Source organism: Carex rostrata, chromosome 3, assembly GCF_964058835.1.
Source record: "Carex rostrata chromosome 3, lpCarRost1.2, whole genome shotgun sequence".
Lineage (NCBI taxonomy): Eukaryota > Viridiplantae > Streptophyta > Magnoliopsida > Poales > Cyperaceae > Carex > Carex rostrata.
In genome coordinates this window covers 7,741,278-7,813,366 of record NC_135920.1, presented here as the reverse complement: position 1 = coordinate 7,813,366, position 72,089 = coordinate 7,741,278, and the positions used below count along the sequence as shown (strand labels likewise).

General features: G+C 32.2%; 6 protein-coding genes across 13 annotated transcripts; 2 read left to right on the top strand and 4 right to left on the bottom strand.

The window, feature by feature from the left end:
* Positions 1-11,157: 11,157 nt before the first annotated feature.
* Positions 11,158-17,592, bottom strand: LOC144551244 (zinc finger (C3HC4-type RING finger) family protein). 3 transcript variants are annotated; one of them, XM_078299135.1, is made up of 18 exons: positions 17,349-17,592; positions 17,023-17,127; positions 16,469-16,551; positions 16,212-16,296; positions 16,038-16,124; positions 15,883-15,944; positions 15,523-15,713; positions 15,373-15,433; positions 13,600-13,777; positions 13,460-13,498; positions 13,273-13,334; positions 12,480-12,520; positions 12,262-12,307; positions 12,097-12,166; positions 11,925-12,000; positions 11,685-11,794; positions 11,501-11,569; positions 11,158-11,401 (listed from the first exon to the last, which is right to left on the bottom strand). In XM_078299135.1, exons 1-18 carry the CDS (start codon positions 17,406-17,408, stop codon positions 11,342-11,344), a joined length of 1,485 nt encoding a protein of 494 aa, XP_078155261.1. In that variant the 5' UTR covers positions 17,409-17,592; the 3' UTR covers positions 11,158-11,341. The 3 variants fall into 3 exon arrangements, with proteins under 3 accessions (XP_078155261.1, XP_078155262.1, XP_078155263.1); XM_078299136.1 differs by having other exon boundaries at positions 11,685-11,764; XM_078299137.1 differs by lacking the exon at positions 13,460-13,498 and having other exon boundaries at positions 17,349-17,585.
* Positions 17,593-28,038: 10,446 nt separating this feature from the next.
* On the top strand, positions 28,039-29,106 carry LOC144551242 (uncharacterized). The gene is made up of 2 exons (XM_078299134.1): positions 28,039-28,626; positions 28,974-29,106. Exons 1-2 carry the CDS (start codon positions 28,117-28,119, stop codon positions 29,055-29,057), a joined length of 594 nt encoding a protein of 197 aa, XP_078155260.1. The 5' UTR covers positions 28,039-28,116; the 3' UTR covers positions 29,058-29,106.
* A 4,484-nt stretch (positions 29,107-33,590) lies between these two features.
* On the bottom strand, positions 33,591-35,891 carry LOC144551241 (vesicle transport protein GOT1-like). The gene is made up of 7 exons (XM_078299133.1): positions 35,751-35,891; positions 35,364-35,445; positions 35,135-35,226; positions 34,959-35,039; positions 34,390-34,487; positions 34,207-34,288; positions 33,591-33,898 (listed from the first exon to the last, which is right to left on the bottom strand). The coding sequence occupies exons 2-7, from the start codon at positions 35,392-35,394 to the stop codon at positions 33,854-33,856; spliced, it is 429 nt and encodes a 142-aa protein (XP_078155259.1). The 5' UTR covers positions 35,395-35,445; positions 35,751-35,891; the 3' UTR covers positions 33,591-33,853.
* Positions 35,892-39,405: 3,514 nt separating this feature from the next.
* LOC144551240 (putative 4-hydroxy-4-methyl-2-oxoglutarate aldolase 2) lies at positions 39,406-40,858 on the bottom strand. 3 transcript variants are annotated; one of them, XM_078299131.1, is made up of 3 exons: positions 40,652-40,858; positions 40,325-40,532; positions 39,406-39,896 (listed from the first exon to the last, which is right to left on the bottom strand). In XM_078299131.1, exons 2-3 carry the CDS (start codon positions 40,516-40,518, stop codon positions 39,590-39,592), a joined length of 501 nt encoding a protein of 166 aa, XP_078155257.1. In that variant the 5' UTR covers positions 40,519-40,532; positions 40,652-40,858; the 3' UTR covers positions 39,406-39,589. The 3 variants fall into 3 exon arrangements, with proteins under 3 accessions (XP_078155257.1, XP_078155256.1, XP_078155258.1); XM_078299130.1 differs by having other exon boundaries at positions 40,325-40,544; positions 40,652-40,804; XM_078299132.1 differs by having other exon boundaries at positions 40,325-40,525; positions 40,648-40,787.
* A 13,773-nt stretch (positions 40,859-54,631) lies between these two features.
* LOC144551239 (MFP1 attachment factor 1-like) lies at positions 54,632-55,301 on the bottom strand. The gene has a single exon (XM_078299129.1). The coding sequence runs from the start codon at positions 55,236-55,238 to the stop codon at positions 54,807-54,809; it is 432 nt and encodes a 143-aa protein (XP_078155255.1). The 5' UTR covers positions 55,239-55,301; the 3' UTR covers positions 54,632-54,806.
* Positions 55,302-63,339: 8,038 nt separating this feature from the next.
* Positions 63,340-67,582, top strand: SSN2 (zinc finger SWIM domain protein). Of its 4 annotated transcripts, XR_013510890.1 has the most exons (7): positions 63,340-63,488; positions 63,575-63,596; positions 63,694-63,799; positions 63,980-64,087; positions 64,555-64,693; positions 66,055-66,123; positions 66,856-67,582. XR_013510890.1 is itself a non-coding variant. In XM_078300031.1 (6 exons), exons 1-5 carry the CDS (start codon positions 63,428-63,430, stop codon positions 64,654-64,656), a joined length of 399 nt encoding a protein of 132 aa, XP_078156157.1. In that variant the 5' UTR covers positions 63,340-63,427; the 3' UTR covers positions 64,657-64,693; positions 66,856-67,582. The 4 variants fall into 4 exon arrangements, 3 of the variants coding, with proteins under 3 accessions (XP_078156157.1, XP_078156156.1, XP_078156155.1); XM_078300031.1 differs by lacking the exon at positions 66,055-66,123; XM_078300030.1 differs by lacking the exon at positions 66,856-67,582 and having other exon boundaries at positions 66,055-66,830.
* The last annotated feature ends 4,507 nt before the right edge of the window (positions 67,583-72,089 follow it).

Sequence of the window (72,089 nt, the reverse complement as noted above, 5' to 3'; positions counted from 1 at the left end):
TCTCCCAATGCAAACTCAATAAATGCCATTACAGTATTACTACACTACTCTCCTTTTCTCTTTTTATCTGTCTGTCTCTATCTCCATGCATTTCGATCTGGTCTATCTTCAATCAGTATGGCTGAGACTCTCTCTCCTCTCTTCTCTTTCTACGTAAATCCCATCGCTCACCTTTTATCCATTCAATGTAGTTCTCTATGCTACTCTGTTTATTATATCTACGTGAATCCCATCACCACCGTCTACTTGTGACGAATCCCAATTTTTCTATTATATTACTCTAGTCCTCTCGAAATTGCATAATCTCCAGTCCTATGTTACTGTTGGATGTAATGTAATAAATATCTATGCCATGACATCTCTCAATTTTTAATTTTTTTATAGAACATTTTAGATTTAACAAAATACTTGGCTCCGGCAAAACAAGTCCAAAATTGTAACTCACGAAGAAGAAGAACTCCCAAGTATTTAATTAAGTAGTTGATTGTTAACTTTTTTTCTTCCTATTAATGCTGTTCATATATAACATACAAAGTTTCCAACCTAGCATGCTAGACGCTAATAGAGAGGGAACGAGATCACCTACCCCAGAGGTACGTGCACAAAAATTTTGTCCCTAGAGTTATTGGTCGGGTGAGGTCGGGATCAATTTTAACATTTAAATATTTGATCTGGGCTCACCTCAAACTCACTGGCAGTGACTCTATTGGCAGGAATTTTTTGCCCCCAGAGGTGTGGGAGATGCGATCTCAATAGAGAGAATTTATTTTTTGCAAAAAACGTAAAAATATCAAAGTTTATATATAGGGTTTTCATTTAAAAAAAAGACAGCAAAAAAAACACACAATTAGTAACTTTAGTAAATCAAAAGGAAACATCAATGTTCAAATTTCATCGAGCATATGACTAACGTAATCTGGTCGAGTTTGAAATAGAAGTAAAAAAATCTTTATTGAAAAAAATTAACAATATATTGTAGTTGTATTAATGGAGTCCGTGTCCTCTTGATGTAATAGAATTTGATAATAATTTGGATCAATTCGGTCTTAGATGAAATGCACAAAGCTCCTTAAATATTTGTGCAGATCGGACGGTCTGAATTTTAAACAGAAATATTATGTTTCCTTGTGTCATATAAATTAATATTAATGTACTAATTCTTGTTCACTGATTGAGTAATTTCTATCTAATATTTACGCAAGAAAAAAAAATAATGAAAAATGTTATTAACAAGAATTTCAAAGGAATTTCGTGCATTACAGACTTGAGATGAATTGTCCCGGATTCTGATCAGACCGTCTAAATTCAAACTCAATCGGTAAGGTAATGCAGAGGATCCGGACTCCCTTTAAATTGAACAGTACTTCTTTTTTTTATCAGAAGGCCACAGGCAAAATTGAACATTACCAAAAAGAAGTACCTGTGCCAAAGTAAATACGAGCTTATAACAGTTGAAAATACTACTATCGGCGCAAAAGGCAATGTGCCATAACAGCGCCTATTAAAAATATCAGCGTCTCTTTCGCTGAAACGAGGAAACGCGCGACACCATATAGTTATGTACGTAGAATATAATATAATATATGCCTATGTATTCAATGCGCCACTGTATAAACTTCTGAACTTTCACCATTGCTCTCTAGTCTCTTCTCTCTCTCTCTCTAAAATCAAAACAGTCAGAATATAGAAAGATACTCTGTGTCTCGTGGCATCATTAGTTTCGCAAAGTGGGAAACCCCAGACCTGCGTACCTACGTTGTGTTATCATTACACTACCACTGTAAATGCCCCTAGTAGCCCCCCATCTCACTAAATGCGTATCTTATAATATGTCACCAAGGATTACATTTGTTCCAGCATTTATATTTTCCCTCTTCGGCTCTTCATATATTTATTGCTCAGTATTTATAATATTGTGATTTTGGAGGGGTATATGTGAAAAAGGGTATATGAATTTAAGGGGAACAGTCCCAACAAGTAAAAGCGGTAGTCCCAAGCTCTCCTGAGGTTTCTGATATCTTTTCGGGGGACGTCGACAGTCAAACAGTGACAACTCGAACCCTTTGCGTGGGACCCACGATATACTTTCTCTTGCTGCCTTGTTCTCACTTTTTTTAAATATCCCTTCTGCCTCTTCTGTTTTTCTACTAATTTTTTTTTTGACAGTTGAAGCCCTTAGGCATATTTTATTGAATAACTTTAATACTATTACATGAGTGAGTCTATGGTACTATGCATATTACGATTTGTTACCGTGCTACGGCTCTATATTCGATTTTTCAAATTCTAACGGTCAATCCGAACCGTTCATCTTGTTCTCCATATTAATATGTGTTTGGAGACCAAATTTTACATTTTTTGAAAATTTTTTACTATTTTTTTAGATATTTAGAAAATCACTTGATCTGAAAATTCTGGACCATTCAAAAACAGTGATTTTCAATAAATCTAAAAAAATAGTAAAAAAATTTCAAAAAATGTAAAATTTGGTCTTCAAACACATATTAATATGGAGAACAAGATGAACGGTTCGGATCGACCGTTAGAATTTGAAAACTCGAATATAGAGCCGTAGCACGGTAACAAATCGTAATATGCATAGTACCATAGACTCACTCCTATTACATTCTCTACTACTACTAGAGACGAATCTACCTTAATTGAATGGGGTCAATTGACCCCATTCAAATTCAATTTTTTATATATATATACCTTATTTTTAATATAATTTAAAGATTAATATTATAGATAGTGTGAAATTGATCCCCATTTACAGTAGAAATTTTTTATATGCTGGACTCCCATTCACGTTTGACTTCCATAGTTTGAAAGTCTGGCTCCGCCCCTAATTACTACTAGTCTACTACCTCCTGTCGCATTGTGTACACAATCAGATCGGAGAATATTTTATTTATAGAAAATATAATAAAATAAGAGAGAAAACACAGAAAGAATATTTGATGAACCAAACTTCTACATCTACATTTCTACTTCTTTTATTTGACTTTTTTTTTGTACAAATTAAGAGGTTGAAAGATAATCTTTGTTTTCATTTCAATAATTTTCGACCTGTTGGTCTCAATAAAATCAATTTAATAAATTGAAAAACCTGATGGTAAGTGTTTCATTTCAATTATTTGAAACTAATGCAAATCATTTTTAAAATTAAGATCTCGAACTATTTTTAGAATAATCTGAGCAATCTTTTAGAATGCTGTTATTATTAACATAATCTAAACTGTTTAGAATGCAGATTATGTTAACAGGAGAATGTCAGCAATCTTTAATTCAAGTCAAAGTCGCCGGACATCATATTTCTTAAACAATGTTTCAAACTTCGTCTAATGATAGCATGCAACGGTAAAGTGCAACAAACTGTTTTGTGGGCTCCACAAGGTTTTGTTCCCTTGTTCTCTTACCTTTAGACCGACGCGTTCTGCCGGAAAGGAGCTAGATGGCTGGTACTTTTTGGTACACGTTGTGGCGTTGTGCGCTCTTTCCTTTAGACCGGGCGCGGGAAACAATTCCTCGCCTCATCATGATCCAATGTGACGCTCCACATGTGTGGCTTTTGTTATATGGTCTTCTCAAATTCAGATCCAGTGCTATACGGCGCTATACCTATACCTGATCGAGTAGAATGCGACCTGAGTCGTGACAGACGGATACAAGATTTTTATCAAAATAGCATAAGAATTTATTGAATCGAATTTAAATGACTAACTAGATAAAATATGATAAAAAAGGTAACAGAATAATATTTTTAACAGAGTGGAGGCGTCTTAGCGACAATTTTTTTTTGTTTATTTTCTTGACGTAATCAGCGGTAAGTAACTAATTTGGACTATTTTCTTAACTGACTTTATTTTTCTTTTCTTGTTTAATACAATATAATCACGCCACATCTGGACCTTGTGATCAAAATTGGTTGGCTTAGATCTCCCTACGACCATCACAACATTCTATGCAATAAGAGAGGAGCTGAACTTACAAAAAAAGTAATTTTTTTCTAGTAAAGATCGGAGGTCAAGTCATCTAACTAAGATTCTAAATAGCGATTATCCCGTCATAGAAAAAAGGCTAAATAAAATGATATCGCGAATTGTTACATCTGCAAAAAAAAAAAAAAAAAAATCGTAAACGTTATAATGTTTTTAAAACGTTATGTAACGTTTTTCACTGTAAAATTGATAAAAATAGCAATTTTATGAAGGCTGGATTCAATTAAAACGTCATAACATTTTCAGAAAACGTTATAACATTTTATACACTAAATTCTGCGTTTTATATACTATTTTATGCATTTCTCACCAGCTGAATCGTTATAACGATTTACCAAAACGTTATAACATTTTATCCGACAATGTGAGAGTCTATTAGCAAAATTCTGTGTCTCTTTCTCTCTCACTTAGTCCCTTCTCCCTGCCTCTTGTGTGTTCCGCCAAAGAAAGAAGAAAAGAGAGAGAGAGCTTCCCCTCCCTCCAAAACTCACCAAAACTCCCGTGAAATCGAAGGAAGGAGTGAGAAATTGGTTGCTTCTCTCATCTAGCTCTCTCATTCGATATTCCCTTCTCTCCTCTTCTCCCTCAAAATCTGAATTTCACCATTCTTAGGGTTTTTCGTTTTAAACCCGAGATTTGTGTTTGAATTACCTGTAGACTAGCTCCTTGAGCCTCCTTAGTTGTTTATGTGTCGATTCTTTTCCCGAATTCACCTCGATTTTGGATTCCCATTTCTAGGGTTTTTGGTACCAAATCCAAAATTTGGAAATGTTGTTGATCTATTAGGCTAATCCGACCAAATAGACTTTTAATCGGTAAACCTCTCTCTCAACCTTGACATAGAGCGATTAATTCAATTTTCGACCAAATTAGGGTTTAATTAATCGGCAAATTGAATTGTTACGAGAACCAAAATAGTGAGACGGTAAAGAAATTGTTACCAAACTGGAATTGTGTATGGTCTAGAGGACCCAAACGTGAATATGAGAATTGATAAGAGATGTTAAGTAATTAAGACCAATAAAGAAATGGTTGACACTAAAATATATGAATTTCGTTAAGGAAAGTATAAAAAGAGTAATACAACTCAAGCAAGCACTCGAACAAAGGTTAAACCAAGGGTACATGTAATATAGGTGTAGGCTCGGTCGAGCAAGACTTTGCGGGACATTTCGAGACGTCTGATCCATAACTAAGCGGTACGCTCGTTGTAATCAGGTGCGGGATTCTTGGACTTGTTTGATATTTCATTTTCAGGAATTAAACTGTTTATTCGTTTGTCATGTTGAATATCTGATTGATTGCATCATTGAATTGTGTGCATCATTTGCATAGCCCAATCAAATTAAACTCGAATTGATGTGACTTGAGTGATTTGCATGCTGGTATGGTTGTTGGTTGTGTCGATCTATTATGATCTGATTTTGATTGAGAGTCACCACGAACTTGTTGATTGAGACTGTATAAGTGAATGGATTTACGAAGTTGAGCACTTGGATCCAACGAATTTGCAAAGTTGAGCTGTATAAGCTGACTTTGAGCTCGGAATCCTTCTAGCGCTTTAGGTGAACGGCCCTCAGTTTTCCCAGTACCGGTTGGGACGAGGGGTGAGTGACATGGTTGGTATGTGAATTGAAATCGTGGGTGACAAGTGTAACGTCTGTGGCTCGATGGTATTTTCCTACGTGTTAATGCGTTTGGATGGTAAATTGAATATTACGATATTCCGAACGATTTCCAATGAATTTTCATTATATGACTTTGAATCATACTTTAGTAAATGGTTAAGCCAAAGCACTGCGGATGGGTGTCAGATAAAGGGTCCAGCTCGGTGGGCCATATGTAGGTGTCAGTAACCCTACAGATGTGGGTTTGATAAAGGGTCCAGCTTGAAAGAACATCTGTGTGTGCTACCAGTCATAATAATAGCATGAGTTAAGCCGAATATGTGTTTGTTTGAAATTCATCTTGGAAATTCCGTAAACTGTGATTCGGTTTATTAATTGTTGTCGAGCATATGCATTTCTTCTTATTATGAATATGAATTGATTTGAATTGCTATAGTTTGGGTTTCATTTTTGAATATGGAGTTTGATTGCAAGTCCAATAATCTAACTGTGGCAAAATTCGCACTGAGAATTTATTATCACCCCCTCCCTTTGGGTCATTTTCAGGTTTATTACACGGATACAGAGAGACGATTTTGGATTGCATCTGATAGCACAACCACGCATAATTTGGGATTTGGGTGGTTGAAACTGACAGGATGCGGGAGACAATTCAATTGTAGTTTGCCGTATTCTGTCAGATAAATCTTGTAAGGAATATAGGGATGTGGTTATTATGTAATGGTGTTATTGGTAATGCATATAAAAGATCCACTGCCTTGCGTATATATGTCTTAATAAATAGGGAAAATTGTGAGATTGCCACTACAAAACCTTCAAAATGTGAGAATGCCACTACAAACTTCAAAATAGTAGAAATGCCACTCTAAAACTTCATTAATTGTAAAAATGCCATTCTTATACAATTCTTATACTATTTTCATAAAAAAAAAAATCTAAAAAATTCTGTTTTATAATATGTATTTTAGGGATGTGGTTATTATGTAATGGTGTTATTGGTAATGCATATAAAAGATCCATTGCCTTGCGTATATATGTCTTAATAAATAGGGAAAATTGTGAGATTGCCACTACAAAACCTTCAAAATGTGAGAATGCCACTACAAACTTCAAAATAGTAGAAATGCCACTCTAAAACTTCATTAATTGTAAAAATGCCATTCTTATACAATTCTTATACTATTTTCATAAAAAAAAATCTAAAAAATTCTGTTTTATAATATGTATTTTCGTATTTCCAATTATACCCTTGAAGTGAAATTAAGAAAGAAATGGCCTTCTCCAGTCTATCCCTTCCTCCCTCTCTCGCTGTGCCCTCTTTGCCTCCGTTGGATCTCGACGAGCAACCACCCTGTGTATCGAACTGGGCTAGAAGAAACAATACTGGCTTCCAAGAAATTTTAAGCGCACAATTCATGAATGAGATGGGGATACAACGGTTAGAAGAGCAATGGTGGTTGGCTGACATGTCAGAATAAAGCAATGGTTAAAAGAGCAAGAAAAAAAAACGCCGAAATCAAAATAGCATGAGGGAGATTAGAGTGTAAAATATCCAAATTAAAACACACCCTAATCAAAATACCAGCCTACTGGAATCAGCTTGACTAATCAGAGCCATAGGAGAGATACTGGCATCAGGTTGAGAGCAAGTCCGAGGGCTATTGAGGTTAGTCTGAGGCAAGGTTGTAGAGAGAAATCAAATCGCAGATAGGAGAGAGAGTGTCTGCGAGTCTTGAGGGGAAGAGAGAGAGATGAGGTGCGAAGGAGGAGACGCGAGAGGTGTCACCTGCGTGAGAAACTGAGAATTGGGAAAGAACGAGAGAAGAAGCGAAATGAGTTTTTCATTAAGGGTATTTTAGGTATTATATATTTTTTTTCATTTTAAAAAGATTAATACAGTATTAATGGCATTTTCACAATTAATGAAGTTTAGAGTGGCAATTCTACAATTTTGAAGTTTGTAGTGGCATTCTCACATTTTGAAGATTTTGGAGTGGCATTTTCACAATTTTTCCTAATAAATATACGCGGCAGGCTGTTATACCCGGGATTTGGGGTGTGACACGAATAGTGTAGCTATAGCGAAAGCTATCTTACATAACATTTTTTGTTAAATTTTTTTTTTATATTTCTACTAATTATCAACATTATCTAAAGTCTCATAGAGTAATAAGTAATACAAAATTGATTAAGGTATTAGAATATTCATATTGAACCAGTACAAAGTCAAAATTGCTATTCAAAATATCTCTAATAAGTAATAATATCATAAACTATCTATCTTTTTCCATTCAAAATAATCTAAGCATTATAGCATAAACTATATATATTTTTTTATTAAAAAAATGAAGTGTTTAATTGTCCACAGCTTGTTGTCCACAATTTTTCCACATAAAAAATGACATTTGACTTGCGCGGATACTGTAAAACTATTCTTACATGCTATACATTTATACAATATATCACATAAAATATGTCAGTTAATAAAAAAACATCCAGCTAGTATTCCAAGTGGTCCCATGATAGTTAGAAATAGATTGCAAGTTGCGCAACAAGACAAAAAAATATACTTTCAAAGGGACCACTTGCTATACTTTTAGAAATTGCAGTTATAAGAAGTTATTGGCAGTTAGTGTTAGTTATTAGCAGTTATTTTGACAAAAAACGTGCTAAAAAGGGCAAATTAAATTTTCAATTTTTTTTTCTTTTTTAATGAACACACAAATAAATCATCAAAATAATGAATACTGTAAAATTGACCACTTAAACTATAAAAATAAAATGTACAAACTATAAAATTGCAGTCATGCAAAATTCACAGATGAAAACGATAAAATATAATGTTGAAAATATCAATTTTCAATACTGTAAAAATATCAAGTTAAACTGTAAAAACTATAAATTTTCAACAATGTAAAATTAGTAGATGAAAATGATTAAATAAATTTAAAAAGTATCAATTTTCAATACTGTAAAATTATTAATTTAAACTGTGAAAACAAAACGTAAAAACTATAAAATTTCAATAATGTAAAATAAGCAGATGAAAACGATAAAACAAAATGTAAAATACAAAATTTCAATACTATAAAACTATCAACTTAAACTACAAAAACAAAACGTACAACATACAAAAAACCAATAATGTAAAATTGCTATATCTAAACTATAAATAAATTGCATGTAGTCAACATCCAGAATATTCAAAATAAAAACAACAATAGCTCAATACTGTAAAATAATGCATATATCATGTAAAACTGTGAACTATATCTGGTATAATATTTTACATAACCTGTAAACCTAACTAACTACAGAAATTTAAAACCAATACTGTAAAATAATGTATATAACCTATAAACTGATTACATGCATCCTGAAAATTTAAATCCATAAATAACTCTCTTAATTTAAATTCCGCCACTGTTATTCAATTCAAATCGCAAATGATGAAGATCAAAGATGATTTGTCGTGTTCTTCTTTCGAAAGTGAAATCAAATATTGTAAAATAAAATATCGAATCATGTAATTTCTTAAATCAGAAAATTCAAATCAACGACATTACGGAAACAATCTATTTAATTTTGAATTCAAATATCAAATTCAAATCAAACATTGAGATAATACGAGAGTCGTTATTGAACAATAAATCAATTACAAGATCTCGACAAAAACCGGGGCAGAAATTGGTATAAACAAGATAGACCGGGTTTATCACAAACTAGAGGGTCAAAGAGAGAAATAGATGTGACTTGTGACCAATCTATACCTATACAATTTCCCCCCGTCATTAAATTGCGAAGATTTAGCGAACTCTAATTTAATTGCACGAACTCAATGATATCTTTAGGCACGTCCTTATCACAGGAGGGAAAGAGACAAAAGATTTAGTCTTGATGATCCGACAAAATTAATTTGGCGAATTCGTCGTTCGTCAAACGAATTTTGCAATCAGCAGACATTTTTTTTTAATGTAGGAACTCGATGATGCTCTGACGAATTTAATTTGGCGAATTCGTTCATATGTTCGTCAAACGAATTTTGCAATTAGCGGATGCAGTGAGGGTTTATTTTAGATTGAGATGGAGACTAGATTTTGCGTAAGGAATTGTAGGGAAAGAAAATAGGGACGGAGGTAGTTAAAGACAATTGAACCAGGAGTGGATAACGTTGTGGACAGACTGTGGACGAGAATCTTTTCTCAAAAAAAAAAAAAAAAATCTAAGAATCATGAAAATAAACTATCTATCTTTTTCTATTTAAAAACAAAATTTATTTGGATCTTCAAAAAAGTGATCTTTAAAATTAATTTTCAGTTGGGTCTTTATATAAAAGCCTATCTAGCATAGTGTGCACTATAGCACGTAGTGCGTAGTGCAGATAGCAGACTGCTATTACCGCTATAGCGATCGTAGCTGAAATATCACACTTTTGTGCCATAGCTTAGCGTTCAAGGTCCAAAAACGCTATAGCGCCACTATTGTGTCGCTATAGTGCGCTATTTAGAACATTGCATCTAACTATTTAATATTTACAAAGAATTGTCCTTTATGAATTTTAAATCTACGATCATCCATACGGAGAGCATTAAAGTAGTATTAACTAGTTTTAGGGCTGTAAATGAGGTGAGTTTGAGCGACTTATCCCCAACTCGAACTCAGCTCATTTAATAAACAAGCGAGTCAATTCGAGTTGGGAGGGTAATAACGAGCTGTAGAACCAACTCGAACTCAGCTCATTTAATAAATAAGCGAGTCAATTCGAGTTGGGATGGTAATAACGAGCTGTAGAGCCAACTCGAACTCAGCTCGTTATCAACTCGAGTTGACTCGCAACTCGTTTAACCAGTCAAGTTCTTAGGTATTGTTATACATTAATATGTGTTTATATATACACAAACAATTGAAATAACCTAGTAATAATTTATCTAAATACAAACAATCTAATATAGAGATAATAGGTCAACTCAAAGCAAACAATAACTTGGAATCCAACAATTTTTCATACAACTTAGTGCACGAGTTGGACTCAGCTCAAACTCAGCTCATTTATTAAATGAGTCAGCCAACTCAAATTGTAAACGAGCAAGTTAAAGCGAGCCATTAATGAGCGAGTTGCAACTTCGAGCAATTTTGTACAGCCCTAACCAGCTTCAACAAATGACCCGATTAAAAATCTATCACATGCTTTCATAAAAATGATTGAAGTTTTAAATATTTTTCACATATTCCACATCATCAATTCCTTCGTCAATACAATTTTATTCCCTCTTAGTATTTATCATGATCGGAGAGTTCATATTTTTTCATACTCTCTTCTCATTTAGGACTTAGGAGAGACATAACATATATTTTAATAAAAGTATCATTATATTTAATTTATTTTAAATAAAAAATATAATTTTTCTAGAACTACACAATCAGAATTACGATTAAAAAGATGTCAAGCGTAGTCTTATGGCCGGCAAGCTTTCATTATTATCAATTAACATTATAAACAATTGAAAATTCCGGGTGCTAGAAATTATGAAGTTAGATGTGCACGACTTTGATCTCATAATATGAACAACATGTGCTATCTTTATTTACATTCAGGATAAAAGATGCCCAAATTCATACTGTTTATTGAAATAAATAAGTCTTCTGCAAAACAATCAATTGTCTCATGCTTCACGGGTAATTACTCGCATAATACCAAAATAGTAACCTTCACTATTGAAGGCTACAACCTTGTTCCTGTGCTCTCAACAAATCAAGGATTCCCGACAATCTCTACAGTTATTTAATATAATAAGCTCATCAGAATTACAACATGTCAAGTTTTTAATTAAAAAAAAAAAAGAAATTCCCATTTTGTATAGTTTTAGTTACCTCACGGGTGTCCTTCGAGCATAGAAGTTTGTACTTCTCAAACGCTCTCAGATTCAGCAATTTTACAAGCTGGTAAATGCAAAAGGATGATTTAAGTAAGAAATAAAAGAACCAGAGAAATAAGAAACCAAACATCATGGCTTATCAGTAAAATCATTATAATAACTCATAAGACAAAAATTACCCAAAAGCTCAATTTTTCAGGATCACTGGGCCCAGGTGTACTCTCAGATTCAAACTGTTCCAAATGTCGATGCCTCCTTCCTGCATTAGGCCCCAGGGCATTCATCAATCCTTAAACAAATAACAATATAAAATAACAACAACTGGACCTCCCTATCAAAATAACCAGATTTAGTACTTAGCTTCTTTGATACTAAGGATTTCTGAAAATTTTAGATCAATCATGTAATCCAAAGTTTACCCGTTCTAGTAACTTCTCGTGCACGTGTAACACAATTTCTCGCCAACTCAGCAGCAGTACTGGCCAACTCGACCAACTTCTCGTTAGTTATAAACATATCAAAAATTAGAAAAAACAAAAGTGGGCATAATTAACAATTGCAAGCTCATTGGAAAAATAATAAAAAAATAACCTCTTGTTTCTCTGTTGATCCTTCTGGTGGCAGTACATCCTGAAACCATTCAACTTGAGCAATGCGATACCTTCAGTGAGAAAATTTATAGAAAATCTCATGTGTTAACCGCATTATAACCAACCCATTAGTAAGAAATCAGTGGATAACATAAAAGATGCTCACCCATCTTGGTCCCATGATTGCAAGATTCGAAACCGTCGACGGCCTTCTATCTACAAGAAAATTTACATTATCCTTATCTTGGATTATTATTAATTTTGTATTACCAAAATATCATCAACATTACCATTATCATAGTTATCATTACTGTTATTTATCATTATTATGTCCTGACAGCACTTGCCAGTTGTTACTTATATCCACATGCATAAATTTCATACTTGCCTCTAAAAAAAATCGGCCATCTGGAAGTGGTTCGCACCTACAAATTACAATTAAATAAAAGTACATAAGTTTCAATAAAATGTAATAATATCTAAGACAAAGGATATTTAAAACCCTAACCTCCAACAATTTCCAAAACTTAAAAAACATTTTGACAATACACCACCCCACTTCATGTGTTAATAATCCACTACGGTCTGATTTTGTAATGGTGTACGATTTCATGGGACGTAATTGGAGATAGCAAGAATCTCAGCACACACACGGCCATGTGATCTATGCTGGAACTTTTGCAGTACATGAGAGAATCCAATTCCACTCCACTCCCAAAGTAAAATTTATTATTCTACGACCATCCTGCCAAACTGATTTTACATTCAAAGCTACACAGCTTAACCTCTGAAAAGAGAACTAATGCATCACATAGGGTATGCTTGCTTATGCTGCTAAATTAATCACAAGGGAGGAAAAGTAGATGATTAATTGTATATATAAAAAATTTCATACGAGTTCACACAAAATAAGAATTAGACATTCCTTTTTGCAATTTCTCTTCTTAAACTGAAAGTTCCCATAAGATATTGTGATAAACAAGCGATCCATCAAAAGGAGATATGCCATTATCATTACAGAAATGCTCAACATAATATTATAAAATACTTTTGCCATCTCTTATGGAAAAAATTGTAGAATTGATTATTTACTTATTTTGGTGGACAGGGAGTCACTTCCCTGAATAAGTACAACAATCACAGAAGAAAAAGAAAGTAAAATGCATTGGATACTCACTCCACAATTTCAACTTCACAGCCAAACTCAGCAATGGTACTGGTCATAGGATCAATTGCAACCTATAACACAGTATAAATTCATCAAAAAGATTAATATAGTACATTTCAGGGACTTGATGCTATTCTTTTTTTTTGTTTGTTTGTTTGAGAATTAGGTCAAGATAGCTATTAACAATTAACACTACCATTCCCATACGATGATTGCCTTCCATAACCCTCCTCACCTTTTTCGAAAGAAAAAAGAAACACAGAATAAAAGTTCATCAGATTATGAGTAAATTTGCAATAAACAATTTGAACGGTACATATAGTAACTGTATCTTACCATGAGTCTATAGCGAGGTTCAAAAATATTAAGATGAAGCTTCTGACATGGCAGCACAACATCCATGACAAATAGAGGCATCAAATCATGACCTGCATATATCACATTCCCATGTTCTGATTTCCTCTCCGCATACTCTTCTGGAAAGTTCTTCTGTATTATGTTATTCAGTACCACACTGCACCATTTCATATCAAGCACAGTACATGTTATGGGGGCAAATAGATGACTGCACCAACTGGATAAAAAAATATAAAGGGGCTTTTGGATCCGATCGGTTCAATCAGAATTCGGGCCAATCTGGCCTGAGGTGGAATGCACAGGGGCCCTTTAATAGCCGTGCCAGCACAGATTGGACGGTCCAGATCCAAACTCAAAATTTGGGTTACTTTAGGGGATTCAAATTCAATTGATTGGGGGTCAATTGACCCCCATTTTTTTATTTCAAATTTTTTGTATTTATGAAATTTTCTATATAATTTAGAGTAGTGTAAATTGATCCCCTTTCAATGTTTAAAGAAATATAATATTCACTCCAGGGGCGGAGCCAGACTTTCAAGCTATGGGGGTCAAACATATAAAAATTTTATGCTGCAAATGAGGGTCAATTTTACACTACCCATAGCAAAAAATGATCTAAAAATATAGTCAAGGAGATTCATACATTGGATTAAAAAAAATATATGATTGAACTATGGAGGAAAAAATGTGTGTTTACATGTGTGTGCATGTCTATTGGTTTGCTTAAATTGGATTTTAGTTACGGGACAAATTTTCCTCCTTAATTGAATCACACTTAAACTTGCACAAACTGAAATGCAAGTAATCAGCAAATTAGATTGCCGGAGAACGTGCACATAAAAAATTCTTTAGTTTGAATGGCTAGCTATTAATATGTAATTTAGTTCTGTTTTTTCTTTGATTTGGGCCAAATAATTTACGTATAAAATGTCGGTCCTAAATTTAAATCTTGCTTATAGTATGCTTTACAGGAAAATTTTAAAGAAGGAACGGTTTGGCATCTTATCTGTTAATTTATTCCATAAAAATATAAATCATATAGGACACTCATCATAGAAGTAAGTTATCATATTAAAAGATATGATCGGCAAATATCCAAAAACAAACCTACTATGAGTATACCAGCATACCAGGGGTACGATAACCACTTACACCAGCAAACTGCTTTTCTGGTAATTATGTCTTAATGATACATTAGTGATACAAATTGGTACTTGCATGTTTTGGGTCCAGCCATGTTGATTATTATCAGTCCGAGTCAGTTGGTCATGTCTACACCAGTTTTTATTATAGTTCTGATTTAAATTTAGAATGCTCTATTATGGCAGGTAGTCAAGATTGGTATTTTATTTGATTCTGATTTATTTTTAATTTATTCCAAGTTTAGGATCTAAAGTCTATTTAATTGCTACAAACCAGTATATTTTAAATCAGATTTGTGTAACAGAAAATTAAGAAAAGCCCAAGGGCACCAGGTTTCCCCTCTCTTTCCCTACAAATCTCTGCCTTTCTCTTCCCTCTATTCTAATATTATCCCGAGCTGGATCAATTACAGTAGAAATTCATTTGCATTGACCACAAAAGTATTAGGTGTGATAGTTAATATGAGAAACAAGGGTGCTATTTGTAAATGCTATACATTATAAGAATAATTTGCAATATTTGTAAATAACTTTATTATCTATGAAAATGTCACTGAGTCATCCTCACTGACCTTAAGAAAAAAAAAATGCAATAAAGAGATGATTTCACCTTATTGGATAAGTTCTAGGAGTGATGAACAGCACCGTTCGGCACATGGGGCATTTGTTACCTATGTTTTAGCATATAATATAAGTTGAGAAAGGGTTTGATTTTGTTATCCATATTACAGTAAAAATATTTAAATGGATTTGAACTCACCATGGTCCATAGCCTGGTGAAGACAGTGACGACAGAAGGAGTGGCCACATGGGGTAGTTACCGGTTCATACAATAATTTAAAACAGAGCGTACATTCAAAATCATCAGTTCTTTCTGCCTTCCTCTGTTTCAAATTTAGTGGGACATTTGCGCTTCGGTCAAGATTGTGGAGACAAGATTGTAGGTGAGAGCTATACAAAAAATACATCTTAATATGTTAAAAGTTTATCTAAAATATATTGGCGGGTGCACCAGTGGATTCTGTATCAAGTTATCAGCATAATCTTATCACAAATACAGACCTGTACTAGTATCGGTGTTGTATGGTACAGAACAATGGACAAATAAAAAGAGACATACTTGAGAGGATCAATCTGAAGACCTTCAAGAAGGGCCTCTCTTGCATCCTGGTACCGCTCAAGCTAGAAAGAAGGATAAACAAAACTTAACACCAAGAAATGCTTCCTCTCTTAAGGAATTTCCCCAAACACAAAAAGCACTTAAACTAAGTTTACCAGAAAAAGAGCATTTGCTTTCAGTACATATGGCTTTGGCGAAGTGGTACTGCTGCATAAGATTTTCTCTGCATCTTTTAGTGCTAACTGAAAAGAAATATAAACAAATGATTCTCTTGTAAAAAACTAAAAATAGATCATTTGAGGGGCCAAAAGTGAAGAATTTTTTTTCACCTCAGCATGTGTTGTCGGATCAAGCCCATTCAGTGGTTGATACTCTGACTGAGTTGGCGATCTTTCTTTTAAGAGACGGCTAAGGCTGATACCAATACATTGCCAGTCAGAAATAATAGTGAAGGGTTTTCATCTTTCTACTTTGGTTTTGATTGGTTTAAATTATATAAACAAGGAGGTTGAATTTTCAAAATAAATACAAAGAGCAGTAGCATAGAAGTGTTGCAAGTACAACCAAATAATGTATATGGACTTACAAGCAAAAACTAGCACTGCGATTTCCAAGAATTGTGTGATCTCCTGGTTTTACAAGTAGTGCTTTGGAGTAGAGAGATACTGCCTACACACAACAACATATTGTTATAGCAAAAAAAAGTAACCATACTAGATAATTCTTATTGAAGTTACAAATTAACTAATTTATATCAAGGCCGAAAAAGAGTTTTCAGGACTGTTTGTTTCACATTGGTTCTGATATTCGCCTGAAAATTTCATCTGTACTGGTTCATTGAAGTAGATTTTACTGTCTTCTTTGTTCTTTTAGTTATGTCACTGAAGCACATTGTAGCTACGTACAAACAAAATGCAAACTTACTTCAGAAAACATGAACAAATCTATACTGAAAATTGGCATCAGGATAGTACCAGTGTGAATGAATTTGTACAAAATTTGACATCATGCAAGTGTAATAATGCTGGTATAAATACTGTGTTTCTTTTCACTTTATATATTCAATCATTCTACTCAATTATAATCAATAGTATCTAGAGTGGAAGATAAAATAAATAAGCTAGAGAACTTCAGATATACCTCATCATAACGGTTCTGACGAAACTTGTAGTTCGCATCACACACAAGAGCAATAATCTTGTCATGCTCCTCTTTTGAAATCCCGTTCTCTCTCCCTTCTTCTACCTAGAAATCAACCCTTCGAATAATTACTTAACGAAACAAACTAAATAAATTTCTCCTTCGTAATTCGTATCCATCCGAATGTTAATCAAGACAATGTAATAATTGCATCTTCCCATAAGGAGGGATTTGATCTCAATTATCTATCACCAAATTTCTCTCTCCCTCACACAGACCCCAATCACTGAATCAATGCAAAAATGATTAAAGAGTAGACTTTTTACCGGAGGGAAGTCATCAACGTCGAGTAAGGCATCTCCCAGGGTGGAATTGTCGTGCGCCATTTGTACAATAGCGAGAGAATGGGAGGGAAGGGTTGGGTTATGAGGAGAACTGGGTAAGAGAAGGAGGTGGTGGCGTGGTCGTGGCAAAGGCAGAGGCCGCCATTAATTTCGCGGCTAGGAAAAGAGAAACGTGTTCGCTTAGTTTCACCTCCACCAGTGTTGTTGGACTGTCTAACTTTAGTCTAATCGGGCGCCTGCCGTTACTATTGGTAAATATATTGACAGAACCATTTTGGGTTTCTGCAGCGCAACAGTCATATACTTCTCCCTTTTCTTTTTATCTTTACTTGATTGTGCACTGCGTGAAGCCAAATTTATTCTGTTAATATATTTACTTGTTTTTGTTTTTTAATTCTTTTAATGATAAATAATATTCGCAGTGTTATAAAATAAATATAAACAATCATAAGAAGAATAAACAAGATAGAGAGGAAAAGATGACAATATATTTATTCATACATTTCTCATGTGTGTACAATACAAGATTACAAAGTCTCTATTTATAGGCTACAAATTGTAAATGAAAAACCATCTAAATAAATGGAGAAATAAATTCCAATAGTAGTGGCCATCAATTTCAATAGTAGTGCATGAAGTAGTGGCGAATAAATTGAGGATTAATATTGGGAGTTACAAAATGAATGGACCATCCACTATTATATTCATAACACTCCCCCTTGGATGACCATTTCATAAGAATATGCCTCATTAAAACCTTACTAGGAAAAACCCTATGGAATAGAAACCCAGTGAAGGAAAAAGCATACAATATTCTTCTATATACGCAACTACAGCCTTACCAGGAAAACCCAGTGGGAAAAACCATGGTTAAGGAAAATATAGTGCATATTAACTCCCCCTCATGACAGCATCAATCAACATCTTTAAGTCAGCGAACTCCAATATTACAAACTAACTTTTCAAATATTGCAGTAGGGAGCGCCTTAGTGAATAAATTTGCTGAACATTAATAACATTATTCTTTTGGAGATCATGTGTGAAAAAGAATTTTGGTGAAATATGTTTTGTTCTATCTCCTTTAATGTATCATTTTTTTCATTGAGCAATACATACAATATTATATTCATATATGATCGTCGGGATCATTTCTCTAAAAGACAAGTTGCATGTCTGACAAATGTGTTGAATCACATATCTTAACCAAACACATACTCGGCTTGCTTTTGTGTATTGCTAAATTTTCTCATAGGTAGCGAAGTATATGTTTAATTATATGCCAATATCTTCGCGTGGGAGAAGAACTATATCTTGCTAATAAATATTCACTTAAGTGCTCATATTGCACTAAGGCATGATACTTCAGGACCAAATAGTTCTTCATCATTTTCTCAAGTTTTAAAAGGATCTTTATTCGCATCTAATAATCTTACAACCATTGGAGTGCTTAATGAATGTTATTTATCCATATAAAATTATTTCAGCACTCTTGCAATATAATTTTCTTGATGCATAAAAATATCGTTTTTAAATGTTCAATTTGCAATCCAATGCAAAATTTTGTTCTTCCAAGATCTTTCATCTCAAATTATTCCTTTAAATAATTTATTATTTTGGAAGCTCTTCAGGAGTTCCAATGATACTTAGATCATCAACATAAACTGCAATTATAATAAAATCATTTCTATATCTTTTCATGAAAATACATGGACATGTCGTATCATTCTTATATCTATGTTTCAATAAATATTCACTTAAACAATTATAGCATATGCGTCCATATTGCTTTAATCGATATAAAAATTTATTCAATTTAACTGAATAATATTCTCGAGAACCTAAATTACATGCTTCAGGCATCTTAAATCTTTCAGAGATTTTCATATAAATATCATTATCAAGCGAGCCATTTAAATAGGCTGTAACAATATCCATTAGGTGCAAATTAAGTCCTTCATGGACTGCCAGACTAATTATATATCAAAAAGTTGTTGCATCCACCACAGGTGAGTATATCTCAAAATTTCACCTTTCTCATTTTATTTTCTCATAAATATTCATTTATATCCTACTGGTTTTATACCTTGAGGTACAAGGACTACAGGTCCAAAAACTTTTCATTTTTCAAGAGAGTTTACCTCTACCTCAATTGCACCTTTCTATTTTGGCCAATCATTCCTTTGTCGACATTCTTTAATAGACTTCTAGTCATGATCCTCAATATTTATTATATTTAGCGCTATATTATATATAAAAAATATCATTGATATCAATTTTTATCTTGGTTCCATCTTCTTCCATTCATAATATAATTTATCGAGATCTCTTTATTTTCATAAATTTCATATACTCGAGTTTCTGCTGGAACTCCAATATTACTTATAATTTCACTCTCTTATGGAGTTTCATCTGAAATTATCATATCCTCGACTTGACCATTTTCATTCTTTGCTCTTTTTTTTCGAGGATTTTTTATATTTTTAATCTTTGGAACCGATTGCTTTTTCACGCTTCATGCGTGTTATAATTTGTCTGTCCAACAGGGAACCCCACTTTAATTGGAGCATTAGCAGCTGGTACATGTGATTTGGTCACTTTCTTTGAGTCTGTGAATGTGTCTGGCAATTGATTCACTAATCTTTACAAATGAATTATCTTTTAAACATTTAGTTCACATTCTTTAGCATGGGGATCAAATTAAAAAAATGATAATTCATACTAATATATTCTTTCCAGCTGATAGTTTTCTCTCCCTAAGGTTGAGAATATTTTATTCATCAAAATCACAATCGGCAAAATTAGCCATTAATAAATCTCCTATCAATTGTTCTAAATAATCTATTACATATGAAGATTCAAATTCAATATAAATTCCCAACTTTCTTTGATATCCCATTTTAGTGTGTTGTGGTGGAGCAATTAGAACATATACTGCACATTCAAAAATTATTATATGAGAAATATTGTATGTGACCAAAAATCAATTATAATGGGGAAGTTTTATAATAGCTAGTTGGCATGATGCGAATTAGTGGTGTTGCTTGTAAAATATCATGTATTCTTTTTATATATGAACATCTACAGGATGTTCAACATTAATTTTGACATTGTCTAGACGTATTTTCATAATTGGATAATCATAAAATTATGCTCTTTAATCAAATCAATTGAGCAAGTAATCTCGCAAACGCCAGGTTGCGATTTGATAATGTGACCATCTTGTTGATGCATCAATTAAAATCATAAAATATTCAAATGGTTCACATGGTGGATATAATGTTCAACAAATATCACATTATATACGTTCTAGAAATAAAATCAACACATCAAAAAATCATCAGATTAAAAAATCTTATGGTTCTTTGATGATTGTTCACATTAATTCTCTATTATTTTTCATATCTTTATTGATCCGAAATGACCCAATCGGTCATGCCAAACTATTAGCATATTCTTATATGTAAACTGCTGGTTTACAATAACATGTGCTTCAATTGTACTAATATATGAGCAGTACAAGTCGGAGGAAAACATATACAATTTGTTTTCATTAAGCATTGTTTTTTTTTTACATATATTCAACATTAGTTGTCTCAGCATAATATCCATTTCGGCGGGTATTCTTAATACAACATCAATATAAATTTGTATTCCTCCATATAACAACAATATTGCTCTTCCGGAGTCTTCAATCAATTTTTCATCATTCATGCACATTAATAGATTGTTCATATATACAAATATAGAAGCAAAAACATACATATTTATGCATTTCTCTTTTGGTAAGTCATACTTACGGTTACTGTAAATTATTGAGTACAAGCCTTATCTTATAATAAATAATAGTATAATGCAAAGACATTAATGATAATAAATTCTAAATTTAAACGATAGGAACATAAATGCAAAACTTTTTTTTTTAAATGCCGACCACACAAAATCTCACCGTACGCGTGTCAATCATGAAATATATCTACAAAATCTTATAGCCGATCTTATTTTATTGGAAGGATATACAAAGTCTTTTATTTATTGATGTTATATTGTTAAGTTATTTCTTTTTCAATATTTATAAAAGTCTTAAAAAATAGAAAGAAGAAATACAAACAGTAAATTAATACATTTTATTTCAATAAGAATATTTTTAAATAAGAACATAGTTATCCCTTTTCTTAAAAAAAATGAGATAAGCAACAAAATAAAAAATAAACAAAAATGAATGTCTTTAATATACAAATACAATACGAATTACAATATAATATCATATGTGGGAAGTTTAGACATTCATCTAATATATTAATTTCTACGTTAGAAAATCAACATCATCAAATGAGTAATATCATTTTTGTTAAATTGAGATCACATTCACAAAAAAAAATTGTCTCAATTTTTTTTTCTTTTTCCTTTTTTTTTTAATGATGCTTGCAATAGATGAACATGATGTTTTAACGTACTACAGGTACGTGACAAACGATAACATAAATATTCCTGTTTATTATTATTATTATTATTATTTCTCTTTCTCATTATTTTCTTCATTATCTTTCCACTTCTGGTGGAAATGTGTGTTTTTGGAATTATCACCATGATAATACCCTTGATTTTGTCCACGTGACGAATTTATCCAAAATCATTATATATTGCTACATTCACTTCAAGAAATGATGTAGAACCAATTGGAATATTTTGCTCAACAACTCGTTATATTGTTCATCCATAAAGAGATAATAAATCAACTCATAATATTTTTTGAATATTCTTCAAGAAGATTAAATTATTGAAAAAATAATAATATGAACATCATGTAAAATTTGCGCACCATATAAATTTTTCTGAAATTTTCTTCAGGAAAATTTCTTAAAATTTTCTTGACTAAATTATGTTTCTTAAAATCTTCTTCGGAAAGATTAAATTATTAAAAAAAGTTCACATCATATAAACCTTATTGAATTCTTCTTCAAGAAGATATATTGAAATATACATATATATTTTTTTCTGAAATCTTCTTCCGGAAAATAAATTATTGAAAAACAAAATTAATATGAACATGATATAAATTTGCAGAACATATACAATTTCTTAAAATCTTCTTCAAGAAGATTAAATAAAAATATGAACATCATATAAAACGTTTCGCATCATATAAAATTTCTCGAATTCTTCTTCAAGAAGAACTTAATATCTCTTGAAATCTTCTTCAGGAAGACCTTCTTAATATATTTTGAAATGTTTCTTCGAGAATATTAAATTATTGAGAGAAAAAAATAACAAAATGAACATCATACAAAAATTTTATATCATATAATTCTTCTTCAGAAATATTTTTTTAAAATCTTCTCAGATTAGTTTCCTATATCATATATATCTTCTTTAGGAAGATTTCTTTAAATCTTCTTCTGGAAGATTAAAAAAAAATTGCACTTCATATAAAATTATATGAACCATACTAAAAATCTTAAAAAAATGTACATAAATTGATAACTTACATTTAAAAATTACTTACTATAAGCATTATTTATTTAAATGGAATTGAAATAAAATATATCAAAGTTACCTCGAATCAGCTAGTAGAGCTTTCGTGCTGATAACGTGTTATAAAATAAATATAAACAATCATAAGAAGAATAAACAAGATAGAGAGGAAAAGATGACAATATATTTATTCATACATTTCTCATGTGTGTACAATACAAGATTACAAAGCCTCTATTTATAGGCTACAAATTGTAAATGAAAAACCATCTAAATAAATGGAGAAATAAATTCCAATAGTAGTGGCCATCAATTTCAATAGTAGTGCATGAAGTAGTGGTGAATAAATTGAGGATTAATATTGGGAGTTACAAAATGAATGGACCATCCACTATTATATTCATAACACGTAGGAAGTATGAACGAGAACGACGGTTTTTTTTGTTGACTGACTCGATTGATCCGTAATTAACGAATTATCAAATCTGAGATTACAGAATATTTCTATTTAGATCGGACCGTTCGATTACAATCCACGTGAATATTAAAAAAGTCCAATAAATTCTAATTTCGAATTTAAAAATAAATATTCTTTTATCTTAGAGCATCTACATCCCTGAACTATTAGAGTTTCTAATCTGACGTGGCAGTTTCTAATACAGTTTCAGAAATGTAGGAGAGTTTCTTATTTAGAAACTATGCAGGAAAGTTTCTTATTAAGAAACTGTTTATAAACTCTATATTGGCCAAATGATTGGCTCAAATTGTTTCTCCTTTTTTAATTTGTTGCTGACGTGGCTTAATAGAAACTCTAAAATGAATTTTAGGAATGTGAGAGTTAGAAACTTTAAATTTCTAAAAAGTAGTTAACAGTTATTTAAAAATCTTTTTGAATTTTAGGGATGTAGATGCTCTTAGTCTCTTAGAGAACGGGTGAAGATTTTCACAACAGTTTCTAATTCACATAAATAATAGAGTCAAAATCGTGTTATATATGATTTGTACACTGTAAAGGTAAAAAAACTGCTCTGATAAAATGTTTACCCTACAGGATATGGATATCACAAAGTATGAGATTCTAACATGTTTAGTGTGTTGTATTTTAATAAGAATCAAACTATTAAAGAGTTTGGCTAGTATAACATCAGTGTCATTTCAACTTATATAACACCAACTATAAAATCTATCAAATCGACTTTAAACGGTGAATTCAAACCGTTCAAACCGATCAACTTCATTAGTTGTGCGTTTACATGCAAATTTATAACTTTTCGAATTTATTTAGTATTAAGTCAAGTGGTCAAATGTATGAGTTTTTAAGTTAATTTTAATACATTATTTTTTCAATATTTTTACCGCTTGATTTGGTACTAAAATAACTCGAAAATATAAAAAAATTTATATGTAAACGCATCACTCATAATGTAAATCGGTTTGAATGATTTGAATTAGTCGTTCGAAGTCGATTTGATAGGTTTTAGAGTTGGTCTTATATAGGCTGAAATGACACTGATGTTATACTAGCCAAACTCACTATTAAATATTATCTATATTATTTTTTCCACGCGCAAATAAAAACAATATTATTTGTTTATTTTGTTTTTTTTCAATAAATCAATTAGTTAAAATATCAACATGTAAAATGTTATCCATGTCAATATATTTTTTTAAGTTCTTGATAACGATTAAACTAAAATTAAAATGCCCTAATATTTTACAAGTGTGTAGAAAAAAATATCATATATCATATCTAATAGCTTTATTTTAATATTAAGATTTTACATTTTAAGTTACTAAAATATTAAAATAATTACGAGACAAAAGAATAAAGACTTTGAACTCTCCTTTTCCATACAATTTTATGAATTTTGTTTAGCCAATTACTCCCTAGAGTATCATTTACTTAAGAACACCCTAGTTCTATTCTTAACAAAGAATAGTAACCTAATATAGGAAATTTTGACATCAATTAAAAACAAGTTACAAGAGAATAGAGGGAGTATGCTGATCATCTGGTAGAAATATACTAATTTTATAAATCAAATAAATAGGGATTTATTAATGAAGAAGCTTATTAACAATTCTTTAAGATATATTTGTTTGGGATTGTCTATCAAATAAATGGGGATTGTGTCATGATGTATTGTCTATCTAATACCAATTACTGTATTGTCGGTAGTTGATTCACATTTACCAACCTTTACTATTGTCAAAGTTTATATCAATATGATTCATAAACAGGACTAATTAGACTGATTAGCCGATTAATTAAAAATTATATATTTATTGTCATGAATAGTATGTGCGGTGAGCATTTTACGATCACACAAGTCTACTAGTGTTTGTCAAATTCAACTTCAAAAAAAGACTAATTAGACTGATTAATTAGTTGATTAATTAAAAATTATATATCTATTGTCATAAATAGTATATTATGCGGTGGGCATTTTACGACCACATGCGTCTAATCAGTGATATAGTTCTTAAAAATTACAAGTTAGCAGTAATTTAATTTTGATATTTTGTCAATTATTGTAGCGATACTTTTGTTTTAATATCAGAAGTATGTTTTGAATATAATAGGAGAACTAGGGTGTTATTAAGATCATCAAACATCTTTTGTGAATTTAACACTAAAAAATTATTAGTTTGATTTTAAATAATAAATTTAAATTGTTGAAACCTATCTATTTGACGAGTAATGTGTTTACACGCAAAACATTTATATTTTAGAATTAATTTAGCATAAAGTCAAGCGGTCAAAATTAAAAAAGTTTATAAATTAATTTTAATACATTCATTTTTTGAAATTCTTTTACCACTTAATTCTACACAAAATTAATTAGAATTTTATTTTTTGCATATAGACGCATCACTCGTAAGATAGATCAGTTTCAAAAATTTAGATACATAGTTTGAAGTCAATTCGATAGATTTTAGAGTTAAATTTGCAAAGAGACTTGATAAGCTTAAGAACACCCTCATTATACTTTATAACTAGCTCTAATATACTAAAAATATTCAAATTGTGTACGAAAACAACACTTGAGATAGAAACTTTCTAAAATCCAAATTATATTTACTTTCATATATTATTAAGAGTGAGTCTATGGTACTATGCATATCACGGGTTGTTACCGTGCTACGGCTCTATATTTAAGTTTTTAAATCCTAACGGTCGATCCGAACCGTTCATCTTGTTCTCCATATTAATATGTGTTTGGAGACCAAATTTTACATTTTTTGAAATTTTTTTAGATATTTAGAAAATCACTTGATCTGAAAATTCTGGACCATCCAAAAACAGTGATTTTTAATAAATCTAAAAAAATAGTAAAAAAATTTCAAAAAATGTAAAATTTGGTCTCCAAACACATATTAATATGGAGAACAAGATGAACGGTTCGGATCGACCATTAGGATTTGAAAACTCAAATATAGAGCCGTAGCACGGTGCCAAATCGTAATATGCATAGTACCATAGACTCACTCTATTATTAATATTCAATCTATAATGAAATTGTAACAAGTTAACAACTACTTTTTATTAAATTAGAAAAATATACTCTCCAACAAGTTATTAGTAATGTATAGAATTAACATAAAACATATAATTATCTATAAAATTTTGATCAGTTAGCCGCAACGATTAACAGCTAGTCGCATAACCAGTAATAGCTTAACGATGTCGATATATGCAGAAACGTGGAGGCTCCCACAAGCAGCCGTTGGGCTAATTTTTTGTGCTCATCTCTGGACGCAAACTCCTGCACAATTTTTAAGTACCAAATAGTTAAGTATTTGATTTCTTTATAATGGTATAATTGGTATTTAAATTTAATTATCATATTGAAAAACCAGGAATTTCACAATTTTACTAATTTGGACATCACAACTACAACCTCGAGGTACAGAATTAAAATGCATAATATGCGACAATAAATTTGAACTCTAAATTTTCATAATTATAAAGGAATTTAGTAAACTAAACTACTAAACTACAAGCACATATTTAGTATTTTATGAGAAAGACTGAATTATATTTTTTTTCAAAATTTAATAAATTAAAATTTCAATATATATAATAATTTTTTTAAAATTATGGAATAATTAGCTAAGCATTTTCTGGTTTGGTTGTAGATCCGCTCCTCGAGTGAACAGTAATGTTGTACTGTATATGTGATTGCTATGAATTACAAATAAGTTTATTGGATTTTTTTTTTTAGTTTAAGCTTCAATTTTGAAGCGTTTATATATATATATATAGAGTGATACTTCTATGCATACAAGGACCTATTTGTAAAATGAACATATTTTTATTTTCAAAGTTCAAACAGTCGATCCGAACCGTTCATCTTGTTCTCCATATTAATATGTGCTTGGAGACCAAATTTTACATTTTTCTGAAATTTTTTACTATTTATTAAGATGAGTACAAAAAATATCAAATTCAGACCATTGAATTTTGTACCCATCTTAATAAATAGTAAAAAAATTCAGAAAAATGTAAAATTTGGTCTCCAAGCACATATTAATATGGAGAACAAGTTGAACGGTTCGGATCGACTGTTTGAACTTTGAAAATAAAAATATGTTCATTTTACAAATAGGTCCTTGTATGCACAGAAGCATTTGCCATATATATATATATATTTTTTTTTTTTCAAATTATTAAATTTAGTAAAAATCTGATGAGCTGAGCCAGAGAAATATTTTAAAGAAAATCGACCCTGCAAAATTTCTTGAAAATAATCTGGTGACGATCGCTCCATCTGCAGTCCTCATAAATATTTGTCTCCATCCTCTTATGTAAAAATCAATTTGATTTTAGCCTCACAGAAGAAGAGAACATAGAAAAAACAAGTGGTTCTCAAATCATCTTGAGATTCTATGAAATTGTGCTCAGATGCCATCGTAAAACTTTATATTTTTGTACAAGTCACCATTAGAAATTATTAAGAATCTTTGGAGATTTCATAAACCATTTTACATACGTCAAGAGCACATGGTATAAACTATAAAGGTATTTCATTACTGTGCTGACCCAAAAAAATATAGACATTTGATTTAAAGTGAATATTAATGGGAAAAACAAATTCAACTTTGCATGGATCAATAAGCAAATTTCAACTTCGACTGTCTTAATATATTAATAAATATAAGTCCTAATTTGCAAAATTCTTAACAAGAAATAACCAACTCCTCTTCTAAGAACAGAACCGAAGAAAGAAATCAAGACAAAAAACACACACACACACCCACACAAACACACAAAACTATGGGGCATGCTTCAATGGACAAAATGCATAGTCCTCCCTTTCCTCTACCTCTTGTTCTCTTGACACCTGACTTCACCAACCCACATCTAATAAACAAGCACCAAAAGATCACTGCTGCTCGGGCTCTAAGCCGGGTTGACTCGTTCGATGCGTTTCAAAAAGACATGTTACCACAAAACCTCCATGAAAAATTAGAAAAAGAGGTTGTATTCTGCAACTGCAATGAAAAAGTGGAGAAGAAGGCCGATGATGACGAAGATATCATCGATGAACATTGCGATGATGATATGATTAATTTTCGTGCAGTCGGCGAGTCCGTGAGGAGGATTCTTGGTTTCGGCTATGAATTGATAAATTCAAAATTAGATGACCTCAAGAGTTCGGTTGGACGGAGAACGGTCTGGTCGGTGGGCGCGGCGGCGTTGTTTTTTGGCACAGTGATGTATGTCAGGAAAAGGGATAGGAGGGAGAGGCAACTGCTTATGCTTCTTTTAGAAGAAAAAGATCAGGTAATTAATTTTTTTGCAACTCAGCATTTGTTTATCATCGTTTTTTCAGGATTTATATTAAAAAAAATTGAAAATTTACCCATGGTACATATCTAGTTCAGCTACGTATTGTGGGTACAAAAAAAAGTATTCTCAATCAAAATAGAGAACGGAATAGAGAAAGGACTAATTTGTAAAAGATAAAAGTTTCACCATAAAGTTCAAACTCAATTTTACTTTTCTAATTTCAACAATACTAGCAGGACCTAGTATAATTTTTGGGCTTGTATTAGCAATAAAAGAGTAAAAAAAATGATATACTTTAGTTTACATCTGAAGCTAATCACTTTCATTTTTTGTTCATGCAGAGAATAGCTAACATGCTTCAACAAATCGCACTGATAAATGACATTAGAAACTTGAACAGCCCAATTCGTGCTATTAGGAAATAGTTGTATTTCTCTCGGTTTGATTCCGTTGCAATAATAAGAACTTTCTAGATAGCTGTCTCAAAACTTTAGCTTGAACTTTTGTACATATGTTTCTCGACTTCTCTGATTTTCTCTGATGCAAATTCCGCGGCCAATATATTTTTGTTTCCTATATTATTTTACTTTATTCCATTGAATTTCTAAGTTTCTAAACGAAAATATTCACGCTAGTCTTACTCTACAATTATCAAAGGATATATAATACTAATGCACATCAAACTCTTATATTACATTTTAAAAGCATTATTCAATTGAAAAGTAAAATTATAGATATGTTCTCAACTATTTAGATATGATGTTTGTTAAATTTAAGTCGATTAAAAAAACATTTAATCTTTTATCAAATATTTTAAAATTTTAAAGTTTTAATAACTTTATATTGAATGGTCAATTTGAATAGTATTTATTTTAAAATATATGTATTATAAGAGATAGGTGGCTAATAAAAGTTAGATGTACACTGCCAATATTATAAAAACATTTTATCTTAATTTTGTAATTAAAATATAACGCTCATGATAACGGATAATCACTAAAATGTGTAGGAACGATTGCACAAATACGAGTTGACAAAGGATACATCGTTTTATCAAAAACAATAGGATAAATCTTGAATTTTAATCTAAGACTAAGTTGTTCAAATTGATTTGCTCGTGATAAATCTTTATTTTTTGTTTGTTTTTGTTCTCTTTCCCGGAATTTTTTTTTTTTTTTTGAGAATCTGGCAGAAGCTGTCATATATATTCAAAGGAAAATCAGTTTACATTAAGAAAACAAGCTATCTTATTAAGTTGTATCTCATCTAACAGAGATATGCATAGCTTTACAGTGACATGCAACTCTGACAATGTTACAAGAGAACAGTAAGACTATAAGATCTAGAAAAAAAATAACCAAAAAAATAGAGGAGTAAATGTAAGCGAAATTTATCGCGCCTTAACAATTTTATATCCATAATCGCAACTCATGCAGCGCTATGAAAGCCAGTATCCTGGCTGGGTATCCCTGATTCCTGAAAATAATTCTATTTCTATTTTTCCAAATATTCCAAACAACACAAACGAAAGAAGCCATCTATACCTTCTTACCCATTCTTCCTTGAGACTTCACCATTCGCCATGATTCAAACCAAATCTGATGAACAGAACCTGCAATTTTCAGAATAGGTCTCTGTAGGATCGAGGCGCAGTGGTATCAGATTGACAATGTAAAAAGGCATAGGAAAATGAGGTGAACCAGAATTCAATGGGACAAGCAGTGCATGTCACACATTGAGGATCCACCAACATTCTTGGTTAGGATTGTGTCCTGTAACATTAGATACACAAACACTCTAACTGTAGGTGGGAATTTTGCTCTCCAAATGAACTGGAATGGCCATTTCTCCTTCCCTCCCATGCTGATAATTCTATAAATCGAATTTGCTGAGTAAAGGCCAGACCTGGTCCATTTCCATGTTATTTCATCATTTGCCTCCGTGAAAGTGAGCTGGCGGATTGTGGTGTCTTTCGAATCGAGTTGTTCCCTTCTTGATCATGCTTCGTGCAACGAGATTTGCAACTCCTGTACATCAAAAGTCATCTCTAAATTCTTTGGCAGCCCACCCCAAGCATTGGTCCAATATGATATAGTTTTGCCATGCCCTATCTGCCAACCAATGCTCCACACAAATAGCAATTTAATTCCTAGTAACTGGATAAAAAGAATACCATTATCTTAACCAGAATCTCAGTTTCATCTCTGTAGGGCCCTTTCTACGGATTTGTTCTAACACCATGGACCATAAGCTGTGTGGGTCATGGTAAACCTTCCACCACTACCTAAGAAGAAGTGAGACGTTTGTTACGTTGAGGTTTGATACTCTGAGTCCCCCATAAGCTCTTGTCCAATTTGTCAGTGAGAAACCTCTTGAATTATCATCTGTAAAACCCCAAAGTAATCTCTTCCTCATTCTATCTATTCTTTGGATGACCCATTGTGGCAAATGAAAACACATCATGTAGTACACCGGCATTGATGAGAGCACCGATTGAACGAGTTGGAGCCTTCCTCCTCTTGATAATAGTTTGCCCCTCCATGCTCCATCATCCCAACCTTCTTTCAATTCTTTCAATCAATGGAATGTAATGCTCTCTAGTTGGTTTTCTTATTGTTAATTTGTTAGAGGTAAGCCCAAATAGGTAATCGGAAAATCTGATTTGGACCATCTAATTATTGCCTAAACCCATGACAAATCTCAGCCAAATACGTTTAAGGGAATAAAAATGCTTTTGTAGAAATTGACTTTGAGTACCGATATGGAAGCAAATAGTCGTATTATTAGCTTGGGCGAGATCAAGGTGGTAATATTCGCGGAAGCAACGACAGCCGTGTCATCCGCGTATTGGAACGCTAGGATAGAGTCCTTTATCTTTGGGGAGATGCCTTGAGGCAATAACTTGATAATAACCATTATCATTTGTTGTAACACATGAGCGGCCAAGTTGAACAACAAAGGAGAAAGAGAATTATCTTGCCTTAAACCCCGCTTATGAGTGAAGTATTTGGATGCTCCTCCATTCACTAGTACTCGAGTAGAGGTTGAGGTCAATAATTCCTTAATCCATGCTATCCACCAAATCGGGAAGCCTCTTGCACTCATTAAGTTGAACAAGAATTTCCAATCAATTGAGTCAAATGCCTTCACAAAATCAATTTTCATAAAAATTGCCGATCTCTTGGAGGATAAGAAATGTTGCAAGATTTCTCTCGTGGGCACAAAATCCTCCGTAATTTGTCTTCCTTGAATAAAAGCGGTTTGGTTGTCCGAGATTAGACCCGGCATCTTGTATCTTAGTCGGTTTGAGAGTAATTTAGGCACCATATTAGTCATACTTGTGGGTCTAAAGTCATTGACGGAAGTTGGGGAGTCCTTCTTTAGGGATCATGATGATATTGATAACTTCATGTACTGATAACCTCCCGTGATAGAACCCAGGTACTATGTTCATTATCTCATCTCGTATTTTCGGCCAATAGGTTTGCCGTTTGCACGAACTCATTCGGGATTCCATTGAGACCCGATGCCTTATTTTTGGTAAGGCTTCTAACCACGGATTCAACCTCGGTTAAAGTAAAGGGGGTATCTAGGTCCATCAAAGATCGGGATGGCCTATACAAAGCCGAGAGATTGAAGTGTAAGATCTCTTTTCTGAAATTGCAAATAGATTTTCAGTAATAATTTCATTATCTCTTCTCAAAAAGGAAACATTACAATTTATATTCTTTCGCAAATGAATATTTAATGAATATACTCCAAAAATAATATACCTTTGAAAGTAAACCCAGGGAACATATATATTCCTAATTCAATAGAATATTCAAATATAAAATGGCGAAAAAAGAAATTGAACAAAATATAATAATAATGCATATAAATTTAGAGAAAATGAAACGTGTTTATAATACATACAATTACTAAATTTAAAGAACATAACTATGATGTAAAACTGAAAAAGCACTCAAGTAAGACATATAATCAAGTATTTAATTCAGTTTATAAAAAAAAAGCTTGTAATACTATTTTTTGTGTTTCAAAGTTGTCTGGCTACAGTGTTGATAAACAGTTGGTACAGCATGCTAAAAATATTTTTTGCAACCTTTTTATCTGATTTGATCTAATTGGAATCAGTCCTCACATATATATGAATTTTTATATTTATAGCATTTATTTGATCGTATTTGATAGTATATCTGAACAATTATTATACTAGAGTTAGTTCTCGTGTTTTGTGACGAGTTATTTAGAATTGATACATGTTTTTAAATATAAAGACAGCTGTTTTTCATTGACAAATATCATCAATTTATCAAGTTTATAATCATTTTAGTCAGCATCATACATTAAACAAATTACTGTATTTGGATATCAACATGCTCGAATTAGAAAGAATTAAAAATGTTCTCAACAACACATTACAGTATTGTCGAACGTTAATTAATTTTACTTGATAAATATTTTTTATTTAATAGTTTGTTCTTCTTCCAATCATTAGATCAACGTTCAGCCTATTAATATAAATTTCTTTCTGGAGTAAACATTGTTATTTGTGTACACCATATGATCAAAATCAGAAAGTTAATAAAATTCTCAGACCTAAAGAAGATGCACAAAAATGTCTATGGGCCGTGGCCCTGATTCGATTGACTCAACCAAACGTGCCAATCCAAAGAAACAGTAAAACTTCTTTAACTAGTTAAGCTATCATAACAATTTCTATTAGTCTTTCAAACAGGTTTTTCATTATTATTAGGATTCGGAAAATTAATGCACAATACAGGAAATCATCACCGTTTTTTCCTCTTTCTTTTGTAAAAATAGAAAGGGGAAAAAGAAAAGCTGGTACGATAGCAAATAGCAGTAACATGGTAAAATAAACTGGCTTCCTGTATTTACAAGGGAATGGACTATATGGAATTCACCCAAGCAGTTCAACTCATTCAACTTCACAAAAATTTAGTTCAAAAAAATAAAATTGATCAGTAAGAACTCTGAATTTCACAAATCTATACATGATTATAAAAGAACAATCTGACTAAGCAAAGGTATAACAGCGAGAGAAGGTCATACTAAATTTTTTTTCCATCAACTAACTATTTTTTGCATTCTCCAAACAACTAGGCATGAGACAAAGAATAGGCAAGAAGGCATCCTATATTACAGATTTTTTTGTGTAAAAGCTAAATCAAGCACAATAAAATTTTCTTGGCAGTTGGCATTACACTGGGACCCGTCCCCTTCTTCCTCTATAGCGAGTTACAAGCTGTACCACATGAGAAAACACACATCAGATTCAAACACGGATCGACACACAAGAAGTATTTAGCTAAAACACTTCAGCCTTCTGTTTTCTGCATTTAGTCACACAACCATGAAGCATTGTGCTTGAATTTGCTAGTATAAACATAACACAAGATAGACCAGCTTTCAAAGACTACTAGTAAAGGAATACACTACTCTAGTGTAACATAAATGCAACAAACCACTGCTGGAAGCCTGGAAGCATATAAATGTTATCTATTTTGTAACAGTATCATATAAAAGACAATAAACGGTAATGAAGTAACTCACTGATGTGACAAAAGGTTGCTGCATTATCCATCCAAGGACAGGAATCCTCTGAAGAAAAACAGCAAGTGTTGGCCAAAAACCACTGCAAGAATTTGTAAAGTTGAGTCAGTAATATTTTATCATTGAAAAAGAAATATTGACGCATATGCCCTTGCAATTGGAAGGCGAGAAAATGAAAAGAACCTGAAGAGAACAATAAAACCGTAAGCCTCCAAAATCATGCCAATCACTGGCCAGCCTATAAGGACCATGAGAAAACCAATCCCAAATGATATTGTACCCTGTCAATTCAAGAAATATTCAAGGAAAAGAACATTAAGCAAAGTAGTATCATATACTCGAATTGCAAACCATTCATTAAAATGATTTAAAAAAGATTAGCCCTTATTGACTGTTATATTAGCTGGTAGTCGGGTACATAATTAAATACAACAGCTACTTAGTATCTTCATCAAATTCCATGTAACCTTATTTTTATTTTTTTCCTGGCTCTTTTCCTATGCCTACTGATTCTATGAAGCTTAATTAAGGTACAATTGTGCATCAAAGGGCTTAATTCAGAACTTGAGTTCCGAATTAATGCAGAACTGATAATTTCCTTTATGCAAAATAAGGCTGAATTAATTCTCACCCTAAATTGGCCATTTGAGGGGAAAATTCCAGAACTCACCAGCTAAATATCAGTACTACTATTTGAAGTTGCAACATATGTTTTTCAATTGATGGTTGTATCAATAAAAAAATATATCGACCTTGTAATTCTTGGGCTTCATGAAGAACTGCATGGTCGATTTCAGACCAATTGTCATCATCAGTCCGGATATGAACAGAATCTGGCACCGGTAAAATAAGCTGTTTTCATTAGGTTCACAAAATAGAGTCTGATATAAGGTGCAAAACTAAAGCAGGTAAAATAAAAAATACATACATTTCCCATTGCCAAAAATCCCTTGTCGAAGAGGAATATGATTCCCAGAAAAGAGAAAAATACTCCAAATCCAGTCAAGCCCAGCCCAATTTCTGATCACAAAATATTATCATTGTGTTTAGTTAGAAAATTTTACAGAAAAATAATTAAGTCAGCACAGCACATTAAAGATTGAACTAATGTTACAGAAGTTACAATACAGCTAAGAAATTGAGTATAGAATAGTTACTCTTCATGTCATTCATCTCTAAGGAAACCATCGTGCCAAACTTGGGTCAAAATTAAGAAGCCCGTATGGAGAGAGCTTCAACCTGATCAAAGAAAAACACTTTATTACAAACTTTTCTAGTAATTGAACTGCAATCAGACTGATAAAGTAATAAACCCTCGCCTCCCCTCCCCAATCACTAGCCTAAAGTAACTGATGTGTCATGATGCCAAGTGGCGATGGAGTAATAGCGAGCCATTCGAAGGCGAATGGGGATATCAGTTCGCCGGACAAGGAAGAGAGGTTGGGAAGATCGGAGTTTCAATAGCATGGGTCGGGTTGGAGCGGGTCTCTGCCCGACCCATCCGCAGAGAAGGGAAAGAGGGGGGGGAGAGAGAAGAGACGAACCGTGCGGATCGTAGTCGTCGGATTGAGCTTGAATGCTTTGATTCAGATCTGCTTCCCTTCTAGACGGAGTTGAGCAAGAAAGAGAGCGTTTTTCTTTTCTGATTCTATTTTTTTTGTTTTGGTAAAACGCCCGTAGGCTTTCTGATTATTTTTGTGAATTAATCCCAATCGGTTGAGAGCTTGAGCCTATGCCTCGCCACGGAAGTGACACAGTTGTATCTCCTGAGGTACCGCAGGGATCGAATACTCCCAGACGAACGAAAAGTAGAATTCGAAGACTGTTTAGTATTTAGATTATAGGGATATGCTTTACGATTTGTGCAATATTAACGGACTAGTGTGATCTCATTCTTCTCTGTCAGGTATTGCACTGGATCTGAATTGGACATGACGGGTCTTCCTTTAGAGTGTAAAATCTTGCAAAGCGGGTCAAGAGGTGCATTGAGATAACTTGAATGGATCCGGTTGAGTAGACCAAGGAGACAGTTAAAGGGCAGAAAACGGATTTCTGTTCGTTTTAGTGCAGTGGACCAAGCATATCCCAGAATATTATATCGTTAGCCATTTTGCTTTGTTACGAAGCTTTGGTTAATGACGCGGCACCGCCTATCACCTGCCTGGAAGATGATCTCAGTGACTCGCGAACTGTTTCTCGGAGGCCACCAAACAATAATTCATATCACCTGAGATAACAGTATTTCTGTTTAAATGTGAATCGTCAGACCAGAATCTGTACTAATATTAAAAAGCTCTGTACATTTTACTTCGAATTGAATTGATCTAAAATTTTTTTTTTTTGAGAGAAACTGTAGATAAGATGAGTGGCGTAACTAGGTTTTTCATTAGAGGTAGGTAAAATTAATTATTATTATTTTATTTAAATTATTAAATAATTTTTATTGGAAGCGGAATTGGTAATTGACCATGAATTAAAATCGAGAAAATTGGTATAAATCAACCGAATTAGATCGAAAACTCGATTTTTTTGAAAAATTATTAAGATAAAAAATTTAATCTGAAATATTGAAGTATTAAATTTCACTTTGAAGCATAGTTCACAAGACTCTTCTATTAAAATTCAGTCCATTTTGAATAGTTAAACCTAATAAAAATAATTTAATGCATTACATTAAATTTCAGTATATTACTTTATAAAACATTTTGGTCTATTCCTTTCAAAAAAAGAAAAAACATGTTTAATGTGGTTCCACTATCATACCATTCTTAATCATCTTCCTCTTGTCAGTATATTTCAAAATAGATTGATGAAAGACTACCAAATTTATAACGACAACTCGGCCAATTTCACTAATCGAGAGCTTTGACTCAGTTAGGAGTAGGTAAAACTCAAATCTAAGGATAGGCAAAACTCAAATTCAGAAATAGACAAAATCCAAATCCAAACCAATTATATACAAATTTGGTACCGTATTTCAAAATTCAGGGGTAGGCGACTGCCTACCCTTGAATTAAGCTGGCTCCGTCAGTAGGATTGATCTGAATCATGATGGAACGTTCCGGATCTAAGCAGAAATATTTTGTTAGGTATGATTCTGCAACCAAGCTCCAAATGTGAATCACACCGCTTAATTTTTTTTTTCCCCACTCGGTGAATTATATTATATATCTCGAGTGGCGGATTTAGAGAGACAAAATACAATGCAAAAATTTAAATGTACATTTTCTCTCTCTTAGATATCTAAATTTAGACAAATTTATGATTTCATATATTTTTCTCTAAATTTTATATAGTAAATGATACAGTTACAATAAATATTTGAATTTAAGTGGAAGCATTAGGCTGAGTTTACCTCAAGATTAAATATGTCCCTGTTTACCCATATGGACCTATCTGATAGTGTTATTGATATTTTTTTTTACACACAATTTTGTTGATTTTTTTGGGGTAGATATTTGGTTGAATGGTGTACATTTAACTGACTTTTAAATAAAAAGACAATTAAGTATTTTGATTAAGACAATTTAAAATTTTAAATAATTTAGAAAGTACATCTGGCACAGTTAGTTAAGACATTGTGTCCCATCTAATAGGTCGTATGTTCTAAGTTTTTAATAATTAACAAAAATTAGATTATGACAACTAACTCGTGGATCATTGGATAATAATAAGCGGGCTATCGCCTATCGGTCCCTTGCGCTGTTGAAAGAAGGTCCGCTGAAGTTCAATTTTTTATTTCGAACTGGGAAACAAAAAGAACTTTTATTGAATCCAATAGCTTTTAACCAAAAATAAAACCATTGGAGACAGTTTGATTCGCGCCATAGATCATTCTAGAAAATAGAAGGATTTTAGAAAATGTAATATCAAAAAATGTCATGACCATATTTGGTTCGCACATAGCTATTACTTTAACATCTCAAAAAATATGTAATTACCATATTTGGTTTGCGCATAACTATTACAATGGCTATCAAGACATATCTTCGCTATTTTTTTAATTATTAACTAAATAATGTTATGTTACTAAACTTTTTATGTATTATCTAAAGATAAATTATAAATCAGAAATTAAATTAATGTAAAAAAAAATCACAAAGAATCACTTATTACCGTATCTATCCCCTTGCTCAGTTTGTCAAACATAGTAATCACTTTTCAGAAAATTACAATGCAAGAGAATCACTTATTATCGTATCTATCCCCTTCTTCAGTTTGTCAAACATAGTAATCACTTTTCAAGAAATTACAATGCAAGAGAATTACCGTTTAAAATCACTTTTCAGGAAATTACAATGCAAGAGAATTACCTTTTAAAAGCATGAATCAAACGCCTCCTTGGAGTCGTCTCCGGCTGGAATCATAAATCGCCGGTTTGCGACCATCAGTAAACTGTGTTTTAGGCCGGTTTGCGACCTCTCCTTTGCCAGTAGTATGAATTTATTTTATATAGATACTTCTAAACAACTATAGACATTCCAATTCATCTAATATGGCCCGGTTTACTGTAAATCCATTTACCATATAAAAGTACCTTATTAAGATGCTTGATTCTAACCTCTCCAGTACTATGAACTTATTCTGAAAATGTTCGATCTAAACAAAGAGCTCAGATCTGGAAATAAATTTGCTGCGATTCCAAAGAATTGCAGGAACCCCGCAATTCTAATCTCAACCGTTTATATATTTTGAGATTTGTGCATAAAAACTATCTCCTTTTGAGATTCCTACATTCTAATAAATGAATGGTTGGAATTAAAATTGCAGGACCCTGCGATTGATCAGATTTGCTTCCCTCAGATCTGGTTTGGAGCATCACTGGATTATGTACTCAGAGATGAGGTTGGCCCATTTCAGTTCGGTATGGCTTCCTTTTTTTTTGACACTTTTTTCTAAAACAGTCATAGCAACAATATCTTTTTAGAGAACAAAATTACATCTAAAGATGAAAACAAATACAAAAACAGAAACTTCCAAGGAAAAAAAAAACAGTAAAAAAAGGGGAATGAAATTTGTTAAACTCTTTCCCTTGCCAGTTCAGATTACTTGGATGTTGTTGCTCCTGCATGGCTTATTTTCGCTATACTACCACTCAAGTTTTTTTTTTTCATAGTTATACCCTGTACATTCCCCCGAGAGCTCTAGTATACAACAGAGAATAATATGAAAAGTGAAAAAAAAGAGAATGGTGCAAACTACATCAAACAACAGAATTTCTTATGGGGTAGACCCTGATTATTGAACTTCTCTTTAGCTCTTAGGAGTCATCATAAATTAAAACCACACACAAAAAAATACAGCAAACAAGTACAGATACTGGTACACCAACACATAGATAACAATACAAAGGCTACCACAATTGACGAGGCATGAGGTGATTCTAAATAGTCAACTCAGACTTGGAAATAAGAATACCATCTGTATCTGCATAGAGCCATTCCCCATCGCAAATTCTCGTACCGCCAACATAAACTGGTACATGCTTGTCCCCAAACCCCTTCTTGTTGGCTTTAAACGGGTGTGAACCCAGAGCCCGCACACCTATGTCGCATCCATTAATCTCATCGACATCCCTTATGCACCCGTTAACCACAATACCAGCCCAGCCGTTGTTCTGGGCCTGTTGTACCGGGTTCCCGCCCAATATGGCACACCTCATGCTCCCCGCTCCATCGACAACCAGAACCCTGTCATTGACATTTTTACCATGGTATAAAAAAATATGCACACGCTGGTACAGACCCAGACATATTTGGGAGTAAATCGGGGTCAAAAGAATTATTGTTGGAAATTTAAGAGTTGAACAGAATCGAAATTGGATCAAGCTATCAATACTTGCAAAATTGAGGCCAACTAGGCTTGATTTTGGTTTTAATTACAAAATTAACTGTACTTGAGTAATACGCCCAAAGCATTTTTGATGTACTGTGCAGCACTTTTGCTATTACTTTTATATTTCCATTTACTCATTTACACTTGTTTGTAATTAAGCTGTAAAATTATGACCAACAAACCTTAAAATGATGCATTTAAATAACTTATTCAGACCAATTGAGACAAAACTGGGAATAATCTGCTAACTGAGGATTGATCAGGCTTAAATTTGGGCAGTTACCTGCCATGGCCTTTCTCCTCAAGGAATTCGCGAACAAGGACATTGTCCTCGAAGACCTTGAGAGTGACAACTGGGCCCGCAAAGACCTGACGCCGACCGTAGATCTGGAACACCGGTTGCAGCGCTCTCAACTCGCCGTTCTTTATCAGTTCATGGTTCGCATCGCATGCCTCAGCTGTCGCCAGTTGCGCCATATCCTTCCTTCTTTCTTTGTTTCAGGCAAAAGAAGTAGGTCAAACAGGAACAGTTGTAGTTAGTATTACTAATTGATACTGATTTGATAAACATGATTCGAGTTTCGAACTAATCAATTATTGCCGAACTTACGAGGATCGGAGAAGCAACAAACGCTGGGAATGGTCACTGACGCGAGGTCCTAGGGCAGGCGTATAATACTAATACACTGTACACACCTGGATCGCTCACACACCAGTCACTATGCTCCCAGTTGTGTTATGCTGTCTTTTGTCCTTGTTCATTGTATTCTTTTACTTTTCCTTTTTTCTTCTCTTTATCTTTCTCGTTTCAGCGAGACTATGGTACTATGCACGTGGATTAATATTTCTGTCCTTGTTAATAATATTTATGTATTCAAAATATAAAAATAATTAATTTAAACTGCTCAACTGATTTTGATATGAAAATGTATCTGTAAATCAACTGTTACACTTTTCACAATTTATATAGTTATTTTAGATATGTAGAAATTTACTTGATCTATAAAAATTAGCCATTCAAAAGTAATGATTTTCGTGTGTAAATAAATAAAATTAGGTATAATCTCTGTAAATAACTTTTTTATATCAATGAATTGACAGTGCCTTTGGTACACTGTCATTAAAAAAAAAAGTAATGATTTTCTATCTATTTAAAAAGAATAGTAAAGAACTATAAAAATTGTAAAATTTAATTTGTAATTACATTTTTTTCTTAAAATCGATCGACTATTTAAATTTTGAAAATCAAAATATTAATTTATAGTACATACCAATTCGGCCTCACTCTTTTCGCTTTTACTATCATTACAAACTTAGACGATCCATTGTTCATATTTATATACCATAAAAGTATTATTATATTTAAAGACTTCTTATTCATATCATATTATCAACATTTTTATCTATATGATTCTTCTTCTCAATCCTCAATTCTCTAATAAGAGGATTTTTTTTTTTTTTAAATATATATGTTTGATGTGCTTAAAAATATCATGTCGTTTTTTATTGTACGTATTTGTAAATTTTGAAAAAGATATTTATTTATATTCAAAATTAAACGAATGCAAAAAAAAAAAATATTCATAAAAACTGTTTCACTATAAAAGTAAGTTTTTTCTTTAAAAATTTTTTTCGAGCGAAGTTCAAGAAACAAATTTAATTTTATGTATTTTTCATTGTTTTTAATGCAATATAGGTAGGCTTTTTATCTACCTCTTTGAAAAAAAAAATTATCGTGAACTAATAAGACAGTGACATATATATCAAACTGTAATAAGAAGTCGTGAGCGGATTTAGGATTTCTATCAGGATATGACAATAATTGAGTTCAATTAGTTAATAAGTTAACACTTCATACAGAAGACCCTTTGTTGTTTGTTCTAAAAATATAGAAAGATTTAAGAACTAATTAAAAGTCTGCAGGGAGGTATTATTTTTGTAAATTTGCATGATACCCATGTTTCCTGATACATCAGCACTAATACCAGTTTTTGGTTTATACTGGTGGATCGGTACCGGAGCCTGGTACAAGGGTTTTGAAGACTGTCATTGGGTGTCAAGTACTGGTACAAGGGTGTTAATGTTATGAACCATATAACTTGATGTACCAACAAAAGATGATTATATGATTATATAAGAAGCACTTATGTGACACAATCTAGTGATGAATGAGCAATTTATGGTAAATTCAATTAGTCACTGGTATCAAGTGGTACAAGTGGAAAAGGATACATCTAAACTTCTGTTTTATTTTAGTTTATTATTATTATTGTTTTTTTGAGACCCAAACTTCTGTTTTATTAGAATTATAGAATCATTGTAACAACTTATTGTTTTTCTTTTGAAGAGAAGGTTCATTTATCAATCAGAAAGTAATTGTGTAATTCTATAGAGAGATTTTCTTTCCAGGGAATAAGCGGAGGTCATTTTTTGTGTTTTGGGCTTTGTTATTTTTTTTTTTCTGGATCAGGATTAAGCACAATATTATATTACATCAGAGGTAGGTACTGAACCAACATTTTTTTTCCCAAATCCAGGGGTAACACACGTAGTTAAAGTGAATCTTTTGGTAAAAAAATCACAGAGGAATTATTTCCGTGCATGTAATCTTCGGCTCAATAGCAAAAAAATCAACCTAAAAGTTGGAAGACAGCTGACAGTATGTATGAGGAATACACAGGTAACTGGTAATTACATGTCAAACCTCTAATACGTCAAAAATCCAAGTATATACAGTAAACCTCTAATTTATTAAAAAAAATCAAAGAACCCTAACCAAAACCTTTTTAACCTTGAGAAAATCGATAGGGAGAGAGAACAGAAAAGACTAGGATCGAATAAATTTTATCTCCCATTTTATTAGTAGACCAATATATATATATATATTTTTAAAAGTAGTGGATTACCACCGATTTCATATATGAAACCAAAAATACTTCTTAACATGGTACTCAAAATGGATACCAAAATTAGAAGTATAGAGTCATACAAAAGACAGGGACATGAAAAGTAAAACAGATCCTGCATATAACCTGAAAAAAACAAAAACTATCCAAACATACAGTCTAATTCCTAGTAAAATAAACTATTCTAAGGCTTTCCAATCTAAGCCATCGTCTTTAATTTGTTCTTCTCCAGACGTTGGACTTAGGTGGTTGCCATTGCCACCACCCGAAGGTGTATTGTTGGGGGTCCCTTCTGCCAAAGACAGCAGTAGGTCCACTGTTTGAGCAGTGTCCAGGCTGCTTGAGTCTTCCATCGGAACTTGGTCTGGGAGGTCCTTAAGATCAGACGGCATCATTAGGCTTAATTTAAGTTAAAAAAATTTGAGAATAGAACTGCACCATAAATGAGCTAAGGATATAACCTTAGCACCAATTGATTTAATAGGTAGGGGGACTGAATGATTAAAACAAACCCTATTTCTCTCTTACCAGATTGTCCAAAGGACAGAGGCTAGCAGTAAAACTACGGTATGTATGTCTTTCAATGGTATACAAGCCTCAATTAACCAAAGGTCATCTAAACTAACACCATAAAAGACAAAATTATTATGAGATGCAATCCAATTCCATATGCATTGAACATAGGAACATCCGACAAACAGATGGTCTGCACTCTCAGGTGCAGAACAGAATTCACAAGTGACCTCACCTGGCCAACCTTTTTCCCTTAAGTTGGTTTTGGTAAGAAGTTTATCTCTTTTTAACAGCCATAAGAAGACCTTAATTTTCAGAGGTATATGGGATGCCCATATATGTTTATATTCATAATTTGGGAAACCTCCAAATTCCAACCATTTATAGAAAGAATTAACTGTAAATAAATCATTTTGGGACCATCTCCAAATTAGCCTATCTTCTAAATTAGAAGAAAGGGTAAAATGTTGAAACACACGGTGCAACGCTATCTATTCTTCCAAATAAATACCAGTCAGCTGTCTCCTGAAAGACAAAGATAGGTGAGAGGAGGCAAAAGCCTTAGCAACAGATATGAATCTATCAGTAGCTATAGAAAACAGATTCGAAAAGAGATGCTGCAATGCATGCTCGGAATGTCATCTATCTAACCAAAAGGCAGTGGTAAGACCATTACCTATTTCTTTATTTATACCCAAATTAATAACCATATAATCTTTAAGAATTGATTTCCAAAAGGGTGAACAAATGGAAGGGGAAGTTCTACTGCCATATTTACTTAGAAGAATATTCTTCCATCTACCTTGAACTAAATTATCATTAAATCTAATCCACCATTTAGCTAAAAGAGATTGATTCATTAACTTTAAATCAAGAATACCTAAACCCCCTTGATCTTTACTTTTACACACTATCTTCCAGGCTACCAAAGAGTATTTTCTTCTGATTTTATCTATCTTATGTCTAATCGTAGATGGCATCCTATAAATGGATAACCAGTACAATGGTATTGTAGATATCACAGAATTTAAAAGGGTTACTCTACCTCCCAAAGAGAGTAAGGAACCTTTCCAACCTTGTAATATTTTCTCTATTTTATCAATGAGAAGCTGCCAGTCAAGTACTGATAGTTTAGAATTATTAATTGGTACTCCTAAGTAAGTAAGGGGTAAAGAGGCAACTTTACAATTCAAAATTGAAGCAAGTACATTAATTTTCTCCTCAGATATATTTAAAGGATACATTTCACTTTTCTCAAAGTTTATTTTGAGGCCTAATAGATTTTCAAAGCCTATAAGCAACCATTTGATATGTAGCAAAACTTGAGGGTCAGCTTTCAAAAATAACAAAGTGTCATCTGCAAAATGAAGATTAAGGATATTCCCCATGTTTGGAAAATTGTCTAGACCTACAACAAGACCCTTAGCCATGGCTTTTGTGAGGATCTTATTCAAGGCATCTGTAATTAGAATAAAAAGGAAAAGGGACAGGGGGTCTCCTTGTCTCACTCCTCTTTTACAAGAAAAGTAAGGACCTAAATTACCATTCAGATTCACACAAGTTCTACTGCCCTCTAATGTTGATTTAATCCAAGTAATGAATTTATGACTAAAACCTCTGTATTCTAAAATTTCAAACAAAAAGTCCCAATTAGCATGGTCAAATGCTTTCTCAAAATCCAATTTGAATAAAACTCCTTTTTTTTTTTTAATTTTGACCTGATGAAGCACTTCATGAGCACAAACTACATTATCTAAGATTAATCTACCTTTAACATAAGCTGTTTGAGAGGAGTCAATCAAAGTGTCCATTACACAAGGCAGTCGATCAGCTAGAAGCTTTGTAATTAATTTAAAACTACAATTAATTAAGCTAATTGGTCTAAAGTTTTTAACTGTAACTGCATTTTCTTTTTTAGCAATTAAACAAATACTGGCTAAATTAAACTTAGAAACATCTAAATTATGGTCATAGAGGCTTGAAACAGTTTAAGAAGATCAATTTTCAGTATTGCCCAGAAAGATTGATAAAATTGAAATGACATCCCATCAGGACCAGGTACTTTAGATGGATTACAAGCAAATACTACTCTTTGAATTTATTCTAGAGTTAAGGGAGCATCTAAGAAAGCAATTTGGGCTGAGTTCAGATTCTCTGTATCTTGCCATAAATTAGATTGGAGGTGCAAGAGTCTAGGGGTGGAGGAACCCATGAGACCCTTGTAGAAAGCTGTAACATGTCTCTGCATAACTACTGGATCAGTACATAACATCCCATCTATCTCTAGACATGTAATAGTGTTCTTTTTCTTTCTAGTAGTGGCAACTATATGAAAAAATTTGGTGTTTAAATCACCTTCTAAGAGCCATTTAATTTTGGACCTTTGTTGCCAAAATTTTTCCTCTTCCAAATACAATTGATGCAATTCATTCTGACAGGCTCTCCAATTGGACAGATCAGAGTCAGTCAATGTATCCTCTTCCAATTGTTGTTCAAAGTATCCTATTCGAGTCAACAAATTGGATTTAGCTCTTTTCTTTTCCCCTCTTAAATTAGAGCTCCATCCTCTTAATTTTTGTCTTAAATTTTGCATTTTATGTTTCCAGCTAATTCCTAAATCCTCAGTAAGAGGACATTCCAACCACCATTTAACTACCAGTTCATAAAAGCCATCAATGGCAAGCCAAGTTTTATCAAACTTTAAAGTTTTGGAAGGTAGGATTTTAACAGAATGAGTATCTAAAATAAGGGGTGTATGATCAGAATAGGCTCTAGGCAAGGAGGTTAATTTTGCTAAGTTGAAATGAGAATTCCAAGAAATAGAGCACAATGCTTTATCTAATAAAGCTTGAGAAGGAGAGTTCAAAGATCTGGCCCAAGTATATTTTTTATCTAATAAGGTAAGTTCTATAAGCTCATTATCTTTAATAAAATTATTAAAACGATTACTAATGACATGATTAAAGGACAATCCAGATCATTCAGATCTACGTCTAATCATGTTAAAATCACTAATAATTAACTAAGCATCAATTCCTAAATTGCCAATGTCAGTTAATTCCGAGAGAAAAGATCTTCTAGTGTGTGTTGATAAGGGCCCATACACTGTTGTTAGACACCATTCAAAATTATCTAGTTTATTGCTCAGATGAAGAGAGATAGAATATGCCTTAATATAGGTGGCATGAACTATAAACAAGGAATCATTATATCCTAAAATAATACCACCTGAGGCACCAACAGAAGGTAATACAGTCCAATGAGTGACATAGGTACTCAAAGATCTTAACATTCGTGCAGAGAAGTCCTCTTTTTTAGTCTCTTGTATACAAACAATATCTATGTTATTATCTCTAATTAAATCACTTAAATATCGCCTTTTAACTGAAAGGCCCAGACCCCTTGCATTCCAATTAAGTATTTTAACCTTTACAATTAGTTAAATCCCCATTCTGATTAGAAGCCAACAACAAGTCCTGACTTCCAACCATAGAATCAGAAGAGTTCTGTATAACTACAGAACTAGGGATATATCCAGAAGACATGCAATCAGCAATAACAGTAACAAAACTAGGCTTAGATAAAGCCCTCAAAGATTTAACAATCTTAACACTTTCATCTACATTAGAACCTAAAATAAAGCCACTAATTTCATATAACTTAATAAAATCTAAATCAGTCAAAGTAGAGTAGGGGAACTAATCTATAAAAAATTGAATATGGTTTAGCAGAGTCCTTGTCACCCCCACCTGTCTGTCCTTCCTTGCACCCACCATCTGGTTCAGTTTAACCCTCAAACTGCTACGAGTTTCTTCAATAGAAGAGGGAGGTTCGTGAGACTTTCCCTTACGTTTCTTTTCTTTAGCTTTATTAAGAGTGAGTCTATATACTAATATACTATGCAAAGTTCAGATTGGATTAGTACGTAACGAGGAGGGTTCCAATGCACCCATATTTTTCTGCACCCATTTGCTTCCAATCATAAATCGTACATCTCGTTTAAGATTAACGGTCCAGAATAAATTCAGAATAAACTTATCGTTTCCTCTCCTAGCACGCTCCACTCTTTTCCTGTCTTCTCCAGTGACAATTCGCAACCCCTCCCTTTCTCCGTTCCACTCTTTCTCCCCACTCCCACCGATTACCGACGTTGGGCTTCTCTTGTTCTCTTCAAGCTCTCTTCTCTCCCCCTCCATCCATGCAACGCTTTGGATTCCCCTCCCGTTTCCTCGTCAATTCTTGCAAAACCCTAATTCCTTCTTGACAGTCCATATCCATGCTCATCACTTGGCCTTCAATAGCGAAATGAACCTCCGCCTCAGCCTTCGTGCCAATCTCCTATCTCCGGCGACCTGATCACACTCCATCGACTTTAAGGTAAAAATTGAATCACTCATTTTGGAGCAGAAGTTGTAGCCAATTTTTTTTTACTGGTGCCATACTGCCATGTTCTACCCTATTTCAATCCCTTTGTTGTTGCGAGGCTCAACATTTCATACATGATGGTTCAGTTACTGGAACAGAAAAATGTTTATTTCTAAATCTTCAAACAATTATATCTTTCTTTATGAGATTTGTAAACACAGTAAGTGATATGTATTGTTTGATCTGTACCGAATGACTCAAATCTCTTGCTGCGACATATATTTCCATTTTTCTTAAATTTTTTGTTTATGTTGATATATTTAGTAATTAACATGGTTTCTCAATGATAAGCCATTGATATTAGCCCTAAATTGAGTCTGAGGCTAAAAAATGATTGAACAAATGTCAAAAATTGAGGCCACACGAGTATCTGTATAGTTTCATGTAGTTTTGTTGTAGTTGTAACCGGTTCCCTAATGTAAATATAATGGGCTTTGCCTTTTTCCCAAAAATAAAAAAAAAACATTTGCTTTTGGGAAGTAAAGTCTCTAGGACATCTGACCCTAGAAAATTTATCAGTTAAATCTATAATCGTGTGATCTTGAAAATTCTACTTTATTTGATGTTGCCTTCAGTACCCTTGCTAGAAGTATTATTTTCCAAAATATCTACTATTAGTTTTAACCTATAATTCAGTTTTTACTGACATCTATTTAAACGGTTTTTGAGCTCAAACTAAAAAGAAATTTGACTAATGCTAAACTAGATTGGATTATTTAGCTCGAAACTTGTTCAGAATTTTTCAAATTGGTTTGAACTTTTTGTGTTGTTGTAATTTTCAAGTCCACTTGCCAATTAAAGTAGATTTGATTCTAAAAATAAAGCATTTGACATTGGTCCATAATTTTGTGGTTGAGATTAGTAACCCTAAAGCCTAATTATATTTGTGCAATTAATCATGTTAACTATTACTTTTGCAGCTTTTATGGAGATGAAGACACACAAGCAGACAACTCCAATGGATTCTTTACCTTATATTTCAAAACAACTGCAATTTAGATAGATGAGATCTCTATAAACGTAATAGCATGCAGTGTAATCAATAAAGCAAGAAACAATTAATTCAATACTTTTTACATTTATCTTCTTCTAGAATTTCATGGTCCATTTTTCACATATGATGTCCCGAAATCAAAAGAGTCGTGTTAACAATTGAAGATATTTGTGTCTTTTTATTTCCATGTTGATGGATGTTTGTATTCATAAATAAATGCACATTTGTATTAACTTCTACATGTTGTATGTATGTATTGAATTTTTGTCAGTGTAAACAATTGATAGAATCATGTACTGCACTTGAGTTTGTATATTGCAATTGTAGTGAATTTTTGTATATTGCACTTTGAGTTCGTATTTTTGTTAGTGTCCATTATTTATTTTCAAGGTACACTTCCCAGAAAAATGAACAAAAGAGAGTGAATCATGATTCCATAATGGAACATCTCAGAGAAGAATGAATCATCTATATCTCAACCAAAAAACTAAAAGCTAATAATCAGACATCTCATGAATGTTTAAAATATGCTTCAGTTCTCTAATGACAAACATGGCTACTATATTGACACAGTGAGATACAGGATAACATTTTGAGCCCTAATGTGAAATAAATTAAGAAAAAATATTCAAACAAAACAAATATTAATTGCCTTCTTCCTTGGAAATGCTGCTGGCACTGAATCGTTTTCTTCAGTATCTGCAGCATACACAAAACAACAATTGTGCACACTGTTCTTGAAATCTACAAAACAATAATCAGGATTTGTCAGACTGCTGACCCATCAACAGAAAGAGAACATGACTTCATAATAAATTTTAATTCAAAATTCAAAATTCTATTTGCATACCAGTACTAATTGGTACATACCGAACTTTTCTCAAACAACAAGTAATAGGTAGACAGAGCAGTTTATACCAATCATAAACAACAAGTATAAGAAATGACAAAAACGAACCCAAAAGATGATTGTGCTACAAGTTGTCAAATTTTGGTTATTGAAAAATAAACAATTTCAGCATGTTCAATACAAAATTGCAGTTGTATCAGTACATAGGCAGTGATGTTATCAGCTATTGTATTTAATTGTATGACTAATTGTAAGATTGAATTCACAATAGAACAGGTTGCTCCTCCAGTGAGTTTTCAAGGCAAATAGAAAGAAACTTAACATAAATTAAAAGAAAGTAACTTACGTCAGTTACTTCAAATGGTGGAGATGAGGGCTGACGGAGAATGGAGGCCTGACTTAGTTCACCGGAAAAAGAGAAAATGACACTTCATTTATTGTGGGGAGGAGAAGTAGAAAAATGAAAAATGACAATTTCTTCGTCGTGGGAAGGAGCGGACATGGCGACTTTGTCCACAAGAGAGAATCGGAGGAGATGGAGAGAGAGCGAAGTAGAGCAAATTGGAGGGGGGTCGCCAATTTCCTTCACTGGAGAGGTCAGGAAAGGGATGGAGCGTGCACAAAAGGAAACAAAAAGTCTATTCCCATTTTAATCTGGACCATTAATTCTGAATGGGATGTACGGTTCAAGATTGGGAGCAGGTGGGAGTAGAGAAATTTGGGAGCATTATAACCCTCCTCGTAAGTAATATGGATCAATATTTTTATTTTTAAAATTTTAATTGTTAATTCAACATGATTTTCATATGAATATGTATATCATTTTTAGATCAAGTGATTTTCTACCCATCTTAAAAAATAGTTCAAAAATTCTGAAATATAAAAATTGTTACGTAAGTACATATTCAAATTACAATCATATTAAACAGTTAGAATTAATTGTTAGAATTTTAAAAACGAATATATTAAACCGTATTAAGACTAATCCATGCTATGCATAATACCATAAACTCACTCATATATTAATATATTATTCTTTTTCAGTTCTTTTTATATACAAGTACTGCACAAAGACCAACCGGACTGAGAAATTGGTTTGGTGCCGTGGTGCGGCCCTATGGAATGGTCAATTCGGCAACCATTTACTTTTTGAAATTGGCTGGTTGTTATTCATTATCTTTTGTGTTATAATTCAAATTTGTGAAACTCTTCTGTATCAAATAGTCTATTCGGTGTCACAAAAAAGAGAGTGAATAATTGATGCCGACTAAGCTATTCAACACGTGATTTTTAAGAAAATTCCACGCCTTGGTGCGATTTGATACCTGGTTCCTGCTAACGAAAAGGGCCATAGAGAAATGATATAAGGCTTGGTGCGGGCGTGAGGCCCATAGTTCATAGCGATAAGTATGGTTTATTACGGAGTTTGGCTAGTATATCACGAGAATTATTTCAGTTTATATAGCACTAATTTTAAAATTTATTAAATCGTTTTGAAACGGTGAATCCAAACCGATCTATTTCATTAGTTGTGCGTTTACATGCAAAATCTATAATTTTTCGAATTTATTTAGTATCAAGTCAAGCGGTCAAATGTGTGAGTTTTGAAGTTAATTTTAATACATTCACTTTTCAACATTTTTACCGCTTGATTCGATACTAAAATAATTCAAAAATATAAATAATTTATATGTAAACTATCACTGTAAATCAGTTTGAACGGTTTGAATTAATTGTTTGAAATATATTCAATCAATTTTGAAGTTAGTATCATATAACACTGATATCATACTAGTCAGACTCCTTATTATGAGATTAAGAAGTGCATGTTTATACTAAAGTTCTACCAAATTCATTTCAGTTAGTAGATGCATGGCGATCCAAAAAGGTAAAGTTCATGAGATGAGATTAAGAAGTGCATGGTACAATTGTTTTTATTTTTTTTTGGTATGAATTATTTTTGTTTTTCTATTTCATACACATTCTCTTTCTCTTAGCTCTTAAAAAACAAAATTTACTTATTTAGCCAATTTTTTTTATTCCAATCTCAAATTCAATTTTTTTAGTGTTAGACTTTATATAAGTCTACTGAGAGATTCTCGTAAAATCAATTGCTTTCTACAATACATTGTAAAGGACAATAGATTCTTAAGTTGTAATATTTTATTTTCTTTTTAGAAAAAAAAAAAAAGGCACCAAGTGATTGCTATATTTTCGAAGCCATAAGAGTTAAACTATGCTGATCATTCGACATTACTAGTTCAAACTTCGTTAACCAATTTGTATTTTGTTGTTTCTCCGTTCACTTTTTATATTTGTTTTTGTGTTGTGAGCTTGTTTGGTTACAAATTAAGTAAAAAAAAATGTTTAAAATTTTCGGTCAACACGAGTCAACCCCACTAGATCGCTTATGGAACAACATTTTTACCACGAGTAAGATCAAATGATTAATTCAAAATAAATAGTAGAATTGTCTGGGACCTAATTAATTAATTAATTTTACAATTATTTAAATCGATTTTGCTGAATTTTATTTTATAAAATGTTGTTGTAATATTAAGTTATCGTTAAGAAAATATCGAAATAATATTCCTTAATAATTTGAGATGAAGAACTTGTTCTCGAATTTGATAATCTAAGATGACAACTCACATCCTCTAATTTGAACAACTCAAGTTCTCATCTTTGATTATCAAGTTCAATAACTCGAGATAATAATTTATAATTTTTGAGTTTAACAACTATATACGATCTAGGATTCAATGAATCGTCAAGGAGTGACTTTATCCTATAAATAGCATCTCGATATTATTTAAGTTCACATTTGATTGATGATTAAATCGTAAGAATAAATATCTTGATTATTGTCGCTTAAGCAGTCAAATGTAAGTCTTTAACTTTATGTCGTTCTAAGTTAAACTATTTATTTAGATGATTTAACTTATTTCATCCGTGAAACCCGTTGCCAATAACGCTTCTCTTTTTCTCTGCTGCTAACATTATATAAATCCAATTTTATTTTGCAACTAGGTAGGTATAATCTTAGACGAATTCATATCCTCTGCATTAACTCAAAAGATTTCCTTTTGAGTTAATGAATATTAAGTTTTAAAATTCGTACGAACTATATCTGCACTAATATTAAAAGATCTTTTATGTTATAAGCAGGTATCGGATTGGCTCCGTTTAAAATCAGACGGCTCAAATTCATTAACTCAAAAGATTCCCTTTTGAGTTAATGCAGAGGATACTCATTCATCTTAGACCGGCTTAATTTAGAATAAGCAATACCAGTCTGTCTAACACGTCTTATAGAGATTGGAAAGATAAAAGAAGTTATTAACACATCTCTTTCGTATAGAGATATTTTCATCTTCTACAGAGATATTTACCATCTTCTGGAGAAGTGATAGAGAACGATTTGATACTTTGTTCGTTCAGTGAGGCTATAATAAAGAGTTTGGTTAGTATAATATCAGTATTATTTTAATCTATATAACACAAACTCTAAAACCTATTAAATTGACTTCAAACGGTGAATTCAAACCGTTCAAACCGATCTACTTCATTAGTTGTGCGTTTACATGCAAAATTTATAACTTTTCGAATTTATTTAGTATTAAGTCAAGCGGTCAAATGTGTGAGTTTTTAAGTTAATTTTAATACATTAATTTTTCAATAATTTTACCGATTGATTTGATACTAAAATAACTCGAAAATATAAAAAATTTGTATGTAAACGCATCACTTATAATATAAATCGGTTTGAACAGTTTGGATTAGTCGTTCGAAGTCGATTTGATAGGTTTTAGAGTTGGTGTTATATAGGTTGAAATGACACTGATATTATACTAGTCAAACTCTATAATACAATGTGCGGATCAGTCTATATATTAAACTTATATCTCAATTTTTAAAGTTCAAACTGTTGAAATATTATCATATGAAAATATACTTTGAGATCAAATTTTATATTTTTTGAATATTTTTACTAATTTTTAGGTAGGTAAAAATTCACTACTCTCGGATGATCCAAAATTGTTTTATCACGTAAACTTTTTTAAAACGGAAATATAAAATCCAATGCACACATCAATCCGCATTGCAATGTACCAAAGCCTCACTCTTGTCCGTTAGTGGGCCATTCTAATTCAGAGTTAAGAACGTTTTTATTTATTTTTATTTTTTTCTGGGATCTCATTGAACTTTTCGAATTTCTGTAGTTTTGTAGGACCTTTAACCGAATACTCGTTTGTTTCTGCACATCCTACACTAATATAGTAAATATATGAGTAGAACTAGTGTGTTCGCTCGCCAAAGTGTTTGGTGAGCTTGACTTCAAAATTCGTCAAATTGGTTTCAAATGACGAATCTGAATTGTTGGAACCCGCTTATTTTACGTGTGATGCGTCTACATGTGAAATTTTTTAACTTTCGAATTAGTTTAGTATAAAGTCAAGCGGTCAAAAAATATTCAAAAAATGAATGCACTAAAATTAATTTATTAACCTTCTAATTTTGACCAATTGACTTTATACTAAACTAATTCGAAAGTTTAAAAATTTCACATGTAGATGCATCACATGTAAAATAGGCTGGTTCCAACGGTTCGGATTCATCATTTGAAACTGATTTGACGGGTTTTGAAGTCAAGCTCACCAAACACTTTCGTGAGCTTAAGAACACCCTAGTTCTACTCGTATAGGTAGATGATCCCATTACAAATTGTCAGTAGGATTATGCTGAAATTGGCACTTTCTCCTTGACAACATTTATGCTTTGTAAGCAATGGAAGGTGATTTTGTGCAAATTCTCGTACTGAAAAGCAATAATAATAAAAAAAATTCAAACAAAATGTAAAATTCATGTAGTTCTGAACATCTCCTGGTGGACCATTCCTAATTCAAAAGATCTCAAACGTTTTATATTGTAGTAAAACCTCAAAATACAGGCTTCTCAAAATTCTACAATCCAACAAGAACTCGCATCTTCTATTCATCCCTTAAGATCTACTAATCCATACCCACAAAATAGAAGCCTAAAAAGATAAGAAAAGAAAGAAAAGAAATGAAAGTTCTCAAGCAGATGGAGGTTCTGAATTAACAACAGATCCAGCATCCTCTCCATCCTTCACCTCCCCAGATTCCTCTTCCTTCGAAGAAGACATATCACTCTCCTTCGCAGACTTAGATTTGGCGAAATTTAGCAACCGTTCACTTACCACCTTGGAGTAAAGCTGGAGCGCCTTGATCCCTTCCTCCACGGAATCCGTCGAACCGTCGGCGGACACGGCGTCGAGCGCCTCCTGCTCGATCGACTGCGCCGCTGACTCCGCGTCGGGGGAGGGAACCACGCCGTAGCGCTTGGAGAGGACGCTGGAAGGGGTGGTGAGAGTCTCGACCAGGCGGCGCACCACAGCCTCGCGCGTGCGCTGAGTCGGCGGCCAGATTGAGAGGCCGGCGGGGAGAGGCTTAGTCGGGTTGGTGGATTGGAGATTTTCTTGGGCCATTTATGCGTGGTTTCTCTCTCTGTTTTTTTTTTTTTTGATTGAGTAGTTTTGTGAGAGAGGAAAGAAGAGAATCGACTGGAACAGCGGTACTTGCTAGTTGCTACTGGTTAATTTAGAATTTGATACCCTCTCAAGCAACTCAAATTTTGAGGTTATATCTGGACCGTTCAATCTGCTCCGTCATGTATATTAAAGGTTCCGTGCATTCTACATCGGATTGATTGGATTGGTTCCAATTTCGATCGGACAGTTAGATGTAAACTCAAAATTTGAGTTACTTGATGGAATCGAACCACTTTGTTAATTGCTTAGATAGTAGATCTCTACAGTTCAGATATCAACCGTTCAATTTGATCGGAAGGCCTGTATCGGTTTGTGACGAATGGTTTAGATTTAATCGGCGGGTCATAACAGAAGAATGCAATTCATTTTAAATAAGTCGCTGCAGATGATGCCCGTAGGCCGTAGGTTGGAAATGAAAGTTCGGGAAGCTGTCAATTTTTGAAACAGAAGTGAGGTCGCCGCCTCACCCATTCAGGTCTTTCTGTTCTGATCCGTTCCCCTTTTCAGGTTTATTCAACGGTTCGGCTGTCACAACTGACCTAATTATAGTGTTTAATTTGTTTCCAAACAAAACATTTTTTTTTACTCGAAATAGAAATAACTAATTAATGAGGCAATAAAAGTTCTGATATAATGCCTTGATAGTTTTATGGTTAATTTTTGTTACCTTGTATATCAGCATGCCACGGAAGCTGCAAAATTGTATGGTTGGAGATACAACAAATAATCCTTCAAATATCTCTTTTTTATTTAAAAGATGGTGCCTATGATAAATGATAAGGTCTTGTCTAACATAGGTATCATAACAAACTGGACAGGATCTACGCAAGAGGAAAATGAAGGTGTCTTTTATAATCCTTCAAGTATCTCTTTTTTATTTAAAGATGGTGCCTATAATAAATGATAAGGTCTAACATAGGTACCATAACAAACCGGACAGGATCTAGGCAAGAGGAAAATGAAGGTGGCTAAAAGACAGAGAGACATATAGCTCATCACCCAAGGTAAATATGCGCACGGATTAGGTAAAAGCTCCGCCGTAACCGAGATTAATCAATGTAGAAAAGCAACTGTGGTTTTAATTGGGATGGATTCATCTCCTGTCCCCAGTGCACAGGAGAGAACCAGTGTATTAGGATTTTGTTTATTGTAAATTTTATTATTTTTTATTAATCAGAGATTATGTACCATCCGAAAGCAGTGATTTTCTACCTATCTAGAAAATAGTAAAATAATTTAAAAAAATTGGTTTATAAATACATTTTCGCATGGAGATCATGTTGAACTATTCGAATCTATCGTTTGAACTTTAAAAACTGTTTGGCCTAATAATATAAGTGGCCATTTCAATTTAAACTGTTTAGTATCTTAAATTTTATGTGCTGCAAAATGAATCATGTACACAAGATCTGAAACTAAATTTTAAAATCCTACACAATAACTCGTTAATTAAGTACATATCTTAATATGTACCAAAATGGACAAAAAAAATTATGTTTATTTTAGCAAAAATATGTACATTATAGTTACTTTTTACTTGAGATATGCTAAAAAAAATTATGTACATGTTGAAGAAAACAAACTAATAATTTTTTTTACTCGAAATAGTTTGTTTTCTTCAACATCCTAAAGTTACTAAATTTTTTAAAAATTCAATACTTCTTGCCTTCAGCATTTTTTTTATGGGTAAATAAATGAAATTAATCTTTTCAAAGTTGAAGTAATGGAGATGATTAGATTGGTATAAATACCGCGCCTCCAACAATTTTTTTACCCATAAAGCCGTGCCCCTTATTTCAAGGGCAACTAAACCACCAAGTTATGTGTGCCCCATTTCTCTTATTTATCATTTAACAAGTAACAACAACTATATTCTTGTCAAATTAATGAAAAATGAGATATCAGCTGGTGACAACTCTGCTTCTGATCACCTCTTGCCTTCTCTTTCTCATTGCCAATGGGGATCATGATAAAGATCAGAAACTAGAACCAGATGCCAATCAAAACATGGTAAATCCAATGCAAGATCGCCTCAAAAAAGTGCATCTGCCTCAAGACATGGATAGAGGGGCATTGTACCGGGGCAGTGAAAGGGCGGTACCTAACACCTCGGATCCTCTCCACAATCGTTAGCGTTTTTTTTTTTTTTTTTTTGTTATTTCCCTATTAATTTTCTCATTATTTATTGTAATGAAAAAAAATGTAATTCCAGTCCCGTAATTATCTTGCAGATATTATTTTATCACAAAATTCTTGTATGGTAAGTAACGATTTTGTTACTTAGTTTTGGGGTCCATAGCCTTTTTTTTTCTTCTTAAATCTCTTGTGATGTACATCCATTTTTCTAGTGATTATTAGACATAATTAAATTTTACTAATTATGGAGGATTTATTACTTTTTCTATCTGCATTACCTCATTTTTTTCCCCATTATTTGTTAATTAATGATTAATAGAGTAATAGACAGAAAGAAATATACTCAGGTCATTACTGATAAAATCTCTCTATTTAGATTAAAGTGTAATTAGACCGTTTGATTTCAATTGGAAGGTTAGATTGAATAATCGGAGTTTGATATCAAAATTTATTTGCAGCGGATGCATACTTCACTGGGGATTAATTACCTAATGATTGAGGCTACTGGAATGCAATATGAATTTAAATTTTTTAAACAAGGTCGATTTGAATCATTCAATATTCAATATGATCTTCAAATAATTCAGTACTGAAAATTCTAGACAATCTAAAAACAGTGTTTTTCTAGCCAGCTAAAAATATAGTAAAAAAATTATAAAAATTATTTAATTTAGTTTACAAGTACATTTTCATATGAAGACCATGTTGAATGGTTCGAATCAACAGTTAAAATTTTAAAAATAATAATTTTAGTTCATAATACAGACCAATTTGCACTATGCATAGTATCATAACCTCACTCTTACCTAATTGTTACCGGATGCAATTTTACTAATTTAGATTTAGGGATTTATAATTTTCTTAATTTCCTAGTTGGATCCAAAGGTAAAATATTACTCTAACTAGAATGAGTTCACTCTTTGTAAAATTTATTTTGAATTCAAAAATGCCCTCAAACCCTTTAAGAGTCCGCTTTATGTTTTCAATCATTTTATTCTTAGCCATCAAAGAAATTAAAGTATCTTGTGCGTAGGAAAAGTGGGGCTCATTCCTTCAAAACATTCCTTTTGTATTCCCTTCTAGAACTTATTCGGTTGTAACATGATTATATGGGACCAAATTTTATCTTTAGGTATGTAGGTAAATGATTATGAAAATGTGTTAAATGAATGTTCAATTGTATTTTAGAAAGAATTACGAAAAATTCTAATTTGAAAAAGATATCAATCAGAAACTATATTTTCTATTAAAAGCAATGTCATAAATATTAATTTTTTAATTAATAGTTATTAAATTTTTTTTATCAACTCTAATAATCTAAAGTTTAGTATAATAAAAGTTAGAAAAAAAATGTAAAAAATAGAGTTGTACAGATCACGTGAAAAATAAAATTAAATTAAAAAGACTAGCCAACATTAAAGAATGAAGACAAGTTAGTGAAGGATGAGATCTCATGTGGAGAAAAAAGATATTAGCTCAGAATCAATTCTTTTAAAAAGGTCAATTTAAAATAGTGGAAGAGTTAAAAAGTATCAATGAATGAATCAATTTTATTTTTTGAAAAAAAAAAGTCAATTTTCTACTTTGTGGATGCGGTGAAATATAAAATTGATTCATTTATTGATACGTTTTGACTCTTCCACTATGTTACTTTTACACCTTCAACTGAACACAGTCAAAATAATCCGATTTTTTTATTTATATCCAAAAACTAAATCAAATTACAAAAAATAACCGAAGTATCGTTGAATTTCGATTTCTACCCAATAACCGGATTTGGGATAAATGTCCGGTTATCCAACAACCGAACTCAAGAAATATAACCGGTTATTGGATAACCGGAAAGTTATTTTTTTTTTTTTTTTTTTTTTTTTTTTTTTTTAAAGAAAACCCGGTTAATCACTAACCGGAAAGTAATTTTTTTTTATTTATTTATTTATTTTTTGAAAACCAGAAATTTCGAATTTTTTTTATTTTTTATATTAAAATATTAGAAATGTTGATTATATTTCTTTAAAAATAGATGAAATACAATATAATTTGATTTATTAGAAAGACTGCAACAAATAACCCGGATTAATATTTTTCAGGCCGGATTTTTCGCGGCTGTAAGAAAAATTAATATATTTCTTTATGTGCTATTGGAAAAAAATAAAAATGCTTAGATTATGAGTTATTGATTCCGGTTCAAAAGTCATTTCTAGGTAATCTAGAAAATATTGTGATCCATCTAATAAATTTAATTAATAAAAAGTTGTTTCTATTTTGATAATTCTTTTTGAAAAACAATTATTAAATAAATTAAAGTTTTTATTTTTTTCAAAAATAGAAACAACTTTTTATTAATTAAATTTACTAGATGGATCACAATATTTTCTAGATTACCTAGAAGTGACTTTTGAACCGGAATCAATAACTCAGAATCTAAGCATTTTTATTTTTTTCCAATAGCACATAAAGAAATATATTAATTTTTCTTACAACCGCGAAAAATCCGGCCTGAAAAATATTAATCCGGGTTATTTGTTGCAGTCTTTCTAATAAATCAAATTATATTGTATTTCATCTATTTTTAAAGAAATATAATCAACATTTCTAATATTTTAATATAAAAAAAAAATTCGAAATTTCTGGTTTTCAAAAAAATAAAAAAAAATAAAAAAATTACTTTCCGGTTAGTGATTAACCGGGTTTTCTTTAAAAAAAAAAAAAAAAAAACAAAAACATAACTTTCCGGTTATCCAATAACCGGTTATATTTCTTGAGTTCGGTTGTTGGATAACCGGACATTTATCCCAAATCCGGTTATTGGATAACCGGATTGGGTAGAAATCAAAATTCAACGATACTTCGGTTATTTTTTGTAATTTGATTTAATTTTTGGATATAAATAAAAAAATCGGCAAAATAATACATAATAGAAATCTATTTCAAATTTTATTTGTTTATATTACTATTTTATCTATCTATAGACTATAGTTCTATACTATATATAGCCGAACAGTTCAAATAGAAATAGTTTGTTATTTTATTGAAGTCGGACAGATTATTTCTCCATTGAATTTTTCGTTCATGAATGAAAAACATTATAATTTGCCATGAGATCTCGCTTAATGATGTCACAAAATCATTGGAAAATCCATCAAGCCGAGAGACTTCGTGGTTTCCTGTGGAGTTGTCAACGGTATAATACGGATCGGGTCATCGGGTGTATTCTTGTACTCATATTCATTATAAATTGATATTATCCGTACTTTATCTTTATTCGTTATTTATTAAACTTTTTTCTTTTAGAATTGACAAAAATTGCTATTAAAGTTATCAGATAACAAAATGGTAACTCTAAATAACGAATAACCAAATATAATAATTAGTTTTAGTATTTATTAATAAAACCATCAAAACACATTCATTAAATCACCGAATTAAGTTTTGAAATTCAAACAAAGGTTTTGGGTGTGGCAATTACAACTCCAAGAATCACCCAATAAAGAATAAAGGCGTAGAGAACATTGAAAAATAAAAAGAGAACGTTTTTGTCATTCCAATAAAAAATATATTTATAGTTGCTTATGACATTCAGTTTGTTTTATCTGTACATGTGTAAAAAATTATGATATTTTAATTTTATTTTAGTTGTCATCAAGAGTTTGTAAAAAACATACTAGTGTGGATAATTTCTAGATATTGATTTTTCAATTTATTGATTCACATTAAAAACAAAATTGAAATGTAATAATTTTTTATGAGTACATAAAGAAAATAACATAGATCACATCTAACAGTTTTATTTTGACTTTTAAGTTTTAAATTTTAAGTCATTAAAGTTTTAAAAAATGAGGGTATGATGGAGGCACAAAAAATGGAGACATTTGAACCCGATTTTTTTATTTATATCCAAAAATTAAATCAAATTACAAAAAATAACCAATTTGCCGTTGAATTTCGAAAACTATCCAATCCGGTTACCCAGTAACCAGATTTTTTTTTTCCGGTTACCCAATTCCCGGATTATTGAAATGAGTCCGGTTATTGGTTAACCGGAAATGAGCAAAAAAAATTGGTATGGTATACGTCCGGTTAATGGTTCACTGGTTTTGTTTTTGTTTTTTTTAAACATAATTTTTTTTTGTATTAAAATATTAGAAATGTTGAATATATTTATTTGAAAATAGATGGAATACAATATAATTTGATTTATTAGAAAGACTTCACAAATAACTCGGATCAATATTTTTCAGATCGCATTTTTCGCGGCTGTAAGAAAAATTAATATATTTATTTATGTGTTATTGGAAAAAAATAAAAATGCTTAGATTCCGAGTTATTGATCCCGGTTCAAAAGTCACTTCTAGGTAATCCAGAAAATATTATGAACTTTCTAGTACATTTAATTTATTAAAAGTTGTATCTATTTTGAGAATTATTTTTGAATAACAATTATTAAATAAATTAAAGTTTTTATTTTTTTTTCAAAATAGATACAACTTTTAATAAGTTAAATGTACTAGAAAGATCATAATATTTTCTGGATTACCTAGAAGTGACTTTTGAACCGGGATCAATAACTCGGAATCTAAGCATTTTTATTTTTTTCCAATAACACATAAATAAATATATTAATTTTTCTTACAGCCGCGAAAAATCCGATCTGAAAAATATTGATCCGGGCTATTTATTGCAGTCTTTCTAATAAATCAAATTATATTGTATTCCATCTATTTTCAAAGAAATATATTCAACATTTCTAATATTTTAATACAAAAAATAAAAAAAAAATTTCCTGTTTTTTAAAAAAAAAAAAAAACACAAATCCGGTGCACCATTAACCGGACATATACCATACCAATTTTTTTTGCTCATTTCCGGTTAACCAATAACCGGACCCATTTCAATAATCCGGGAATTGGGTAACCGGAAAAAAAAAAAATCTGGTTACTGGCTAACCGGATTGGGTAGTTTTCGAAATTCAACGGCAAATTGGTTATTTTTTGTAATTTGATTTAATTTTTGGATATAAATAAAAAATCGGCATTTGAACCCTCCTCTTTTTTTAATTATTCTATTGGGTAACAAATACGAAATAATTTTTATACGTACCTTTATCTGTTTAGTTAATGAAAGAATTCTTTCTCAATATCCGTATATGTATCGGTTAAAAAAAATATTCCCCGTAATTATTTTTATCGATGATGTACCGATTGGGTAAAACTGTAAAAGTATAAAGAGGTGTCATTAAGTAATTAACACCCCTATTTTCTAGTGAGAACACTCTGTCTTTAATTACATCAATTGATGTCTACTACCGATGGAGAATGTTTATTTTATTTTGTTATTTTAGTTGTTAGATGTTGATGCTTAGATGTTAGTGTTCGGATATTGATGTTGATGTTGATAGAGTTCGATGTAGATATTGTTTTGAATATAGAACGATTGATGTAATTTATGCTTAATTAATGAAAATTATACTTGATAGCCACTATCAAGATTTCAAAAAAAAAAATTCTGTAAATTGAGTGATTAGAGATAATTTTCTTTCCTAGTTATCTTATCTGTTGAATCTTTCATCGAACTGCCCGACCTGAATCCCATTCTCAAACAGATCCTTGTAGAATTGTGCAGCACTCTACCTGTGTCAAACTGTCAATCAGTGTCCCCCACTCACGCTTATTTCCAATTCCAATTTTTTAAAAAAAAAAATACGAGTCCTGATCCTCTGCGGTATCTCAAATTTGAGACTGGATCTGAACCGTCCGATAAAATCTGAATCAATTCAGCTCGAGGTAAAATGTACGACGTCTTTAATATGCGCGTCAAAGCTACGGTCCAGATCTAAACTCAAAATTTGCGTTATAAGGTGATAATATGATATGAATTCCCAATAATACATTTTAGGCTTCCTGATCCTGCTACGCGTTTTTTACGCTTGGCATTTGCATCTCTCTCGGGTAAAACATCGAACACCTTGCGCGCAGCACTTGAATGTGACCATGGCTGCCATCTCCGCCGTTGCAAACGTCATTTGGGACCAGATCAGATCGACCCGCTCAGGTCCTTCCTCTCTCTCTCTCTGAAAAGCTTTACAGGGATTCTCTCTCTCACTCACCTACTAACACCGACGATAACTGTTAATGCAGTATCTGACGATCAAATGTCGATGTAAGTAATTCTCCAGTTCTCCACCACCTCAATCTATTAACTCCAAACAAACTGAAAGAAATATGTATTTTCATGACATGAAATAGTTCATGTCCAGATTGAATTTCTTGTTTGGAAAAAACTTCGAGCGAGCAACTCGGATAGTCGATGAAGGCGGTGTCAGGCGTGTCTCCGGTTTCCCAAGTCGCCGGTCTCTCTTCCTGGTAAAACTTATATATTCAAGTTGTTTTCTTTCCTCTCTGATTCAAACCTCCGACTTTCCAATGTGGCCAGCATTGACACTGTTAACCTGAATGTAATTAGCTCTGGACTTGTGAACATATGTCTCAATTCTAACCAATTTTTATTTCAATTAAAACGAAATTGTTCAATCTTGTCTAAAGGTGGTTGGGGAGTCGAGAAGAAAGGAAGAGTATATCTGTTTCCCACAGCATCTATGCACATGCTACTCTTTTTTCTATGATATTGTCAATAGAGGCGATCAAATCTGTGTATGCTATGCTGTCCCCTTCGTAGAGTGAGGCTATGGTAATATACATATTACGGATTGACTCGTGCTATGGATCCATATCTCTATATTTAAAGTTCAAACAGTTGATCCAGACCGTTAAACAAAATTTTACATTTAAAATGGTTGAGAATTTTCAAATCAAGTGATTTTCTACCTATCTAAAAAATTAGGAAAAAAATCTAAAACAATGTAAAATTTGGTCTGCAAGTGCATTTTCATATCAAAATCGTGTTTAACGGTCCGGATCAACTGTTTGAACTTTAAATATAGAGATATGGATAAATAACATAAGCCGTTTGAACTTTAAATATAGAGATATGGATCCATAACACAAGCCGTTGTGTAATATGCATATTACCATAGCCTCACTCCCCCTTCTTAGTTAATTCTTTTCATAGTATTCTTTTTCCTTTTCTTATTGTTTGATTTGGTTTTTTGTTTTTGAAGTGCAAGCATCAGATAGCAGCACAGCTTGCAGATGCAGTAGGTGCACATCAAGAGGTGGAAGTAACCGATGATCAGCTAGCTCTGATGCTTTCTAAAATATGAAAATATAAATGATATTATCTCATGAAGATTTCTAAAGGTGCTGCAATTTTAAATTAACTTTTGGCTCATGATTTGATTCTTCTTCATGTTTTAACATTTGACTTACTTGAATGACCAATGAAATACATTCAATGCATGCTAATTATATAGGATATCTCAGCTAATTAAAGCAACTGTAAAGGTTAAAAAAATATACCAAATGAAAGGTAAATGAGTGCAACTCATTTCTTGACAACAAACAAGGTTTGTATGTTCTCGGACCGCACATTTGCTGACATCATAAGTTAAAATTGGGATACTTCTTTTTGTGGAATTGGGTATATTTTTCATCAAATTGTTGTAAGCTGTGCTATCTTTGCTTTAGAGAATCGATTAAAAGGCTTAATCCAGATAAGATTCCATATCTCCAATAAAGAAGATTTGCTTGCTAAAAGGATAGATATTTGATACTTCATTTTTAAGTTCCCATTAGATCTACATTAAAATATATAATTATAGAGAGAGCAAATCTAGGGTGTGATGTGCTCACTAAGAGGGTTTGGTGAGCACAACTCCAAAAGTCGGAATTGGCTTCAAATAACGAATCAAAACCGTTAAAATCCATCTACTTTATGAGTGACGTATGTACATGAAATTTTTTGGAAGTTCGAATTCATTTAGTACGAGGTCAAGCGGTAAAAAAAATGAACATTTTATGAGTTGTTTTATGTATTTATTTTTTATTATTTTTTTTGACCGCTTGACTTTGTACTAAATGAATTTGAAACTTTCAAAATTTTACATGTACATGCATCACTTGTAAAGTAGATGAATTTCAACGGTTTGGATTCGTTGCTTAAAGCCAATCCGATAGATTTTTAGAGTTGTGCTCACCAAACCCTCTTGGCTAATATCAAAACGTTTGTTCCGGAGTTGTGGTGCAAATCTTTGGTTTTCCGATTTTCAAAGTTGAAACGGTCGATCCAAACCAAACCGTTAGATGTGATGTCTATATTAAAATGTGCTTGGAGACCAAATTTTATATTTTTTTGATTTTTTTTTACTATTTATTAACTCAGTTTTAAAATCGTTGATTTTAATAAACAATGAAAAATTTCTAGATCATTGAAAACACGATTTTAAAACTGTCTTAATAAATAGTAAAAGAAATTCAAAAAATGTAATCTTTGGTCTCCAGGCACATTTAATATATATTGAATGTTGAACAGTTTGGATCAACTCTTTTGGACTTTGAAAATATAAAAACCGAAGTGTTTGTTCCATGGCTCCGGAACAAACCTTTTGATATTAGCCAACCTATATATATGCAAATGTTGTACATCGCAAAATTTATTTGTATTTATTAGCAATCAATTTATCTGTGTAGTACTAATTTACTTGAAAATGTTCGTTAACTAGTTACTAAGAGAGAATATGAGATCACTTCTTATGGCTCATCTGGAGGTGATGTAGCTCTTGTCCCAGCAGGTAGGCACCAGTAGCTTTTGCACTGCTTTTCAATTGAAGTCAAGATTTGGACACTGTCATTATAATAAAAAGTTAGACATGTCAAAGTTTACAAAACCTAACTATGATCAATATGATTGTACTTTGCATTAACAAATATGAGTTATCACAATCTCTTTTACGCAGACAAGACATCACACCAGTGAAAGAGAGAAAGCTAAGTATACCGAAATGGTTGGGTCAACTTTTCATACCTTATCCGAGTAAAAAGGAATTCTAATCTCTTTCTGCCCCTCTGGTGGCGGGGTTTCTGTGGCGGGTCACCATGACATAGGATCTTTTTTATTGTGTTAAATCCATAAAAGTTCTGACCGTTCATTTGATGTTTGAAATATGATCTCATTGACTATTAATTATTTTGATTTTGACAAAGGAAAATTACCAAAAAATAAAGTTTAAATTTGAACCTGATACTTTAGTATAATATATTGTCATGTATATCATGCATATAAAGAAATATGGTATTTTGTGCATCTTTTACTGTTCAATAAGTAGTTTGAAATTTTTAACGATTTGAATTTAATGATCCTTCATACATTATAAAAAAATAGTCAGTTGTACAAAATAAAATATAATTGGTAAACTCTATTATATCCAATAACACATTTTAACTCCTTTTTATTTCAATTTTTTTTATTAATATTCAGAATATTGTTAAAGGCTTCATGCTTTTGCAGTTACCAATATTTCTAGGTTTCTCCTAAATTCTCCAATGAAGCAACTCATTGTGCACATGGCAGCACTAGAAGAAGCATAGTACTTTTTCTTTGTCAAGAGAAAAGATGTGGATGAGAAACACCACGTTTCACTTCTCTTGATCAGACCCAATGACGTGTAGTCCACTAGGAGGGATGCCTACATCAAAGGTTGGCATCATATTTCATCACAAACAGCACCAAATTTTTGAGTTTGATAGTGCAATCAGTGGCTGTCTCTCCTACATTATTATATATACATCCAAAACTCCTATCACAAGTGACTTAAAAAAAGAGAACCGAAGTGTCACTCACCTGCTTGTTGAGACTAGAGACCACAAAAAATGTCTGGATGTAACACTGATCCGTGAACCCACTTCAAAATTGAGTGAATTTAAGGCACTTGACCGCAAGAAAGGAATTCTCTAGTCTCCTCGTATCAAATTTTAGTTGAAGTAATGGAACATAGAAAACAACTAGAAAAGAAAGGAAAAAGTTTGTAAAATTTGGCCTTCGTAATAAAATATTTGTTGCACAGTTCTTAGTTACGATTTTTGGAAGCACTCCTCCATCGCCTTAGTTTTGCTTCTAATGGTAACAAAAATCTTTCCTGAGTAAACTCAAGTCAAACTCGAAACCTATATAACAGATGATTACATATAGAATCAGAAGCGTAGCCAGGATGCGAAAGTTTTAGGCGATGCATAGTTTTGTTATTATTTTGAATATTACTTTTAGTGAGGCTATGGTACTATGCATAGCATAGCGTGTATTGGTCTGTACTTTGGATCAATATTTTTATTTTCAAAATTCTAACGATTGATCCGAACCGTTCAACATGATGTCCATATGAATATATACTTGTAAACTAAATTTTACAATCTTTAGAAAAAATACTTACTATTTTTTATATGGGTAGAAAATCACTGTTTTTGAATGGTCCAAAATTTTCAAATCAAGTGATTCTTACCCATCTAAAAAAAAGTAAAGAAATTTTAAAAATATAAATTTTAGTTTGAGAATACGTATTTATATGGAGACTACGTTGAACGGTTTGGATTGATCGTTAGGACTTTCAAACCAAAGATTCAAATCTATAATGTGGGTTGATATGTGTTATGCATAGTACCATAGCCTCACTCATATATTTTATATTTTTTTTTTAGAAAAACATAAAAATAAAAACAGATTTTGGAGAACATAGAGTAGACAAAATTTTATAAATTTTTGAAACTTAAGTATACATGTAATTATTATTATTACTTTTTTAAAAACACAAAAATAGGAATTCAGATCCGGATCCCAAAAATAGAAGTATATTTTTTAAACTTTTTTGGAGCCAGGGGTTGCCGACCCATCTCCATTTGGCTCCGCCCCTACAAAAAAGCTAGTGTCAATATCTTGTTCGCTTTGAAGCATTATAGCCATTGCTTGTTGAATTCGCATCCTCTGAGATATCTCATATTTTGCGTGACTTTTTGGAAAATCTTAACCATTGCAATACGTTCTGCGCGAATCTCAAAGCTCAAATAATACTGCCCCCATGTCACCCTCGAATAGGCACCGGACACGTCGGTCACGCAAAATATGAGATATCTCAGAGGATACGCACTCTTGCTTGTTGGGGTGGGAGATCTCACATTTTTTTATTGACACAGTTGTGAATTGTGATCATCATTTTAGTGGTGTATCCACTTCTATTTAAATTCTAGAACTAACTTTACTTTATTGACGCTGTATATCGGTGTCCATGTAGACAAGATCCTAGCGAAGAAAGAAACATTTTCGCTGCACTTTCTGTGGGGTATTTTTCTTGCGCCTTTAATTGTATTGTGTAAATCATAGTCATAAAAGTTTGTGAAACTTAAAATGTTCGAATTGTGGTCCTTATTTTTAGACATATATCAAGTCAACTAAATTCTTATTGGAAAATAGCATTGGTAGCAAGCTTTGAGCTTCCTGACAATTCTCCAATGCCAAAGTAAAGAAGTCAAGTAGGCAAGCATAGGTCATAAACTCATTATTCTTTCTTTGTCATATATTATGCACTGGATTACAGTTTTAAGTTTCTTAGCAATGCTCCAAAGAAAAAAGAATAGGCTATTTTGTTAGTACTTGGTAGGTAAAATTAATAGGCTACACACCAAAAAAAATAATTCTTATCACGAATAAAAAGCAGTGCCTTAGGCGGTAAGATACATAAAGGCGATATGAGGCGATCAATGAAAGAAAACGCCATGGCCTCCTCTGTCACTTTTGTTTCCTTCTGACGGATGTCAGACTGAAATAATAGATTAGTTGCGGGTATCTTCTCTTCTTGTTCAGTGACGGAAAGGCGAGTGGTCTCCCGTCTGTGTATAGTAGGTATACCTTCTGTTTTTTGTTTGATATTTGTGTGTTGTTTTGTGCTTCTTCTTCTGTCTCTTTTCTTCTTCTTTTTTCTGTTTAGAGGTGACTGTCCTGAATTGGTAGATTCAATTTACAATTTGATTTGATTCAGTGCTTTCTCAATTGATGAGTGACTGTCCTAGTCCGATCGATTTAGTTTCCGATCTAGTTTGGATTCAGTGCCTTCTCAGCTATAATATGTGTATAGATGAAACCATTACTAGATTCCTATCACTCCAATCAAGCAAAGATGGTCAAATTGTATCCACATAATACGCATATCTCTGCGTGTTTTTAATTTTGTTTAGTTATATGTTTTCACTTACCCTCGTTATTTAATTTTATGGAAGAGTTATTTTATATTTTTTTTTATCAATACAATTGCCTAGGTAAAAAAATATAAATAATCTTGGGCTAGAGGAAACGACAAAAGAAGTAATATCCACAAAATAGTGCCTAGGCTAAACATAGGTCATGCAACTCAAGTCAATGTTCATTCATTGGTTGTGTTTTCAAAATGATATCAGCCAATCCGGTTTCTGTAATAGGCACTACTGGTAATGGATTTTGGTACAGCTGTGCCATTATCCAGGGGGAGCCAGATATTTACTGAATGGGGTGAAACTAAACGAGTTGAATATTAGATATAGATATTCAATATCCAAAAATCTGTACGGATAATGGTACGTATATAGTTTTCAATTTTAATTATCTGTATAGATATATATTAAATAATTTAATATATATTATAAAAAATATATGCTGTTCATCATTATAATTAAATAAATATTATAAACTTTTGTATTTTTTTAATAATATTTATATGTTTTTTAATAAATAATTGTATTGAAAAACAAATATCAATTCGTATCCGTCTAATATTCGATCCGTATTTAGAAAAAAAAAAACTGATACGAATATAATTTTACCACTATCTGATCCGCATTCGTTCCGTTTTCAACATCTAGATCAAATACATACTAAAAAAATCAATAATATAATTTTAATAAAATTTATGTTAACAGTCTAACATTTCCATATTTGGATAAAATAAACTTCAATAGTCCAAATATGCTAGAGTTCACCAAATTGTACACGAGCCAAATTTTCTTGAAATATAATGGGGGTCAATAGTATAAAAATTTCACAAAAATATGGGGATCAATTTTCTTGTACCCATAACATTTATTATAATTTATATAGCAAAACTATATTTTTATTACATGTTTTTTAAAAAAAATGGGACTCAATTGATCCCATTCTTGCATACTATCTCCACCTCTGCCATTATCCAATCATTTTGGATTATTTGGTTAAAAATAGAAAACGAAAAAAAAAAAAAAATCTTCAGTTATGTAGAAATATTGATTCGAACTTAGTTAATTAAATTGGATAGATTATGCAGCCTCCAATATTTACTCTTCTATAAGGAAACTATTTGGCACCTCTCTAATTTTGTTGAAAATTGCAGATATCAAATGCTTCCCTCAGCTGCTAGTATTTATCATTGTACAGTTTTTTTATTGTTAACATACAGATCATTGATAAAATGGAGAGGTGGCAGCAAAATCCTAGAATTTAACATGGCAAGTGGCAATCAAGTATAGTAAGATCCGAGTTGGTCGGTGTCCTATTAATAGTATAGCAACGTGTTGTATTACTTAAAAATATATCAGATATATTTCACATGATAAATCAAACCGTTAAAATGATGTACTATAAAAAAATGAATGTATTGAAATTAATTTATCCATATTTTTTTAACCGCTGAACTTTTATATTAAATAAATACTAAAATTCAAAATTTTTGCACTCACTAAATAGATCGGTTTTAATAATTTGGTTTCCTTGTTTGAAATCAATCTGATAAATTTCAAGACCGCTATACTATCAATACAATCCAGCTAACTCCATATCAGAGCAAAGATATGATTATCTTTCTTGGACTGGCAATAGCATATTATTTGGTTTAAACGAAACCTTTGCGTTTGAAAAGTGGGTTTGCACTTTGCAACCCGGCCATTTTTATTAATACCTTAAAAAAAAAAAAATTTAAAAATGTCCTCCAATTTCATTTTTTTTTTATAAATGGCCCGACCGCCAGGTCCACGGGCAGTCCACTATGCATAGCAGACCGCCCCCCCACGGGTGGTCCACTCTTGTATTTTTTTTTAAAGAGATCTTAGTATTTGATTTAAATAATTTTGTGAAGAAAAAATTTTCTTGTTTAGAGTGTATACCAAAAAATAAGACATTTAATATATTTATCAAGTGATGTCGTAACTCTTTATAACTTTGATTTTATTTTTTTGGTGAACTTTGATTTTATTTGTCAGTTGGATATCACAAGTCTAAATATAACACTAATTAAGGACTTGACATTTATTCAAAAATTTCCAAGCTCTGACAGCTTGTTGATCTTCTTCTCTTTTTTCGGTTTTTATAATATATGTACATACATACATATACATATACATATACATATACACATATACATATACATATATACACCAAATAGCCGATCCAAACCATTAGATGTTTAATCTATATTAAAATGTGCTTGAAGACCAAATTTTACATTTTTTTTGAATATTTTTACTATTTATTAATATGGTTTGAAAATCGCTGTTTTTTAATGCCTACCGTCGAACAAAAACTTAAACTGAGTTTTTGAGGCACTAAACGATATTTTTTTTGAAATTCTGATGCTTCTATACCCGGGGGTTACCCCCGGGTGATATTCGGATCCGTCTCGTCCTCTCCTTTCTGAAAAGTGGTCATACGCCCAAATCCGACTTTCCTAGCCAAAGTTATGAATGTTTAAAGTTTTTTTGAAAGCTGAAC

Bases quoted from the DNA above. Each gene is read 5' to 3' on its own strand.
- LOC144551244 (XM_078299135.1), bottom strand. From the start codon at position 17,408: ATGGCGCACGACAATTCCACCCTGGGAGATGCCTTACTCGACGTTGAT. The intron at 15,945-16,037 runs GTAAACTTAGTT...CCTTCTTTCTAG, and splicing joins AAGCAAATGCTCTTTTTCTG to CTTGAGCGGTACCAGGATGC. The intron at 12,308-12,479 runs GTATGAAATTTA...TCTTGTAGATAG, and splicing joins CCGATTTTTTTTAGAGGCAA to AAGGCCGTCGACGGTTTCGA.
- LOC144551242 (XM_078299134.1), top strand. From the start codon at position 28,117: ATGGGGCATGCTTCAATGGACAAAATGCATAGTCCTCCCTTTCCTCTA. The intron at 28,627-28,973 runs GTAATTAATTTT...TTGTTCATGCAG, and splicing joins TTTTAGAAGAAAAAGATCAG to AGAATAGCTAACATGCTTCA.
- LOC144551240 (XM_078299131.1), bottom strand. From the start codon at position 40,518: ATGGCGCAACTGGCGACAGCTGAGGCATGCGATGCGAACCATGAACTG. The intron at 39,897-40,324 runs GTAACTGCCCAA...TGTCAATGACAG, and splicing joins GAGGAGAAAGGCCATGGCAG to GGTTCTGGTTGTCGATGGAG.
- LOC144551241 (XM_078299133.1), bottom strand. From the start codon at position 35,394: ATGGTTTCCTTAGAGATGAATGACATGAAGA. The intron at 35,040-35,134 runs GTATGTATTTTT...TACCGGTGCCAG, and splicing joins GATTTTTGGCAATGGGAAAT to ATTCTGTTCATATCCGGACT. The intron at 33,899-34,206 runs GTGAGTTACTTC...CATGTGGTACAG, and splicing joins AGCAACCTTTTGTCACATCA to CTTGTAACTCGCTATAGAGG.
- SSN2 (XM_078300031.1), top strand. From the start codon at position 63,428: ATGGCTGCCATCTCCGCCGTTGCAAACGTCATTTGGGACCAGATCAGA. The intron at 63,800-63,979 runs GTAAAACTTATA...TCTTGTCTAAAG, and splicing joins GTCGCCGGTCTCTCTTCCTG to GTGGTTGGGGAGTCGAGAAG. The intron at 64,088-64,554 runs GTATGCTATGCT...TTGTTTTTGAAG, and splicing joins ATAGAGGCGATCAAATCTGT to TGCAAGCATCAGATAGCAGC.
- LOC144551239 (XM_078299129.1), bottom strand. From the start codon at position 55,238: ATGGCCCAAGAAAATCTCCAATCCACCAACCCGACTAAGCCTCTCCCC.